Here is a 52,322-nt window from a genome sequence, read left to right as displayed (position 1 = left end):
TTTTAGCAAGACAGTTTAGCAAGACAGTATTTAGTCATACCCAAGTAAACACTATATTCTTCAATTATTTTATTTTTGATGTGTTAACTTTCATTATTAGAGTCTATGACATCTGGGCTGAATAAAGGAGAGGCTTCAAAGTTAAATTTCAATTATTTTATTTTTGATAAGATCACAAATACCAAGGTAAAAGTTCTTATATTTAAAATTTATATAAAAAATATCTTTTTACCTTTTAAAATCTAATTAATCAAAATTCAGAGATGCCATATTAATATCAGATGATGTTGAGATATTAGTAATATTAGCCAATTTATCTTTCATTTTTCAAAAGTATAATTTTTAACAAATAATTTTTATGCATTATTTTATCATGCATTTTGCTTTTTTTTAAATCAAGGCTTATACCAAAATATATGTTGCTGTACACCATAATAAACACTATTTATAATATTGTAGAGTGGTTAAATTAAAAACACTATACTTTATAAATTATCACTTCTATGAAATATCAGAGCAAATATATATATATATAAAAGAAGGTAATTAATTATGCTCTGGCAACCCTGGTAAGGTGACAGACTTAAGGCTTCTTTTCTTTATTAAAAATGAGACAACTTTAGTAAAAAATTGAAATTAGGCTAAGCAAAACTTGGGATATTAATTAAATTCTTAGGCCTAAAAATGCTGTCATAGACCTCTGGTGATAATACAATTATATATTCTCTTTAAATTTCTGAACATATTAAAAAGTAATTTTTATGGTTCCACGTCAATTCGGCTATATAAACAAATGGCATGAGAAGCTATTTTGCCTTCTTCCTTAACACCAAATCCTAATTGATACGTATACTTAATAAGTTAAGACCCTTAATATTTCTGCCAAAGTGTCAGTCTTGGTATCCCCCTCTAAAATAGAATCATGAACGACATTGTCAACTCAACCATAAAACGGTCGTAAGTATTGTTATAAAGACCATGACAAAACTACAGCATATTTCCCCATTAATAATGCCAATGAAATTGACCGCACTACACCTTCTAGTTTGAACATCCCTCTAAATATTCATGAAAGTTCATCAGGCAATCGAATAAAGATTATTTATATTAACTCCTAGTCAGAGTTGGGCAGTACCGCGAATACTTGTATCTAAGATACAAGATCCTTTTGTATCTTATACTCAGTATCTTATTGACATTTTTAATAAGATACTAGTATCTGTATCTAAGATCCTTTATTTTGAAAAGAATCTTGTATCTTTTTCATTTTCTTTAAAAAGATACAGATACAGATTCTTTTTAATATTCATATTTAAAACATTTACATATCACACAATCTAACTTTATTTTCTTTGTGAAATCTTGTATTATTTTCTTTATTTTTTCCTGCTATATTTTAAATATATTGATAACCAAAATTAGTTGGAAATTTTACAGATCACAAAGATAGAAAGATTAAAAATAACAACACCAAAACTAAATAAGTAAAGGTTATATTTTATATGAAATATTTTTTAATCTGTAGAATGTTTAACATTTATAGTAGTGAAGATGAAATTATGGAGATAGGTTCTCCTAAATCACAAATCTTTAAATTCTAGATGGAAAATTTTATAAATTAATTCATGTGAAAAAGGACAAGGTACAAGCCGAATGTCAAAATTGCACAAGTAAAAAAGTTATTAAAGGTTGAACAAACTCCTCTACAAACTTTGTTAAACATATTAAAGTATATTATACATTTTTATTTTATAATTATTAACATAATAATACCTATACTTAAGTCCCTCTTAGATAATTGTTATTAAATTTTTTTATAGAAGATGGTTGATTATTAAATTAAAATCATTTTGGATATATAATTTTTAGAGGTGTACCGATACCACTTTTTGGAGGTCGAGATCCGATATTCAGTTGATATCGGCCGTACCGATCCGATACCATATCTAATTTTGTATTCTGTAAAGATATCAATGGTTTTAATTTTTATTAGTATAACATCTATAATTTAACTATACCATAATGTCATTTAAATATATTATAATGATCAGTTATAGTTTATATTCAATTCAATTGCAATTCTAAAAGTATATAAAATATTTTTATTGTTAAATCACTTTTATATAACAAGTAATAACATTAATCTATATACATATAAATTAATAAACAATTATATTATGAAATTGGAAATAAATATTTAAAATAATATTTAACATTAATATAGCGAAAATTTCTTTTTACTAATACCAATATTTCCAATTTATCAGAGGTCAGCTTACGGCGATAGTAACTGTCAATATCACCAGCTTCACTAAAAACAGATTCTGAAGAGATTATCGCACACTTTCATAAACAGAATGCGCAAAAAATAACAATATGGTAGAATGTTTATTAATTAAATATTATTATTAAAAAAAATATACATAAAATTGGATTTCGATTTTATTTATAAAAATAAATGATTTTAGATATAACTATTTTTTTAAATTTTATAACATTTTATTTTTGTTAAAGAAGCCATTTTTATGTTGGATCAAATTTTATAATATTGACCGATAATTGATATTTTAAAATGGGTGAAATATCGGTTTGATAAAAAATATCGGCACATCCCTAATATATTTTTTATTTAATTATTTTAGCAAGTTCTTATTAGAGGAAATATTTAAGCTACAATTGATATATAATATTAGATAATTTTAAAAGGCTCTTAATAAAATAATTATAATAAGGTAAAATTTAACTTTATTAGTTACTTTTATTTATTTATGATATAAGTAAAATTATATTACAGTATTTATCTACAAAATTTAATCAATTTAAAATGCATTAAAGAAAATTGTTATATATTTAATAATTAAATTATATAATGTTGTACATTATTTTCATATTTTTTATATATAATTAATGATTTTGCAAGAAATATATTAAAAAAATTTGAAAAGAGATTTAAATGATATTTATATATATATGATATTACAAATGCAAGATTTAATAAGTCATACTAGAAAATAAAACTAATTTAAAAAATACATAAATATCACAAACAAGTAATGATTAATACTTATTAAATATAATGAATAAAATAAAACTAGTATAAATTTTTTTAGAGATTCCATTTAGCCATATACTCCGAATATAAGCTATATTTAAAACAACACAAAAAATAACCTGCAAATTCTAATAAATCATTTGATTTAATTTTTTTTCTTATTTGCACATTTTCCGCTCCCATTAAATATACTACTCTCCCTTCCCTGTTTAAATTAATGGACAAAAATTAATATTAAAATCCCTAGTTTTTATAATTAATTCATCAACAAATATTTTATTAATTATTGCAAATTTTCATTATTATATGTGTAATTAATACTATTTTCTTCACATATAAATAATAAAAATTGTATTTTATAAACTATTCTAATTTAATTGGTAATGATAATTAAAAAGTATCTTGTATTTAAGATACTCTAATTTAATTATTTTGAACAAGATACTAGTATCTGTATCTAAGATTCATTTTTTTATAAAGAATCTGTATCTGTATCTAGATTCTTTTTCCGGAAGACCTGCCCTACTCTGCTCCTAGTGAGGTGAATGATAGTGGAATTAAATGCTTATATTTGTTAAAAATTAGGCAGAGGTGGCATAAGGATTATGGTAGTGGTGATAGAAATATCATTTGGAGGCAACTGGGTGTATAAAATAAACATATAGATATAAAACATTAGATAAAAAACAAAATAAACCTCCAGAGGAGTTCACAGTTCCTTATTATATTGGCCACCAGTAACTCTAGAGGGTAAAGAAAAAGGGGGGAAAAAGGAAGGTATAAATTATTATATTATATTATATAAATTAAAGGTGATAAGGTTTTGAGAAATAGTGGTTAATAGATAATAGAGATAGAAAGAAAAGAATGAGATAATAAAATTTAGTAAATAAAAATGTTTATATTTGTTAAAAAATAGGTAGAGGTGGCATAGGGATTGTGGTAGTGGTGATAGAAATATCATTTGGAGAACTGGGTAAAAGTAAAATAAACATAGATATAAAACATAAGATAAAAAAAAACCTCCAGATGAGTTCATTTCAAGCGTAGTTCTTTATTATTTTGTCTACCAGTAACTCTAGAACGGGTAAGGCGTTTGTTTAATCGTCATTATTTTCTTTGCGTATCTTTAATAATAGAATCATCATGTTTTGTAGCAATGTGAGGGATTAAGGTTGGGTTAGCCTAGACAAATAAAGAAATCAGGCAAAAATATAAATAAACATTATTATTGAAATAAAATGAAGATTTTTTGGAAAAGATATAAAATCATATATAATATTATTTATAATAAAAATAATGTACTATGTATATTTTTTGTGCGTTATACAAAATAATCAGCAGGGATAATAGAGCAATGGGGGATCCTACAAAATGGTAAGCTTTTAAAAAAGTAGGATCCTTAAAAATTGTTATATTAATTTAGTTAAATTTTAAAAATGTACTTTGTTATAATTTTCAATTAGACAAAATATTCATCAGAGATAAAAGGGCATATTGAGCGGCCCGACAAAAGGATGCTTAAATAATATAAAATTGTTTAAATTATAAAATAATATCATACTAAGTAATATTCATTCTTATTCGTATAAACCGGGATTAATCGGATATAACCTCATGATATACCACATTGGTTGTAGTTTTTGTTTTAACATTGGTTATATTCTTTAATTTATGAGGAGAACAAACTCGAGACATAGCCACATATAGCTGTCCATGTGAAAAAACAGGATGAGATAAATAGATGCCAACTTTGTTCAACGTTTGTCCCTGCGCTTTATTAATTGTCATGACAAAGGCAGGTCTTACGGGAAAATGGCGGCGCTTAAAGGAAAATGGCAAGCCAGTCTGTAGGAATTAAACTTATTCTAGGAATGAGAACTTTAGTATTGAGAAAATTGTCAATTATATTTGGTAGCAAAGAGGTTATAATCAATTTAGTCCAATTATTCAAACCAGAAGCAGAATTTAAGTTACGCATTAATATTATAGGTACCCCGACTTTGGGTAAAAGTTTGTGAGTGGTAATCCTGATATAATTAAAGAGTTTAAAAATTCAGTGGGATATAACGTCGCTTCATCCTCGGTTATCGTTTCATCAGCACTTATGTATGTAATTAAATCCCCCGGAATTTTGTTAATCAATTTAATATTTATAGAATCGACATCTACGTTTTTAGGGGTCAGGATTGCATTTTGAGCAAATGATGTTCGGTTAAAGGACGTATTGTCTTTGTCTATATCATAAACAAAAGCAATAAGATCCTCGATATCATTGGAAGCTATACAACAATCTTGAGGAATTTTTATTATATCCCTAGAGCCATCAAATGTTTCATAGCCTTCACCAACTCTTAAAAGAAATTTTGAGTATTTATTATTAATAAGATAATCATTTGCTTCCTGAAATTGTAGAAGTCTCATATTAATACCTAACCTTAATGGCACTATATGCGACCATAAATAGGATCGTTTTAAGGTTGAGTTAACAATGTCGCATCTTCCACCACGTTTAATAACAGGTAAAATCTGTCTAAAATCTCCGCCAAAAATAATAATTTTACCACCAAACGGTTTATCTAATTTCATTATATCCTGAAATGACCTATCCACGGCCTCGAATATATGTTTATGAGTCATTGATATTTCGTCCAATATTATAATTACCGATTGTCTTATCAATTCAGCTATTTGGCTTTAGTAAGGAATATTACATGAGGAACTTTCATGAATACTTAAGGGGATGTTGAAACGTGAATATACAGTACGGCTATTATGAAGAAGAGTTGAAGCAATGCCAGAAGATGCAACAGCTATTGCAATTTTACCTTGAGATTTCAAGTTAAATAATATTGTATTTAATAGAAATGATTTTCCAGTACCACCAGGACCATCTATAAAAAATAAATTATGGGATGGAGTGGAGGGTAAGGACATGATTTTGGTATAGATAATATTTTGATCCCGATTAAATAAATTGTAGTTAGCCAAATATTTTTTATACATATCATCAGTATCGTAGGAAATTTCCTCCTGAATAATGTGACACCTGATATTAGCTCTAGCAGATGGAAATTGAGTGGATAATAAAGGGATAGGCATTCCCAAAAAATCCTAAAGAGATTTACCATTTTGAATCAAAATTTGATTGATGTGGCATAGCGCGAGATTCTCGTTGATAAGGTTATCCGGCTCTGATGATATTTCCTTGGAAAAATCTTCACAAAGATAAAATTTAAAAGTATTCCATAGACCTAGAGGATCTCTCGGCTCACAATGTAATAAAATAACAGAAAATAACTGGCGCAATTGATATGGCATCTTAAATGAAAGACCTTCCTCTAAACAATGGTTCCATTCCGCATCATCTGATAATAGACCACGTCGAATACATGCATCTTTAAAAGTATTACTGACAATTCCATTAAAATAGCGTAGATCTTCAAAGCATGTTGGCCCAGCTACATAATTAAGTAATAGTCTTAAATAAAAAACCTCACCCTCTTTAGGAGAAACTGTGCGTATACCGCCAATAACCTTATCATCACCCCTTTGTCGTTTTATCCACTGTTTAGATACAGGTTTCCACACATAATATCTTACAAAATCTGCATAAATATATTGTCTGGCCTCTGTGTCAAGATCATTAATTTTAAACCATTCGGTTAATTTTGTACCAGGATTTTTAGTTAATATATTATTTAAATCAGTATTTGATTGAAAAAGGATCAAATGTTGATTAGGTAGATGAAGTTCTAAGCGATAGACTGCAGGAGAATGATCCTGCATTTCAAAATCCAGAGTACGCCATAGCGATTCTATGGTGGATATATATCGAGCATCAATGAACTGGGTAGTTTCATCGACATTATTAATGGAAAGAGATGCAGTAGTTCTGTCATGGCCTTTGTAACAATACTTATAAAGGTATTTTATGGACTGGACAGAAGAACAAATTTCTACATTTATATGTGCATTATATTTTTTTGATAAATGTTTATTATAAGGAATAATCCAACGGTTGTTAAATATAAATCCGTTTAATTTTTTTTGGAAGGTAACTCCATCATTTCGTCGCCGATATAAAGGATAACCATACTTATCAATAGAAGAGGTATCCACAAATGATTTAGGATATTTTTTTTGAGCATTTTCCATCAATCATGCAGGGACTATTAGGAAATGTTATACCACATGGCCCATGTATATTAAAATTGCTAATAATTTGTAACAACTTAGGCTCAGTTATTTTGTTAGGAATCTCAGCACAAACTACCTCATCATAAGTATCAGCCGTTGGTAGCCTATGAGATATATCTAGTATAAGGCACATATGACAATGAGGCAAACCTCTTTTCTGGAATTCTATGACATCTATATAAGCGATTACTCTGCCAAGAACATGATAATAGAGCAAATCCTTTTTTAGACATTTTAATTTTTGACGAAAAACGCGACAAACTAAATCTGGGTGGTCGTTTGGGGTCTGATGAGGAAATAAATCACACATTATTTCATCCTATTTAGGGTTGCAGGTGAAAGTAATGAATAATGATGACTTACCAAAGCAGCATACAATAGCCATTGCGTCCTGTTAAAGCTGATGCATATGCCTTGGGCCACCGGTAAAAGAAGAAGGCAAAATTATTCTTCTGCCAAGATTGTCAACGTTAGTATCTCCCTCTAAAATAGCATCATGTACTCCTTGATAGAGTTCGGCGCGTAATTTGGATTGATTATTACGTATAAAATTTAATCGAAGCGTTTCCTGTTTGGCATAACTGTCGACGATAAATTTGTGAAAAAGACGTTTGGATCTTAAAATAACATTCTCTTCATCCTGCCTGACCATAAAGCGATAGGCATAGTACTCTCTGCAGGTAACATATTTATTAGAGTTTCTATAATGAATGGATGGGTGGTATCCAATATCGCCTCTAGGAAATAGAAGAACATATTGCAAGGGATCGTATGAGGAATGGAGCTCGTTAATACGTCTTAAAGGACCAGATATAGTTTTTAAGGTAATATTCCTATGGGCTATATGATCACTGCCATCACCAGGTAATAATACTGCTATTTCAGATGAGGTAGGTTTATTGCGATAACGTATGTCAAAACTTGGAGTAGATTTTAAGTTTAAGGATATGTTAGGAACGCCATTAGCGATCATAGAAGATACTCTCAAAAATTGAGAAGCAAAGGGGTTGTAGGTGTGAACAATATCCTGCAATTCCATTAAAAGACAACGATCTAAAAACGGAACCTGGTTATGTCTGTTCTATCTCATTTATACTATCATGTATATATAATTGGGCAAATTTAGGTGTTTCCCCTAATGTTGGTAGGAGTGAACCAATGCGATGATGAACCTGTCCATTAATTTGAAAGGTATAATTACCTGATCGCGAATTGGATAAATTATTATTTATATTAACTCCTAATGAAGTGAATGACAGTGCGGAATTATAAGCTCTTATGTTTGTTAAAAGTTGGGATGATGAACAATGATCCCCGGTAAATAAACGTAATAAATTTGGTGGTAATTGGGAAGTTTTATAAAATTACCTTCCCATTCAAGCAACATGTAGAAAACTGAGTATTTCTACATGAGCTTTTTGATAATTTTTCTCCATTCCACATTTTAGCATTGCAGAAGGCACATATTTCTGTCATGTTTCCGATATATAATATAGGTGAGTGGTGGTCATCAAATATATGTCGAAATATGCATGGTAGAGGTGCCATAGGGAATGTGGTAGTGGTTATAGAAATATCAGTTGAAGGTATCTGGGTGAATATAAAATAAACATATATATATAAAACATTAAAAACCTGCAGGGGAGTTAATATCAGGCGTAAGTCCTTATTATCCTGCATACCTGTATTTCTAGAACGGGTAAGGCGTTTGTTGAGTCGCCATTTTTTCCTTTGCTTATCTTTAATAGAAGTATCATGTTTCGTAGCAATGTGAGGGATCAAGGTTGGGTTAGCCTAAAAAATAAGGAAATCAGGCAAAAATATAAAACATTATTATTGAAATAAAACGAACATTAAAATACTGTACTGAACCTGTAAAGGGGTCAATATATGCATATCTCTAGTAGTTGGGAGGCTATCATAAAAAAATAAAATTTGTCTAGTTGGGGACTTATCAAGACTATCATGTTTTTCTGAACATTTATTTTGTATTTGTTGATTATTAATGGTAGATATATCAATATTTAAACAATTATAAGGAGGAAATAAAGCAGGGTTTGTTATCTAAAACAAAAACAAATAAAAAAATTTTAAAAAATGAATGCGTTAAACTTGCAGAGGAGTCAAGATTAGGATCAACTACCTAGAAATAGTGGGAATATCATCAGAAGCTAAAATGGATGTATTCTAAAAAATAAAAAAATATAAGAACATTTATGCTTTTTTAGTATATATATATACACTTACTTTATTATGTGTTGTTAGTATATTTTGCTGGGATTCACAATCCCTATAACTATTCTTTTGTTGATTGACCTGCCATCTTTTTCTTTCATTAATGACGGATAAATCACCATCTGTACAATCATTAAATGAGGTTAAGACAGGGTTTGTTATCTAAAATAAAAACAAAAGAATAATTTAAAAAATATAAATGCATTGAACCTGAAGAGGAGTCAATATAAGGTTCAACTCTCTAAAAATAGTGGGAATATCATCAGAAGCTAAAATGGATGTATTCTAAAAAATAAAAAAATATAAGAACATTTATGCTTTTTTAGTATATATATACTTTTATTATGTGTTGTTCAATGATATATATAACATAGATTGGCGATTCATTCATTAAATGCATGATAAAAATGTCGTCACATTGCAATCAGCTGTAACGCCATTTTGTAGTTTGGATATCCATTATTTGTCAGCATGAAATATTAATACATATATAATATTACCAAAACTAGTCTAGGTTTTTATTTTTATTTGTTATATGCTAAGTTGAATTTTATTTCCCTTCACATTTTAAATATTCTTCTATTTAAATGTCTATGTCAACTCGATTTCCAAACGGGCACAGAGATATGGAGAACAAATTTGCAGGCAAGATCCTAATAGCATCTCTTAACATTAATGGATTGATGAATAAACTGGCAGTTCTTTTAAGGATGTTAGTGGCGGAGAAAATTGACATTTTGGGCATCCAGGAAACCCACTACCCTGGAAATATTACCGCTAATTTCAATGAATATAAGATGTTTTGCTCGGGTACTACCTCCAATAGCTGGTCAGGGATTGCTTTCCTCATTAATAAAAGAATGCAGAAATATGTCATGAAATTTGTACCCATCTCGGAAAGGTGTGGGCTCCTATACCTACATACGAACTTCAAGCCTACAATAATCGTAAATTTCTATGTCCCACCTAAAAGGAATGAGCGATTAGCCTTTGTAGATATAATGATTAACATAATACACTCCTTACCAGAGATATAACATCATAATATTGGGAGATCTAAATATGGATATAGGCAGAGAAGCGGAATATATGAATAGAAATGTCACTGGGCACGCTACCTTAGTACAGAGTAATAGCGAATACAGTAAGAAATTACTTGACTTCTGTTGTAATAAAGATTTCAAAATTGAAAACACTTTTTTTAGTCATGATAGGAATACGTATACCTTTGTAAGAGCTCAGCAGCAATCACAAATTGACTTCTTCATCTCGAATATTCATCGTTGGTTCGTGGATGTTAAAGCCCTAACTAATATGAACTTGTCACATCATAGACTGCTCAGAGCAATTATTATAGTTAAAAATTTATGGGGTATCATAACGGAAATAGACAATCTTCTACTAGATCTAGCGCTACTCCCTTGTGTAATGTAATAACTCGCAAACTAAGTAAAATAAGAACATTAGATGATGCAAGATATTTTGATGAGATATTAAGTGGGAAAGAAGCCAGCTATTTGAACACTATTAGGCTTGCAAGTGTTGAGAAAAGCTGGAATCTTTTTAAAGATGCCCTAGTCGATACATACAAAGTATTGCCAGATGTAAGTCTTATCCATAGGAAGGAGTGGATGGCGAATGATACCCTGGAGAAAGTAAACCAGTTAAGAACAGCGTTTAGCTCTAATAAGGATCTTTGGAAGATGATACAAAGATTTGCGGAGAGATAGACGGGTTTATAGTGCGAAGAAAGCGTTTGATATTGACAAAGATGTAAGAGAAAATAGACTACATGATGCATATAAGAAATTAAAATATTTTTGTAAACCTAACAGTTTTCAGAGGGTACCCTCAATAGTATTAAATGATGGTAAAATAATAATTGATCAAGATGAACAGATGGCGCTGTGGCTCGATTACTATATTACGGTTTTCGATGGACGTAAAGTAACTAGAGCAACAAGTGTAAATATAAATATGGCTTCACCCCAGTCTGGGTTCACTGTAATGGAAATTATGAATGTAATAAAGAAATTACGAAATAATAAAGCTCCGGGGCTTGACAACATTACGGCGGAACATCTGAAGATTGCACCTAGAACGACATCTTCTTTCCTACTAGCCCTATTCAATAAAATATGGGAAAACGGAAGTACCCCGACTGAATGGAACAAGTCCCTTATATGCAATTTTCCCAAAACTGCTAACCCTCTGAAATTCACTTATTATCGGGCGTGTGCTTTAACATCTTGTGTGTCAAAGATATTTATGGTACTTTTAAAGAATAAGATTGTTCATTCGACGCCTAATCTTTTTTCTAAATATATTTGTGCTTACAGGCCAAATAAAAATATACTAGAACCCATATTATCTCTGAAGATAATAATGCAAAAGTGTTATAAATATAAGATTCCGTCATTTTACACATTTATTGATTTCAGTAGAGCATTCGATAATGTTAATCATGAAGCGTTGTGGGAAACGCTTGTAGAATATGGTATTGAAACCCAGATAATTCGTATCTTAAAAAATCACTATTCGAATTTATTCGCTTGTTTCAAAATAAATAATAAAATCTCTCCCTTTTTCAGGATTAAAAAGGGGTAAAACAAGGCTGTACCCTCTCACCTCTCCTGTTTAACATAATCATCAATAAAATAATAAAAGAAGTATTGGGAGCTGCAGATCTAGTAGACATAGGATCTGTTGAGAAAATTTTTTTTGTTAATAGGATAATATCCTATGCAGATGATATTGTAGTGATTTCGAAAAGCATTGAAGAGACCAAAAATCTACTTTATCTAATTGAGACAGTAAGCTATAGAGTTGGACTTAGGATCAACTTTAACAAAACGGTTATTCTTCCCTCCCCAAATGCGCCTTCAATTCAAGATTTTACAGTTGGAGGGAATACAGTGAAAATAGTAGAGAATATAAAATACTTAGGGGTAATCTTGGATAACAAAGGAAGTTGTAAAGATGAGATGGAGATGAGAATACTGAAAGCTAGAGGTGCTTTCTACAGATATATGAAAATATGGAAAGCTAGCGAAATTTCAGTGTTTACTAGATTGAGAATATTCAACTCGTTGATTGTTCCAATTACATTATATGGTGGAGATATCTGGGAGGCAAACAAAACAGAGATTAGACGGCTTCAATTTTTTATAAATAATTGTCTTCGTACGATACACGGGATTTTCTATCCAAGAGTAATCTCTAACTTGAATCTTTGGAGGAAGTCTACTCACACACCAGTGAATATTACTCTTAAGAAAAGACGGATTCAGTTATTAGGCCATGTAATAAGAAACTCTGATAATAATTTAGTCCATGATGCCATAACATGGCTGTACTCATATAAAGGTAAACAGTACACAAAATACAAAACATTATGGTACTATAAAACTATAAAAGATATAATGGATCTAAACGTTAACATGAAACAATTCATTAAACTGAACAACAATAAAAGATCCATTAAAAAACTGTTTCGCATCAAGAAAAGTTACCTTCAATAAATACAAAAATACATTCTCATAATGTATGTTACATTATCATCACCCATTAATCCTATAGTATATTTACCATCGTAATAAATTTCAAAAAAATTTAAACTCATCATTATCAAACATTTCCAATACCATCATACATTCAAATCCTCTCATAAGTATATTTTATATTTCCTTACTAAAAATTGTTTTAATATAGTAAATATTTTTAATGGTAAATTGTCCTCAACCCACCACAACGTAATTAACTTTCACTGTAGTTATTGGGTATAGGCTCTTTTTTTGTCCCATTCCCTTTTATATAAGCCTATAGAGGTTTAAGTAATATTTTTCGAAATGTTGCGCCTACAAGTACGTGCGGCTTGCCCACAAACGTGTGGAGGGCTCCTCATATTTTAACTTTTATACCCAAATTTAATTGTTCCAATAAAATGGAAATGAGGAAAACCTAGCGTAGCTCTGTTGCATTTCAACACTAGAGGGCATAAGCGCTATATATCACGTATCACGTAAAAGTAGTCTACGAAGATAATTTACTTTAAAAGTTTCCATTTATGATATATTATTTTTCTTATATTCTTAAATATTATGGTAAGATTATAATTTGTTTTAATTATTTCTTAGTCTAGTGAATTTTTATGAATGTAAATTAGCTGATTATACCTTAAAAAAATGATTCTAAGACTAACCCTCCTTTTAATTTTTTAAAATATAGTTTAACATAATTCAGTATGGACTTATAAATCATATGTTAATGCATTTTAGGATACATACAAAACATGTCTTTTAATATCATCATCATTTATTATTTTATTTAGATAATGGGAGTGTGCCGTGTTCAGAGTAATAAAACAAATAAAATAGTAAACAATTTCTATATATCTTATCACAAGTTTATTATTTTTATATTTATTATATTAATATATAATTATATCAAAAATAGATGTTAACATTATCAAACCTATAGCCAATCTAGTACCCATACCCACCACTTCATCTTATTATTTTAGAAACACAAACCCACATATCCCGAAATTATCTTTATATGCAATGGTTAGTGATTCTTATAATGATAATAATATCAATAATATGCTAATAAATATTAAAAATAATGAGGGTGGGGGGGGGGTTGGTGATACCTTCTACTAGTATGTCCAAACTATGCAGAATATGTGAAAGTTCATTTAGAACTTATCAAAACGAAATCACACATAAAAATATTTTTGAAAAAATGGAAGTATTAATTTTTTCCAAAATAATAGGTACAAATATTTAAAAGAAATGAATTTAATATTTTTTTAATAGGCACAAATCTCTTTATTGATCTTTGTGATCATATCATTGAACATGAAATTAAGTACAGCCATTTTCAAATTCTTGTAAAATTAATTGTTCAAAAATAACCAATTATTAGATTTTATACTATTTTTTTTAAAGATATTTAAATATTAGATTTTATCATTTTGCTGACTTAAGAAACCAGGAATTGAGAACTGGTATGCGACAGAATCTTACGAAAGCAATACAATTTAATAATGAATAAGTCATATATAATAATATATATATCTTCTATTATATTTTAAAAATTATATTGTATAAGGAATGACCAGATATTAGGCATATTATAAAAATTATGATCTTATATATTATCTATGCTAATTAATTATATTAATTTTTTATAGGTGATGATATAATCAAAAATGACGAAAATGTACTCAAAAATAATATGAAAGTGAATTGTTGCAATATCTTTTCCTTTTCAAGGCCTATACATTTATATAATTATTTACTTATTAAATATACTTTAAATAAATGATTTATATAATATAATTTATACTCAAGCAAAAAATGATATTATTACATTATGTATTTATTGAAAAAAAATAAAAGATATTTTTTTATTTGTCAAATTAAGATGAAATAATCAAAACAAAAGATCAACTATGAAGAGAATCTTAATAGTATATACTTTTGGAGTTATCTTTAGTTCTTCCTTTATAATAAAATTAATAATACAAAATAAAAAAATTAACAGCACCTATTTCTCTTATTAGTAACAAAATTTGTATTTATTTAATTTTATCTATACAGGTCTATTTTTTACATAAACTTATGAGTGATTATTGTTTTAAGTTATAAGCCACTATATTACATAAAATTAAAAGTACCAGCTACTACAATAAATATAGGTGCATCTATATTTATTATTAATACAGGAATCATAAAAGATTATATATGTAAAATATAAAAATAATATATTTATTATTTTTAATTAAAAGATTCTATAAATGAACAACATGTGTGTAACAAGATTTTTATTGAAATATCAAGTGAATTTGATAAAACTATAAAAGCTAGTATTCTTGGAAATGAGGGGTGGTATTGTGGCTTTTTATATATGTATATCTTGAGTCTTATATTTTAGATTACTAATAAAATGAATTGAAGAACTTGCTAAAATCATCAGTTTGAGGTGAGAATTTATTTTGTATTGATATAGATAATTTAAAAATAATGATCGAGGCATTTGATCCATATGGGTTAAAGGAATCTGGGTGGTAAGGTTAATTGAAGATTATTTGGTGGATTTTTTGAGGGTATAATAGATAGAGGTATGTAATATTTTGCATGAAGGGTGGTATTGTGGCTTTTTAAATATGTATATCTTGAGTCTTATATTTTAGATTGCTAATAAAATGAATTGAAGAACTTGCCAGTTGAGGTGAGAATTTATTTTGTTTTGATATAGAGAATTTAAAAATATAATAATAATGATGAGGCATTTGATCAACGTTCAAGCTACAAAATGGCGCTACAGCTGATTGCAACGTGAGGACGTTTTTAATGAATGAATCGCCAATCTATGTTATATATATCATTGGTGTTGTTAGTATATTTTGCTGGGATTCACAATCCCTATAGCTATTCTTTTGTTGATTGACCTGCCATCTTTTTCTTTCATTAATGACGGATAAATCACCATCTGTACAATAATTAAATGAGGTTAGGACAGGGTTTGCTATCTAAAATAAAAACAAAAGAATAATTTAAAAAATATAGAACCTGAAGAGGAGTCAATATAAGGTTTAACTCCCTAGAAATAGTGGGATTATCATCAGAAGCTAAAATAGATGTATTCTAAAATATAAGAACATTTATGCATTTATATATATATATATATAAGGCTAACTTTATTTTGTGTTCTTAGTAAATTTTGTAGGTTCTCACGATCCCTAGTGCGTTTCATTTTTTGATTGACCTGCCATCTTTTTCATTTACTAATGATGGATAAGTCACCATCTGTACAATCATTAAGTGAGGTTAAGACAGGGCTTGTTATCTAAAATAAAAACAAAAGAATAATATAAAAAATACAAATGCAATGAACCTGAAGAGGAGGCAATATTAGGTTCAACTTCCTAGAAATAGTGGAAACATTATCAGAAACAAAAATAGATGTATTCTATAATATAAAAAAGTATTAAAAAATATATATATAAGGCTAACTTTATTTTGCGTTCTTAGTAGATTTTGTAGGGTCTCACGATCCCTATAGAGTTTCTTTTTTTGGTTAACCTGCCACTTTTTCTTTTACTAATGATGGATAAATCACCACCTGTACAATCATTAAGTGAGGTTAAGACAGGGCTTGTTATCTAAAATAAAAACAAAAGAATAATTTAAAAAAATAAATGAGGAGTCAATATACTACCTGTACAATCATTAAGTGAGGAAGACAGGGCTTGTTATCTAAAATAAAAACTAAGAATAATAAAAAAAATATAAATGCAATGAACCTGAAGAGGAGTCAATATTAGGTTCAACTCCCTAGAAATAGTGGGAACATTATCAGAAGCTAAAATAGATGTATTCTATAATATAAAAGAGTATTAAAAAAAATATATATAAGGCTAACTTTATTTTGCGTTCTTAGTAGATTTTGTAGGGTCTCACGATCCCTAGTGCGTTTCTTTTTTTGATTGACCTGCCATCTTTTTCTTTTATTAATGACGGATAAATCACTACCTGTACAATCATTAACTGAGGTTAGGACATGGCTTGTTATCTAAAATAAAAACAAAAGAATAAATAAAAAAAATAAATGCATTGAACCTGATGAGGAGTCAATATACCACCTGTACAATCATTAAATGAGGGTAAGACAGGGCTTGTTATCTAAAAAAAACAAAAGAATAAATAAAAAACATTAATGTATTAAACCCAATGACATATAATAATACCTAAACTGACAATTCATTCATAAAAAGCATGTATCAATTGGAATCAGCTGGAGACGCCATTAACACCATGATGATTACATCGTTGATAATTTGTCTTAGAACCAATTCTTCATTTTAATTAATACCAAGGTTCCCGTTCTAAATCGCTAAAGTAATAATCGCTAAAAATTAAAATACCACTAAAAAAATAAAAATTAAAGACAACAAATAGTTATATAAAATACTTAATACAAATATAAATCTAAGGGTGAGAATATAATATATTTTAATATATATAATTCATAATAATATTATTAAACATGTGTTTTACAAATTTAATAATTGTTTTAAATAGCATTAAAAAATTTTATCAATAGTTAAAATACTTAATACAAATATATATCTTAAGGGAGAAATTATAATAAATTTTAGTGTATAATTACAAATTATATTATTAACAAGGCGTTTTACAAAAATATTTTAAATGGCAATAAAAGATTTTATCAATAGTTATATTCAATACTTAATAACAAATATATATTTTAAGGGGGATATTATAATAAATTTTAATATATATATATAATATTATTAAGTATGCGTTTTATAAATTTTTAATTATTTTAAAAAGCATTAAAAAATTTTATCAATAGATAAAATACTTAATACAAATATATATCTTAAGGGAGAAATTTTAATAAATTTTAGTATATAATTATAAATTATATTATTAACAAGGCGTTTTACAAAAATATTTTATATGGCAATAAAAGATTTTATCAATAGTTATATTCAATACTTAATAACAAATATATATTTTAAGGGGGATATTTAAATTTTAATATATATATATAATATTATTAAGTATGCGTTCTTTTTATTATTATTTTTACCTATTTAATTTATTGATACTCTTTTCAAAGAATTTATAAAGGATAACTTAAATTAATCTATCTCTACTACCATCTATCGATATTTTGTGAATATAAAGAATTTATTTTTTAGATAATAAATTCAATTAAAACTCCCATTATTTACAATGAATTAATTATTATGGCATTATGAGCTTGCTGAAATATCTAAACCTTAAATTACATTTAAAAGGATAGTTTATTTGGAAAACAATGTGTATGATTGTTTGCAATATATAGATTTGGTCGATGAATTGTATTATAATAATTCCATAATAAAAGTATTAATTTTTACAGCAATAAATTTTGTCTTATTTCATCTCAAGATTTAATAGATAACCCCAAAATATTTTTATCCTACCCCCATTAAGGCAGCCTACCACCCACCCCTTCAAAAAATAGGATGCAAACTGTTCCTACCTCTCCCGCTCATGTAGACGCTGTATATAGATTTATGATAGATATCTACATCCAGTGAAAATCTTGTCATGTAAACAAAAAAAAAATAAAGTATCATTTCAAACACCAAGTATATTGGTCTTTTTTATCAATTTTATATTAAATTTTTTATTAACAATATATCTACAACTATTTTAAATTTAATAATATATATTTAATATGATTTTATTAAATCAGACACTTTATCAATAAAAAAAAATAAATTAGAAGTAATATCATATAATGCTGTTAAGTTTACAATTTTTTTATTAATTATCACATATTTTTTATTTTTCTCCGTAACTATTTCCCCGTTATTGATTTGTATAACTTTAAGTTCTGTCAGGCGTTGGTTATCTTTTAAAACGCGAATTAATGAATATATGTCCGGATGAGCATTTTTTGCCATTCGCTTGAGGGAATGGTGATATCCTTCAAGATGATTATTACTGCGAGGACCTTGAATCTTATACCTAACACCAAACAATGTATTAAATGTTAAAAATATTATAAACTTTTATATAAATTGTGAGGAATTAATAAAAATGAAATAATTACCTGGTCCAAATTTGATGAGGAAAGATTGCATCAGAATTTATCCAGGTAGTATCCATATATATTAAGAAACTTAATATTAACGGGTTGGCTGCTAGATCTACACAAGAATCACGGACCACTTGAATGTCCTCTCTCTTGCATAAAGGTAATACACTCATCCTTCGAACAATAGTGTATACAGCAGTCTCTTCTTTATACTGCTTGACTAAACCTAAATGCTGAACTTTACGCCAAATGGCCTGCGTAAAGTGGAAGAAGCAGCCTAAAAATAAATTATACAACTATATATAATTTAAACTTTACCCTTTACTAAAATATTGGGAAATACAAATTGTAGAGCAGATATCGCTCCTGCTTCATAGTCGGTTTGTGCCATTTCTGGTGAAAACTGGATACCATTCAATGTCCCATATTCCACGATTATTTGAAATAGCTCAATATAGGACTCCTTCCTTTTATCTGGAAGAAGTGCATATATGATAGGGATCATCGTTTGATTATACATGATATGTATAGTATATAATTGGCTAAAAAAACGTGGACATGTGTAAAAAGTCCCATCCATATAAATGAATTTTGTATAAGAAGATAAACTGACTAACATGACAGACCCAAATACAATAAGTTTGTTATTATTGTTTTTAATTAAGAAGCTATCACCACTGAATGTTGTTATCAATTCAGTGGTCAATACAATTGTGTCATTGCTAATGGGAATATTTGGCCTGGTTTGTTTTACGGTTAATCGTATTTTTAACGGAAATAAAAGGTGGTAAGGCTCCTGGATAATTGATTATATCTGGATCTTCAGAGCATTGTTGGTTTAATGCCTTTAGATAGATATTCATCCTTGTATCTAAAGGATTTTGTTGTACCGTTGCTTTTACTGTTTGCAAAGTTTTTAATTTGTGAAAAAGTATAGCATGATTTTGATGTTCGTGCATTTTGGATATTGTGTATCCCTGAATATATTTACACGTCACTTTACAATCAGCTTTTAAGCAACGATAGTAAATTGTATTCCTGTATGTACCGTTATAACGGTAAAGAAAATTTTGAAAAAAGAGCAATGATTTGCCCTTTTGGCTATCGATAAATGTCGGTTCCTCTAAATATAAGAAATTTTTTAGAAGTTTATATAGAAATTTACCAAAAATATGAATATTTTCATTAAAATCTATTAGAGATTCTGCAAATCCATAATTATCCATATTTTCTAAAAAATAATTGCCTATATATATAGTGATATATATATTTTCATTAAGAATTATTACTTTCTATTTCTGAATTAAGAGGAGATGTATAGAAATCATTTGATATGTTAAGAGCATCTATATTTTATAGATTAAATTGATTTGTTATAAAAATGTTACTTTGAAAATCAGGAATATATGGGGAGATATATGAGCAAAGAGGGGATGTGTAAGCTGAATGACTTTGAGTATAACCTATTTTAAAATTTGTGCTTAGATAATGGTATTATAAAATGTTGTACCTAAAATGAGAATATTTATTTAAGATTGTTTATAATAATTAACCTTGATTAGGAAGGTTCAGTGATTGCCCTTGGGAAGTACTTGCTATTGGAATATCACCTATTTTAAAATTTGTGCTTAGATAATGGTATTATAATATGTTGTACCTAAAATGAGAATATTTATTTAAGATTGTTTATAATATTTAACCTTGATTAGGAAGGTTCAGTGATTGTCCTTGGGAAGTACTTGCTATTGGAATATCACCTATTTTAAAATTTGTGCTTAGATAATGGTATTATAATATGTTACCTAAAATGAGAATATTTATTTAAGATTGTTTATAATAATTAACCTTGATTAGGAAGGTTCAGTGATTGCCCTTGGGAAGTACTTGCTATTGGAATATCACCTATTTTAAAATTTGTGCTTAGATAATGGTATTATAATATGTTGTACCTAAAATGAGAATATTTATTTAAGATTGTTTATAATATTTAACCTTGATTAGGAAGGTTCAGTGATTGTCCTTGGGAAGTACTTGCTATTGGAATATCACCTATTGGAATATCGCCTATTTTAAAATTTGTGCTTAGATAATGGTATTATAATATGTTACCTAAAATGACAATATTTATTTAAGATTATTTATAATATTTAACCTTGATTAGGAAGGTTCAGTGATTGCCCTTGGGAAGTACTTGCTATTGGAATATCACCTATTTTAAAATTTGTGCTTAGATAATGGTATTATAATATGTTGTACCTAAAATGAGAATATTTATTTAAGATTGTTTATAATATTTAACCTTGATTAGGAAGGTTCAGTGATTGTCCTTGGGAAGTACTTGCTATTGGAATATCACCTATTTTAAAATTTGTGCTTAGATAATGGTATTATAATATGTTGTACCTAAAATGACAATATTTATTTAAGATTGTTTATAATATTTAACCTTGATTTGGAAGGTTCAGTGATTGTCCTTGGGAAGTACTTGCTATTGGAATATCACCTATTTTAAAATTTGTGCTTAGATAATGGTATTATAATATGTTGTACCTAAAATGACAATATTTATTTAAGATTGTTTATAATATTTAACCTTGATTAGGAAGGTTCAGTGATTGTCCTTGGGAAGTACTTGCTATTGGAATATCACCTATTTTAAAATTTGTGCTTAGATAATGGTATTATAATATGTTGTACCTAAAATGAGAATATTTATTTAAGATTGTTTATAATAATTAACCTTGATTAGGAAGGTTCAGTGATTGCCCTTGGGAAGTACTTGCTATTGGAATATCACCTATTTTAAAATTTGTGCTTAGATAATGGTATTATAATATGTTGTACCTAAAATGAGAATATTTATTTAAGAATGTTTATAATAATTAACCTTGATTAGGAAGGTTCAGTGATTGCCCTTGGGAAGTACTTGCTATTGGAATATCACCTATTTTAAAATTTGTGCTTAGATAATGGTATTATAATATGTTGTACCTAAAATGACAATATTTATTTAAAATTTTTTATAATATTTAACCTTGATTAGGAAGGTTCAGTGATTGCCCTTGGGAAGTACTTGCTATTGGAATATCACCTATTTTAAAATTTGTGCTTAGATAATGGTATTATAATATGTTGTACCTAAAATGACAATATTTATTTAAAATTGTTTATAATATTTAACCTTGATTAGGAAGGTTCAGTGATTGCCCTTGGGAAGTACTTGCTATTAGAATATCACCTATTTAATATTGAGTTTTTTGTTTAAAAATTATGAGAAAATATTTATACCTTTAAAATTTGAATTGAGTTCTTCTAAGATAATATTAGAAGATAAAGGTAAAACATCTAAAAATATAATAATATATATTTGTAATTAAATTTAAATACTTTGGATTGGTTTACAGGTCTCTGCATGACTTTTAGTTATACTAAAGTCACAATTTATGGTGAGTTTTGCTCTGCCGCCGCATTTTTTGTTGCGGCAATAGTAATATATGGCACTTTTACCAGATTTCTGTAGTAAATATTGATATCCCAAATATTCTATGTAATTTTTATTTTTGTTTGTTTTCTAAAAAAAAATTTTTTATATGTAAATTATATTAAACATACTTTGATTTCTAATTTCCTAAGCTTAAGTATTTTATCTATGTTTTCTGCGACGGTTTGAATCTTCATAGTATTGAATAAAAATCGTAATCTTGATCAAATATTGGTGGCCATCTTTGGTAATCTTTTTGATAATCAAAATGGGTGCCTACCTATTTTTTAGCGATTTTTGGTTTAGCGATATAGAACCGATACGAATACCAATGGTTATTTATAATAATTATTTTACCCTCTAGTTCTTAATATCAAGAGTCCATTATTTATTTTAATTTTATATTTAATTAGCTACTGATACAATTTTATAAATCAAACATTATGTTTTATCAAAAGTATTTTTATTTTCTTAATTAATAATATTTACATTAATTATAATAATAGATTTATAAACATATGATATTCAACTTTTAAAAAAATTCACAATAAATGTAAAATTGATGTTAAATATTAAATGCCGAAATGAAAACTTATTTTTTTTATTAGTGCAATCATTGTCTTTAAACTTATTTTTTTTATTAGTGCAATCATTGAGTGCAATTATTTAGGATAATTATTTTCTTCTTGAAATTAAAACAACAAAAAGGTCAACATTTAGGATAATTATAAATGGGAAAATATTCAGATATGATTACAAGTTTGGTTCAATTTTTAGAAAAAAAGATATACATGATAATGAGAAAAACACATCACTTCTATGATAAAGTGAAAAATTGACTTGTCTATCCACTCGACTGAAAAACAAAACCTATTAAGTCAGCTCAATTCGAAAATGTACCTCTAAATGGAAGAGAAAAAATTTCTAAAACAAAAAGAAAAGAAGGGAGAAAAATATTCGATCCACTTCTCGTCAAATCGGTGAAAATGACTCTTCGCCCATTATAAAAATATTTCTCAATTGTTAAGGAAAAAAGCAACTATTCACAATAAGAACAAATGCCTAATTATTTTCCACCTGATTATGATTCATGGTAACACTAAGATGACTAACTTATGTTTTGAAAGTTGAATTCGATAATCTTATACAAGATATACCATTCAATAAATTCCATTTCAAGATAGGAAAAAGATAAGTCTTATTATTACATTAATATTATTATATATACTCTACTTCTATGACATTATTCCTATTTGCTGTATTATCCACATACAATTTGGTTTAACTATTAAATAATACTTTTCATATAATTATTTTAAAAGTCTAGCAATTTGACAACTCCCCAATTACACTAATAACTCAAATAGCTTAAACATAAATACTCTCTTATAATTTTTTAATAACCTAACTAATTTGATTTCACAAATTAACTAAATAATTCTAATAGCTAAACATAACATAAATACTTTCTTATAATTATTTTAAGAGCTTAAGTAATTTGATTTCAAAAATTGCACTAATTAATTCTAATAGCTCAAACATATTAACTTTTAAAATAAATTAAAATAATTTAAATTATATAGTAGGGAAATAATTAGTATATTTTAAAATTTATACTGGAAATTATTACGCTACTATTTATATCCTAATATGTAGGTGGAATAATTAGTGTATTTTAAAATTTATACTGGAAATTATTACATTATAAGAGAATTAAGTGTTAGGTACTTTGCTTAGAATTGATATAATTCAAACTTGGCTTATTGATGAATTAAAATTCATAACAATCAAGATATAAATTAATTCCTTGTGTTAATTAAATAGATATATAACTAGCTAAAATAGTAGATAAATTATACTAGTTAGAGTTTGAACAATAAATTAGTACAAACAATTTTTTATTTATTTCTTATATATAAATAAAATAATAATATATTTTACAAATTTATACTTGAAATTATCACATTATATTATATTATATGATGTTATGTGTTAGATACTTGGCTTATTGAAGATTTTAAAATTCAAACCTAGCATATTGAAGGATAAAAATTCTAACAAAAAAGATATAAGTTAAACTCTTATGCTAATTAAATTGATATATAATAGTAGATAACTTATACTAATTTAGTAATATTTTATTTATTTCTTACATATAAATAAAGTCGTATAAATTGCATTCTATTTTGTTATCTGGTAAATAACCGATAAGAATAAGATTTATTAAATAATAATAAACATAATAAGAGAGTAAACTAGATATTATAAAGTGAGAAACAAATTAAACATATAATAAGAGAGTAAACTAGATATTATAAAGGGAGAAACAAATTAAACATATAATTGAAGTAATATATAACTTTATTGTTTTTTCAATGTATACTGGTAATAAATACATACTAAATAATTTTTTGGGTAATCACTGTTTAAGGTAATCACTATGTTAACTCTTTAGATAATACGATGATCATATTAAACACTTTGATAATCTCTATTTAAACCTTTTAAATAACATTTGTTTTCTTTTTAACAAAAAACACTTTGATAATCTCAATTTAAACTTTTTAAATAACATTTGTTTTTTAACAAAAATTCATACTAAGTAATTTTTAGAATCACTATTTAAAATCACTATGTTAACTCTTTGGATAATACGATGATAAGGTAATCACTATGTTAACTCTTTGGATAATACGATGATTTATTAAATTTGATAATCTCTATTTAAACTTTTTAAATAACATTTGTTTTTTCTTTTCTTTTAACAAAATAAATCAAATGTTTGTTTTATTTTATGTATATTTTATATTTTAACAAAATAAATCGGATAATAATTTTATTTTATTTATTTTATATATATTATTATTTTCTTTAATTTTATCTTCGGTTAATTTAAATACTATTAATTTATATACTATATGTAACGTCAAACTTTTAAATTACAATTATTCCTAGATTTTTATATTTTATTTTATTTTTTATTTATTTTTTATTTATTTTTTATTTTATTTTATTTATTTTATATATATTATTATTTTCTTTAATTTTATCTTCTGTTAATTTATATACTATTATAACTTTTAAATTATAATTATTCCTAGTATATCGTTAAAATTCTCGAAACTTTCTCAAAAGATTAATTACTTTTATCAATTCTTATATATACAACAGATTTATAAGTTTTTTCTCTCGTATGATTTATGATTTTCTTCTATTATTACTCACTTTTAGTGCTGTTGAAACTTGTCTCATTATATCGTGAAATATTAATATCTAAAACTGACATTAATAGACGAAATGGGAAAAAATCTTGAAAATATTATATTGTTGTAGCTGTCGGAAATTGTTTGATAATTTAAATTCCATTTTTTTTTTCTATAGAGAAATCTTGATAAAAAAAATCTATTATATTTACAAGTAATTTCTCTCGTATGATTTATTAATTCTATTATTACTCACTTTTAGTGCTGTTGAAACCTGTCTCAAATTTGATATTATATCGTTGTAATACTAATATCTAAAACTGATATTAATAGACGAAATAGGGAAAAATTCTTGGAAATATTATATTGTTGTAGCTGTCGGAAATTGTTATGATAATTCAAATTCCGTTTTTTTTATAGAGAAATCTTGATAAAAAATCTATTTAATTGTAGTAATAAGCTGTCAAAAAAATTGCTTTGATAAATAGTGATATAAGTTGTCTGAAAAACTTTATTTTATATAGTGAAGTCTTGATAATATATATTGTCGAAATCGTGTTTTATAAATCGTTAAATAAATTGTCTGAAAAACTTTATTTTATATAGTGAAATCCTGATAATATATATTGTCCGATATCTTGTTTTATAAATCGTTAAATAAATTTTTAATCTAGTAATATAAATTATTTCTCTAATTTTTAATTACTAAATAAATTTACTAACATTACAATGAACAATTTTTCTGGTTCTCTAAGAATTATATCCCTAAATGCTAGATCCCTAAATAATAATAAATTTGCCCAACTAAGAATAATATTAGATACCCTAGCGGTTGACATTGCTTGTATACAAGAAACACATTGGATTGATACTTGTAAAATTAATTGCAAAGGTTACCTACTCTTTAACTCGGGCGAAACTGAAAAAAACTGGTGTGGAGTTTGTATATTGATCAAAAAGAATCTATCGGGCTACATCTCAAAATTCGATGGCGTAAATAGTAGGGTATGTAGCATAAAAGTAAATATGAGATGTAAAACCTTAAATATTGTAAATATTTATATACCAGTGAACTATACTGAAAAACAACCATTCTTCATTTTTCTTGACGAATATCTAAATAAATTTCCGAAACGCGAAAACTTACTAATTGCTGGGGATTTTAATGCGAAAGTAGAAAAAATTGATATAAAGAATCATATTTCCCTTGGTTCAGGAACACTAAATATTAAATCCGATATTGGAGGAAAACTACTATTAAAACTCTGTCATAAGTTAGATCTTCGAATAGCTAATACTTTCTTCGAACATTCGGATAAAAGAGAGATATACACATATTTTAGCCAAACATACAATACTTGGTCTCAAATAGACTATTTTATTTGTAATAGGTCGACTATGAGTTGGATAAAAAATATTAAAGTTCTTCATCAGGTTTTATTTAACTCTGACCATAAAATTATAGATTGCTCTATTGTAATAGACCCGAAGATATGGCATATGAGGAAGAAAAGAAACGGAAAGTCACTTTCGAAACGTCCCAAATTAGATATCGAGGCTTTAAATGATCACAATATCAAAACAGAATATATAAAACAAATCAGAAATAATTCTCATAAATTTATCGATCAAACTAACAACTTATCCTCGGACACACTATGGGAAAATACCCGTGACATTTTCAACAATGCGGCATCAAATTCCTTACCAGCCAAGATGAATTATCCGGACTGGATCTCAATAGAATCAAAAAATCTTATTTCAAATCTAGTGGGGAGTGGTCATTATAGGAGAAACAGAGCCATGTATATCCTAAACGATATAAGTCATAAACTCAGAAGAGATAAGAGGAAATTCCTTGAGGATCGTGCCACTGAGATAAGTAATTCGTTCAGTGCAAATGATTAAAAAGTATGGGTTGAATTTTAAAAGGAGAAATATTTATATGCTAGGTTTACAATAAATATTCATATTTAAAACTGCCTTTCGCGACTCGAATTGATAGACTAAAATAAAAAAAATATAAAATATTTTCAGTATAAAAAAAACTAAATCTATCCAATTGAATAAGTTAGGTCAGGTTTATTATTTTGTCAAAACTAAAAAACCAATAATTTGACAATCCATAAATATATTTGGCTCGTAATATAAATTTGAGTTCTTGCTGTTTAATGTCGTTGTACATTGTAAAAGCACGAATTTACTTAAATAACGCTCAAATTATAGAAGTTAGAAGGCACCACTTTTTAATATTTTACAATCTAAAAGCCATCAAAAATTTAAGAAACATAATGAGCCAATATTTTTTATTAAAAAAAATTAGATCGGTTATTTTTTAAAATTAAATGGGATAGGACCTTATTAACAACAAACCTGGTTAACAATATATTTTTTTAATAATTTTGAAATAATAAATAATTTTCAAAATATCTTTATTCTAACCTTGTTTAATAAAAAGAGTTTAAAAATATTACATATGACAATTATCAGTTTTCAATTTTATATATAAAAAAATCAAAAATAAAGATTATTTATGGTATATCTTCACTGAAATTTTAATTTAACATATTAATAATATCTATTTTTACTCATTTGCTTTAAAAAAATTTCAATAATAACGATTATGATAATTGTCACTTTCCTGTAGTACATCTTCACTGAAATTTTAATTTATATTGTTAACAATATCTTCATTTACCCATTTGCTTTAAAAAATTTAAAAAGGTTCAAAAATAACGATTAAGACAATTGTCACTTTCCTGTAGTACATCTTCACTGAAATTTTAATTTAACATGTTAACAATATCTATTTTACCCATTTGCTTTAAAAAAAATTAAAAAAGTTCAAAAATAAGGATTATGACAATTGTCACTTTACTGTAGTACATCTTCACTGAAATTTTAATTTAACATGTTAACAATATCTTCTTTTATCCATTTGCTTTAAAAAAGTTCAAAAATAACGATTATGACAATTGTCACTTCCCTGTAGTATATCTTCACTGAAATTTTAATTTAACATGTTAACAATATCTATTTTTATCCAAATGCTTTAAAAAAATTCAAAAAAGTTCAAAAATAACGATTATGACAATTGTCACTTTCCTGTAGTACATCTTCACTGAAATTTTAATTTAACATGTTAACAATATCTATTTTTACCTATTTGCTTTAAAAAATTTCAAAAAAGTTCAAAAATAACGATTATGACAATTGTCACTTTCCTGTAGTACATCTTCACTGAAATTTTAATTTAAAACATATTAACAATATCTATTTTTACCCATTTGCTTTAAAAAAATTTAAAAAAGTTCAATAATAACGATTATGATAATTGTCACTTTCCTGTGGTTCATCTTCACTGAAATTTTAATTTAACATGTTAACAATATCTATGCTATAAAAAAATTTTCAAAAATAACGATTATAACAATTGTCACTTTTCTATGGTATATCTTCATTGAAATTTTATTTTTACATCTTAATATTAATAATTATAACCTATTTAATTTAGGATATAATAAATCAAATAAGTTAAAAATAACGATTATTACAATTTCCACTTTTTAATACATTACATCTTCATTGAAATTATAATATAAATTTTTTTTTATATAAATTTTTTTTTACCCATATATGTCGAAAAAAGTTCAAAAAATAACGATTATGAAAATTGTCGGTACATCTTTATTAAATTTTTATTTTAATTTAACATGCAGTTCAAAAAATAATATCAAAAAAATAAAACATTATAAAATATGAAGATCTTTGAAGATCGTTTGATCTAAAATATTTTTAAATAAAAGATCTTTAAAGATCTAGATCTTTGAAGATCGCTGCTCAAAAATTTTTTAAAATAAAAGATCTTCAAAAGATCTCGATCTTTGAAGATCGTTGCTCAAAATTTTTTAAAAGTAAAAGATCTTCAAATTTTACGATCTTCAAAGATCTTGCTCAAATTTTTGAGCGAGGTACAACTCTGCTCCCATTATCTAAATAAAATAATAAATGATGGTGATATTAAAAGACATGTTTTGTATGTATCCTAAAATGCATTAACATATGATTTATAAGTCCATACTGAATTATGTTAAACTATATTTTAAAAAATTAAAAGGAGGGTTAGTCTTAGAATCATTTTTTTAAGGTATAATCAGCTAATCTACATTCATAAAAATTCACTAGACTAAGAAATAATTAAAACAAATTATAATCTTACCATAATATTTAAGAATATAAGAAAAATAATATATCATAAATGGAAACTTTTCAAAGTAAATTATCTTCGTAGACTAGTTTTGGTAATATTATATATGTATTAATATTTCATGCTGACAAATAATGGATATCCAAACTACAAAATGGCGTTACAGCTGATTGCAATGTGACGACATTTTTATCATGCATTTAATGAATGAATCGCCAATCTATGTTATATATATCATTGAACAACACATAATAAAGTTAGTATATATATACTAAAAAAGCATAAATGTTCTTATATTTTTTTATTTTTTAGAATACATCCATTTTAGCTTCTGATGATATTCCCACTATTTTTAGAGAGTTGAACCTTATATTGACTCCTCTTCAGGTTCAATGCATTTATATTTTTTAAATTATTCTTTTGTTTTTATTTTAGATAACAAACCCTGTCTTAACCTCATTTAATGATTGTACAGATGGTGATTTATCCGTCATTAATGAAAGAAAAAGATGGCAGGTCAATCAACAAAAGAATAGTTATAGGGATTGTGAATCCCAGCAAAATATACTAACAACACATAATAAAGTAAGTGTATATATATATACTAAAAAAGCATAAATGTTATTATATTTTTTTATTTTTTAGAATACATCCATTTTAGCTTCTGATGATATTCCCACTATTTCTAGGTAGTTGATCCTAATCTTGACTCCTCTGCAAGTTTAACGCATTCATTTTTTAAAAATTTTTTATTTGTTTTTGTTTTAGATAACAAACCCTGCTATATTTCCTCCTTATAATTGTTTAAATATTGATATATCTACCATTAATAATCAACAAATACAAAATAAATGTTCAGAAAAACATGATAGTCTTGATAAGTCCCCAACTAGACAAATTTTATTTTTTTATGATAGCCTCCCAACTACTAGAGATATGCATATATTGACCCCTTTACAGGTTCAGTACAGTATTTTAATGTTCGTTTTATTTCAATAATAATGTTTTATATTTTTGCCTGATTTCCTTATTTTTTAGGCTAACCCAACCTTGATCCCTCACATTACTACGAAACATGATACTTCTATTAAAGATAAGCAAAGGAAAAAATGGCGACTCAACAAACGCCTTACCCGTTCTAGAAATACAGGTATGCAGGATAATAAGGACTTACGCCTGATATTAACTCCCTTGCAGGTTTTTAATGTTTTATATATATATGTTTATTTTATATTCACCCAGATACCTTCAACTGATATTTCTATAACCACTACCACATTCCCTATGGCACCTCTACCATGCATATTTCGACATATATTTGATGACCACCACTCACCTATATTAGATATCGGAAACATGACAGAAATATGTGCCTTCTGCAATGCTAAAATGTGGAATGGAGAAAAATTATCAAAAAGCTCATGTAGAAATACTCAGTTTTCTACATGTTGCTTGAATGGGAAGGTAATTTTATAAAACTTCCCAATTACCACCAAATTTATTACGTTTATTTACCGGGGATCATTGTTCATCATCCCACTTTTTAACAAACATAAGAGCTTATAATTCCGCACTGTCATTCACTTCATTAGGAGTTAATATAAATAATAATTTATCCAATTCGCGATCAGGTAATTATACCTTTCAAATTAATGGACAGGTTCATCATCGCATTGGTTCACTCCTACCAACATTAGGGGAAACACCTAAATTTGCCCAATTATATATACATGATAGTATAAATGAGATAGAACAGACATAACCAGGTTCCGTTTTTAGATCGTTGTCTTTTAATGGAATTGCAGGATATTGTTCACACCTACAACCCCTTTGCTTCTCAATTTTTGAGAGTATCTTCTATGATCGCTAATGGCGTTCCTAACATATCCTTAAACTTAAAATCTACTCCAAGTTTTGACATACGTTATCGCAATAAACCTACCTCATCTGAAATAGCAGTATTATTACCTGGTGATGGCAGTGATCATATAGCCCATAGGAATATTACCTTAAAAACTATATCTGGTCCTTTAAGACGTATTAACGAGCTCCATTCCTCATACGATCCCTTGCAATATGTTCTTCTATTTCCTAGAGGCGATATTGGATACCACCCATCCATTCATTATAGAAACTCTAATAAATATGTTACCTGCAGAGAGTACTATGCCTATCGCTTTATGGTCAGGCAGGATGAAGAGAATGTTATTTTAAGATCCAAACGTCTTTTTCACAAATTTATCGTCGACAGTTATGCCAAACAGGAAACGCTTCGATTAAATTTTATACGTAATAATCAATCCAAATTACGCGCCGAACTCTATCAAGGAGTACATGATGCTATTTTAGAGGGAGATACTAACGTTGACAATCTTGGCAGAAGAATAATTTTGCCTTCTTCTTTTACCGGTGGCCCAAGGCATATGCATCAGCTTTAACAGGACGCAATGGCTATTGTATGCTGCTTTGGTAAGTCATCATTATTCATTACTTTCACCTGCAACCCTAAATAGGATGAAATAATGTGTGATTTATTTCCTCATCAGACCCCAAACGACCACCCAGATTTAGTTTGTCGCGTTTTTCGTCAAAAATTAAAATGTCTAAAAAAGGATTTGCTCTATTATCATGTTCTTGGCAGAGTAATCGCTTATATAGATGTCATAGAATTCCAGAAAAGAGGTTTGCCTCATTGTCATATGTGCCTTATACTAGATATATCTCATAGGCTACCAACGGCTGATACTTATGATGAGGTAGTTTGTGCTGAGATTCCTAACAAAATAACTGAGCCTAAGTCGTTACAAATTATTAGCAATTTTAATATACATGGGCCATGTGGTATAACATTTCCTAATAGTCCCTGCATGATTGATGGAAAATGCTCAAAAAAATATCCTAAATCATTTGTGGATACCTCTTCTATTGATAAGTATGGTTATCCTTTATATCGGCGACGAAATGATGGAGTTACCTTCCAAAAAAAATTAAACGGATTTATATTTAACAACCGTTGGATTATTCCTTATAATAAACATTTATCAAAAAAATATAATGCACATATAAATGTAGAAATTTGTTCTTCTGTCCAGTCCATAAAATACCTTTATAAGTATTGTTACAAAGGCCATGACAGAACTACTGCATCTCTTTTTATTAATAATGTCGATGAAACTACCCAGTTCATTGATGCTCGATATATATCCGCCATAGAATCGCTATGGCGTACTCTGGATTTTGAAATGCAGGATCATTCTCCTGCAGTCTATCGCTTAGAACTTCATATACCTAATCAACATTTGATCCTTTTTCAATCAAATACTGATTTAAATAATATATTAACTAAAAATCCTGGTACAAAATTAACCGAATGGTTTAAAATTAATGATCTTGACACAGAGGCCAGACAATATATTTATGCAGATTTTGTAAGATATTATGTGTGGAAACCTGTATCTAAACAGTGGATAAAACGACAAAGGGGTGATGATAAGGTTATTGGCGGTATACGCACAGTTTCTCCTAAAGAGGGTGAGGTTTTTTATTTAAGACTATTACTTAATTATGTAGCTGGGCCAACATGCTTTGAAGATCTACGCTATTTTAATTGAATTGTCAGTAATATGAATCTGCTTTTATTTTCTAAAAAAAACTGTATCTTGATAACGCGTAAGGACGCGTAGTTTTTTCATGTAAAAAATTAGTTTTTATAAAATTTTACTAAGTTACCACTTTTTTTTTAAATCAAAAAAAACATTTTCTGTATCCATTTAATGGCTAAATATGAATCTGCTTTTATTTTTTTAAAAAAAATATATCTTGACCGGGGACGCGTAGTTTTTTTTTTAAAATTTTTTACTAAGTTAACACATTTTTTTTAAATCATAAAAAACATTTTCTATATTCATTTAATGAGCTAAATATGAATCTGTTTTATTTAAAAAAAAAAATTGTATCTTGACCAGGGACGCGTAGTTTTTTCATGTAAAAAAATAATTTTTTAAAAATTTTACTAAGATATCATTTTTTTAAAAAATCATAAAAAACATTTTTTAACTTATTTTATTAAGCTAAATAAGATTTTATATTAATATTATATAAATTAAACCTCTTTGACAGGGGACGCGAAGTTTTCGGGGACGCGTATTTTAGTCATGCCCATTACAAATAGGTAATAAATTGGAAATTATATAGCAAACCTTCATGATTTACAGGATAAGGAAGGACTAAGGGCTGCAAACAGAATTGGCCGTTCTCATATTGATTATCATAAGCAGAAAATGAAAGTAAAATAAAAAGAATTTTTTACTTTTAAAATATTTTTTTAAAGGTTAAACTTGCCCTTCAAGTTTTTAGTAGCTCAGTAGCAAAAGGTATTCTTTTAGCACATGAGCTAAAAATTGATGGGTTTGAAAACTGTGAAGGCACAGTAGACTTTATTCAAATGTTTGATCGGTATTAAATAAATTATTTTTATAGAATGTTTGAATTTTTAAGTACTCGAAACATGTGCTAAAGAGTTTAAGGCCCCACTATCTAAAAGATCTCTTCCATATTATGAAGATTATTTTGAAAAATGTATCAATACTATTAAAGCTTTAAAGTTTGAAGATGGGATATATTAATCAAATAGAAAAACATTCCTTATAGGGTTAATAGCATTAATGAAAAGTATTCTGGGTATTGGGAATGAATTATTATTGGGACCTAATCCCAAACTCAAGTATTTTATATATTTTTCTTATTTATTTTCAAATATTTTTATACCTCTTAATACTAACTATAATTATTATTAATTTTTTTTTCTTTTCTTATTTTAGTTACATTTTAACCTACAAAACCTCACAAGATCATCTTGAACTATTTTTAGTTGTTTACGCAGCAGAAGAGGTTTTAACAATAATCCTTCTGCTTATCAATTACGATCGGCCATAAGAGATGTCTTGGTAGCAAAACTGGAAGTGTTAACAATAGGTAATTGTATTCCAATCAATAATATTAATCTAATTTGTGGAGATTTTCAGAAAAATGCTGACAATAACAACCATATTAATCTTTATGAAAATTCGTTAACATTTGTTCCTAATATTCCGACATTATCACTCTACCTTGAAAATGTATCAACCTATTGGAAAAAAAGTAACATGTTATACATGCATAACAGCTATGATGGATTATCAAAATCATAAAAATAGTGATGCTTATAATTTGATAAAAATAAAAAACAATCAGGGGTTAATAATTCCTTCTAAGAGTGTTTCAATATTATGCCAAATTTCTGAAAGTGCATTCCATGTTTTTGAAAAATCATTGCTAATAAAAAAAATTTATTTTCAAAAGGATTGTATCATTTATTCTTTTTAAAGTACATCAAACAAATATTTTTGATGAACTTATTGATCATATGCTTAATCAAGAAGCACTATTCTTCCATTATCAAATTCTAATTACATTAATAATTGAACATTATTTGCACATTCAATTTCATCATTTAATATTGTTGATTTATATCATGATCATATATTTTTAAATGTTGATATTATATTTTATTAAGAAAATTTATTATATCTTATAAAATATTTATAAATTTTCTGTAACTTTAATTTTATAATAATATTTATTTCATTCTTACACATTTTTAATTAGGTTATGCTTATTATTTTGTAAGAAATACATATGAGAATATGTTAAAATAAATAAATACTGATACAAACACATAATAATAAAAGCCATATTAGAAAATGAAACCAATTTTAAAAATAAAATATTACAAACAAGGAATGATAAAAACAATAAATATAAAACTAATTTGAAAATTAATACCAAGAGATAAGATTATATATATAGGATATACTATTAAAAGTAAAAATATTTTAAACATTCTCAATAACTGCAATAGGGTTGCTAAATGTTAAGGTTTAATAGTTATTAAGATCTAATCATATAACTCCATAAAATATTAAATTCATAAGTTTATTTCTTTAATTATAATAAATATTATGAATAATATAAAAATCATTTTAATCACAAAAATTAACAACTTTATTAGATATTATATATTTTTTATTAAAATATACAAGATTTATTATTATTATATAAGTAATAATAATTGATAGGATATTTTTGAAGTTATTGCATTATTTTATAATAATAATATGTTGCCATAAGACATAAAGCTTTGTTAGTTCAGATATAAATTCAGAATGTTCTATTCCATATTAAAAATCTATACATCCATGAAACTCATTTTTATACCAATGAATAAGTCACTGTATAGACATTTCATCAAGGCTTAAAATAATATATAATTGTACATGCGAATTGGATTGAATTGTTAATCCTTTTGAAGGAAGAATCTAAAAAACCTAAAATAAAATAATTTTAAAGTTATAAAAATAAGTTTATTTCTAACCTAGCCTTATTTGTATTTGTTGACTTCAAATTCTTAAGAATTATAAAACATCCTACTGAGCAAAATTTTAAAACTAATTAAAATAATCCAGCCATGCAAGTAAGAAATCGGTGTGCAATAACAGCTCCTAGACCATCTTCGGAAGCGTCACAAGAAATCACGACAGGGATATCGGCTGAATAAGGAATTATTGTATCTTCTTTTGACAATATATTTTTAACTTTAGTAAATATTTCATTTTCTTTAGCTGACCAAAACCAACCAACATTTTTACTCGTTAGTCGGTGTAAAGGCGCACAAAAGAATGCAAATTTTTAATAAATACCTCATGATAATTCACTATTCCAATAAATGAACGTAGTTCTTTAACATTGGAAGGTGTTTTAAAAATTTTTATAGCGCTAATCTTATCTTCTGTAGGGTGAATTCCGAAACTGTCAATAACATGACCTAAATAAGTGACTGACTTTTCTCCGATTTTAATTTTATTAGTCGTCGTGGTCAGTCCAGCCTTCTCAAATCTTCTAAATACTTCTTCCAAATTAACTATATGATCGGAATTATTCTCACCTGCAATAATTATGTCGTCTAAAAATACACTAACCATAGGAATTCCCTTTAATAGGTTTTTCATAAAGCGTTGAAATATTATCGGAGCGCTAGTCAAACCAAATGGAATTCTTTAGTATCGGTAATAACCGACATGTGTCGAAATTACTAAAAGGTCCCTACATTCTGGACTAACTCCGAATTGTAAAAATGCATCTCTTAAATCTATTGTTGAAAATATTTTACCACCCGCGATTTTATTTGTTAGGTCGACGAAAGTTGGTAGTAAATCGTTATCGATCGCTAGATATTTGTTGATTGTTAAACGAAAATCTCCGCATATCCGTATGGCACCGGATTTCTTTAAGATATTAACCGTTGGCGTAGCCCAAGTGATTGGAGTTATTGTTGGATCCACCTTCTCGATAACGCCTTCGTCTAAAGTCTGTCCAACTCAGCTTCAATGGTTCGACGCAACGGAAAAGGAACTCTTCTTGCTGGTAATGCAATCGGTAACGTGTTCGGTTCTATTCGGATGACTGCCTTTTGCAGTTTGATTTCACCTAATTTTTTTTTAAAAACTTGAGAGAATTTTGAAACAATCGTATTTAAAGAGGGAATATTCATATTCATATTTATTTTATTAATACGAACTTCTTCCGGTAGTTTTATATCAAATTCTCTAATGAAAGGCATCCCAAAAATAATGGAATTCTCCCCTTTAACTACCCAAATAAGTAAAAATTTCGAAATATTTTTTACTTTGATTTCTACGGTACATATACCTAGTACTTCGATTTGGATATGATTATATCCCACTAATTTATAAGCCGGTGATAGTTGTGGTCTGCCAATACGACTCCAGGTGACCTCATCAATCACACTACACGCGGCGCCGGTATCAAACTCCATAGCTAGCTGCAACCCATTTATCTTCGCATCGATGGTAGCTTTATTTGAAAATGACAGGCGAGGTGTCCGTGGCAGAATCATTTGTATGGCATGGGTTCTACAATCTTTCGCTATGTGGTTTGCCTTACCGCAACGAAAGCATATCACTTTCTTTTGAATAGAGTTAGGTTTGATACTAGGTCTATAATTATTATTAGGAATATAATTGTTTATAAAGTGTTTATTATTATTGAATCTATTGACGTTAGTATAATTATTATTTCTAAAATAATTATTTTTCGAACCCTGTGTTGGCTTATTTTAATTATTTTATTAACTTCAGTCTGGGTTTCATTTTCCAACGAAGACAGCGCGATCGCTAAACGCACGGTCTCTTCAAAAGTAATATTGCCTTCGATATACTTTGGCCGAAGTTCTTTGTCCAACTCAGGTAAGCCTACTCCTAGGATAAATATATCTCTTAAAAGTTCATCAAAAGGCGGTTTAAAATTACAAAGAGAACAGACAGTTTTAACCCTAATTGAAAAGTCAATAATCGTCTCATTACATCTTTTTAGCGTAAAAAATTTTTTCCTATTTACGAAAATGCTCGAACTATCCTTGAACACCAAATTTAAGCTTTTTATTAAAGTATCATAATTTATCATCTCTAAATTTATTGGAAAGTGAAAGTTCTTAATTTTGATAAGATTGTCTGTTCCGATATAGGCTAAAAGCAGGTCTTTTTTTGTATTTAAATCTATAATATTTCTTACTTTATAAATTACCTCCAAGTTAAATAACTAGTCCTGAATATTTACTTTTTCTTTGACGAATTCTGGAATATGAAATTTAATAGGAACTACTTTCATTGAGTCTTTAACTTTAATAGGGACTACATTCATTGAATCTTCAACTTTAATAGGAGCTACTTCCATTGAGTCTTTTACTTTAAATTTAATAAATCAAATAAATCTTCTCTCAAAATATCGTCGCCAATGAAGTGTTTTATTAAATAAAAGTAAGTAAAAGTATAATTAATACAAAATATCACGTATATATATATCATGAATTCAATCCTTCAGGTTATATAATTTACAAACGAAAAGTTAATATTATATTCAATTTAAATTCAATTTATATTACACTTGTAAACTGAATTGAATTTGTTCCTAAATTATTATATTTATTTACTGTATCACATTAAATTATTAATATTTCATTAAAACCAATTATATACTTTTCTCATATCAAAAATTTTCGCCATATTGGGAACATTTTTTGATTTTCGCTGTTTCGGTCTTCGCTATATCGTGCCCAGGCCAAAATAATGACCGTGACTGCTACTAACGCCCGTGATATTTAGTGAAAAAACTAAATATCACACCCTCGTTTATTAAATATGTGTTTAATTTAATTCTTCTATTTTTTATAATAATTTTAATGATCTAAATATTATTATTTAACAATGAAGAGGAATAAAATAATTTCAGTTGAATTCTATGAAAAACAATAGCCCAGTGTAATTCTGATATTTCAAATCAAACTATGATATAAATTTAGGAAGCTTGTAAGGATTAGGAAATAACTAATTAACCTTAGTTTATAAAATTAGAGTTAAATATGCACAACAAAATCTCTATAGCAAACAATCCAAGTTGAAAAACTAAAAAAAATATGAATATGGGTTCATAAATGCATACATTTTGATTATGCTTATTAATTGTAAAAAATAATTTGAACCCAAGTTTTTTTTAAATAATATCAATGATTCATTGACTAATATTTAATCAAAGAATATTAATTTATAAAATTTTTATTGCCATATATTAATCTCAAAGACTCTAGTTTTTCTTAAATAAAAATTACAATTTTTTACATTTATCTGGTTTCTTAGATTTTAAGCCTCTACTTCTAAAGCATTAATTTGCATTTTTTGTTATTAGATATTTAGACCAATAGTCAAAACTGATAATTAATCTTCTAAAATTTAATAATATATAATTCTAACTATTTTTCTTTACTTTTCATAAAATAATATAAAATGATAAATACAAAAAAAACTTAATCCTATATAGCATGGAGGGTGGTATTAGGCTAATTGTATAAAAAATGTTATTACTTATTTTTTATATGGATCTTTTATCTTAATATTTCTAAGTAAAGTATATATCTCAAAATAATTTAATTTTGTTTGATTATTCAGCACTTATAATGGTTATTTGGAACTTGTGAGGGATTACATAGACCCCACCTAATCTTGCCCATTATGTGAGTTTTTTTTTACCTAATTTGAAGAGCTAAACAATAAATTTTTTTAAAAACTGTTAATAAAAATAGGCTTCAACAAATATATTTTTATGCACAAATACAATTAGTTGACTAGATAATACTTTTTATTAAAATATAAAAAATTATAAATAAATTGATAATTATTTACATGATAAAACTAAACTATAATGAAAATTTAAATTTCTTATATAAATACAACCAATAAATGTATTTATATCAGGAATAATAAATAATGGATGAAATAAAAGCCATTTATGATTTAAAAAAACAAAGATATTAGTTTGAAGCAATGTTGCGGCAGAGGAAATCTCAATATCTGTGGCCCATGTACCATTGCAACCCATTTTGTTCTTCACAATGTAATCCATTGTGCTATCTCCTATGAACCCGCTAAAGAAGTTGATGTGCTTTTCTTGAAGCATAAAAGAAATCAGAATAGTCCTGATCATTTCATGATTATGCTCAGCATTGCTGATTTCTTTGCTAAGACATCTATAATAATATTTAGAATAGATTCTATAAGTGTTATTAATACCTGAAAAAGCAATTTCCATCACTTATAATTGGATCAATATCATCAGGATAATGATATTGAGTACTTTGTGACACAATCAAAGTCATGCCTAACTTATCAGAATGATATTTTTTCCATTCTGTTGTTGTTGGCTGGAAAACAAATGGAATTTTGACTGGTTGATAATTATGAACAAGTTTATTTACTAAAATAAATTTAAAATGTATAGTAGTTATATTACAACTAACCAAATGCAAATTTTAAAGTTTGGGGTTCACTGCTAGTACCTTTTGTGATGTCCAGACCCACTTTGTTTGGAAATATATTAACCTTAAATACAATATTTACTATATATAAAAATGTATTTTTATAACTTGAAGATGACAAAAGAGGGCCTGCCATAGCATTTTTGGTGAGATTATTATAAGGTTGTGGCTTGAAGCCCATCTTGTTTGGAAATATATTACTACCTTAAATACAATATTTACTATATATAAAAATGTATTTTTATAACTTGAAGATGACAAAAGAGGGCCTGCCATATCACTTTTGGTGAGATTATTATAAGGTTGTGGCTTGAAGCCCATCTTGTTTGGAAATATATACCTTAAATACAATATTTACTATATATAAAAATGTATTTTTATAACTTGAAGATGACAAAGGAGGGCCTGCCATAGCATTTTAGGTGAGATTATTAAAAGGTTGTGGCTTGAAGCCCATCTTGTTTGGAAATATATTACTACCTTAAATACAATATTTACTATATATAAAAATGTATTTTTATTACTTGAAGATGACAAAAGAGGGCCTGCCATATCACTTTTGGTGAGATTATTATAAGGTTGTGGCTTGAACAGGGTTGCCAGGTCAAAATTTTCAAATTGTGGGAGAAATTAGGTATTTTGTGGGAGAAATATAAAAATTGTGGGAGAAATTGCTAAAAAAAATTTTTTTGACCGGGATTTAGAATTGACTTAGTTATCCACTTATTATTTTTTATAAATAAAAAATCTAATCTATTTTCCAAAATAAAATAGGTAATTATTTTTCAAAATAAAATAGCTAACTTTTTTTAAAATAAAATAGCTAACTTTTTTTCAAAATAAAATAGCCAACTATTTTTCAAAATAAAATAGCCAACTATTTTTCAAAATAAAATAGCCAACTATTTTTCAAAATAAAATATCCAACTCTTTTTCAAAATAAAATAGCCTAACTATTTTTCAAAATAAAATATCCAACTCTTTTTCAAAATAAAATAGTTAACTATTTTCCAAAATAAAATACCCAACTATTTTTCAAAATAGGTAATTACTGTACGACACAAAATTTCTTAGAGTACTATCTTTATTATTAAAAAAACATATTGATTTATTATAATATATTAATTTTGTTTAAAAATAATAACCAACGATCTTTTTTAAATACAAAAGAATGTAAACAAGATAAAATTTTATAAAAAATTGTAATTTTACAATGTAAAAAAATAAATGGGGGAAGGGAATATGATATTTTGAGGTATCAAAAATCTTCAAAGCATAAATCAGTACAGGGCATTCTATCAACATCTATTTCAAAACAAAAATATTCTTCAAAAGTAAGAAATAATATAGATGCAACTACAGTTGCGGAAATGGTAAATACCTATCATGCAGTACAACATTCAGAGCGTTACTCAACATCTCAATGTTGGTAGAATCTTTCCCCATAATATTTAACGACTAATATAAATGAATAGAATACTTTGTAGAACACAAAATGAGCAAGGCTATCAACAATGTTTTAGAATATAAATCCAGAAGGTCAATTCTTGACGATTTGAAAGATGTGCAAACATATGCAATTCTAACAGATGCATCTAATAAGGAGATATCAAAACATTTCCCTTGATCCTCCCCTATTTCAACAAAATTAATGTCATTTTAATAAAACTATTAAAAAAATTTTCTCCAGATATGAAATATCCAAAGACATAGCTAACCATATATAATGGTAAATATGGCAGATTTGGCATTACCAATGAATTGCATGGTAGCTTTCTGATCTGATAATTCCTCAGTGAATTTGGCAAAAACCAGAGTGTATTTACAGAATTGAGTCAGCATAATGTTGGTTGACAGGTTCCTCCTAATACGCGCCATCGTAGAATTTTAAAATACAAACCTTTAAAAAATAAATAGATTATAAAAGCTGTCCTATTTGAAAATAATTTTCAAAAATAAATGGCAGAAGTATATTTAGGAATTTTACATATAGGAAATCTACTATATGCTGTTAATATGCAGTTGCAATCAGAAGAATATAATTTAATAAAGGCCAGGGCCGTAGCCACGGGGGGGCCCAGCCCCCCCAAAAATTTTTTTGGCCCCCAAACCTGGCCCCCAGAAAAAATCTTTGGCCCCCAAAAATGGCCCCCAAAAATTTTTCTGGCCCCCCAAATTTGAAATTTTTTTTTAGAATTGATTATTTTTATATTTTTAATATAAATTTTGAATATTTATTCAAAAATATTCAAAAAACATGTCTATTTAGAATTAATTATTTTTATATTTTTAAAATAAATTTTGAATATTTATTCTACAAATATGTCTAGTTTGTATTTTTCTATCCAGTTTTATTTTTATTTTTATCCAATATTAAATTATCCTTCATTCATTTTTTTTTCATTTGTTTTTGTTGTGTATAACATTCTCTATAGGTATCACATTTATATTATAATATATAACCAGTTATTTTATTTTACAGCGTTTATTTTAAAATTATGAAGAAATAATCAGTTATTAACTCTTATTTTAAGTTAAAGTTAAACAAATGTCAAGCAACATCACCTCTACAAACTACTATTAATACTACATCAGAAATTTCAGAAACTGATTAGACCGATTTACAGAAGATGATTTTAATATTTTTTCATCTTTTAATACATTGCCCCCCCCCCTCCTTGACCCTGATTATTTTTTATCAGGTAAAATGGCCCCATTAAAATCCCTCTTAAAATATGTAAACACTGCATCATGAAATGAAGATAGCAAAAGGATTGCTAGCTTCGGAAGCTAAAGAAAATCATAATTTTGAAAATATCTTACATATTATGTATAAAAAAATATAATCATGCATTTAAAGAATTATATAAATGCTACTCAGCAGCGATAAACGGCTTCTTGTGAGGCCTCGTTCTCTACATTAAAGAGAATTTTATCAAGCAGTAGAGAGTCTATGAAGGATAAACGTAAACAAAATTTAGTATTAATGGCGTATGAAAAAAGAATAACGCAGAATTTATCTTTTAGTTCATTTATATTAAAATTTAAAAATAAAAATCGCTGTATTCTATTATAGTAATATTTTGGTATATGCATATTATAGTATTATTTTGTTTTGTATATTCATATTATAGTATTATTTTGTTATTAAATTTTTAATAAAAATAGGAAAAAATTTCTATGAATGTGTAATTATTTGTTTGATTTTAAAAAAATAGTGGCCCCCTCAAGTAAGCACTTGGCCCCCCTAAGTGAAAATTCCTGGCTACGGCCCTGATAAAGGCTCACTAAATTATGCTGCAGAAATACCAAAGTAAGAATATTACTATTATCGGATAATTATTAATAAGATTTAATATGATGTCATGTTTGAGGAGATTGTAATGCTTCTTTATTTTTATGATTTGCCAAAATATTCAAAATATTAATTTTACAATGTAAAAAATAAATTTATTTGATTTTATGCAAATGTATAAATAAGATTTTATAAAATATAGAAAGTCAAATAGTTATAGTTAATTATATTTTATATGAGATTTAAAGGAACTAAACGTTTACCGTCGTTATTAAGATATTTATAAAAATCCTGGCATGACATTTTATAATTTTGTTTAACCATTAACTCGGCCTCTTAGGATATCTTAAGCTTAGATTAAAGATGATTAAGATAATAATATTTTCTAAGATGAGTTCCACTTTCATTGCTAATTTTTAAAAATATTACTTCTAATATTAATAATATATTTTTTAATATATAATAGTACATAAGCAATTTATATTGAAAATAATTTTTCTTTTTATATATTTAATTATAACATTTTATTGTCCAAAAAAACAACATCAGTATTGGAAACTAGTGCTTTAACCTCAAAACAATCTAAATCTCACCTAGAAGATAACCATCATGGTATATATATAAATAAAAATATAAAAAAGCACTAGTTTCCCATACTATTCTAACTTCAAATTTTGAAAATGTCGAATGGATTGGATGGAGAATTTAAAATTAGCGGAAAAATAAAATAAAAGAACTAGACATATTTTTCGAATAAATATTTAAAATTTATTTTATAAATATAAAAATAATCAAATACTGTCTCTCAAAATTATTATTTATATATTAAAAACATTAAAATGCTAAAAAAAAAATTGTGGGAGATTTTTGTGGGAGATTTCTAATTGTGGGAGTTTTGTGGGAGTGAGATGTATGTGGGTAAACTAAAAAATTGCGAGAGACTCCCACTGATGGGGGGAGGCATGGCAACCCTGGGCTTGAAGCCCACTTTGTTTGGAAATAATTTTCTGTCTAGATTTATTAAATTATTTTATATAAAATAATTTTGTTACTTGCTGAAAATTTTCTCTCTTTCCTCGAAAGACCTATCACTGATAAGTCAAATTGTCTGTATCTACCTCTTTTTTACATTATGAGAGGCATTTTGATATTTTTTAGCTTTTTAAGAGTTTCATCATTATCCATGGTTTCATTTTCAATAATAATTGATGAAGTTTTTAGGACTGGAATAATTACATTTGTGTCTATATTTAATATTAAAAAATATTTTACAAAATTAAGCATACCTTGTTGACTGTTTAACAATTTGGGAATAACTATGGGATTGGGAAAAATATTTTGATTCACTTCCATAACATCAAAATATTTTCCTGCTTGGACAATATCTTCAAGTTTTCTAAATTTTTCAATAAATACATCAAAGATTTCTTGAGGAAGGTGTGACATTAACCCTGAAAAGGGCAGCAATATTATTTGTTAAAGGAATAGTATGATGTTTTGATATATTTAAAAATGATTGTGATGTTTACAGGTGGCAATAATAATGTATCTTGCATATATTTTTTGGTCCATCTCTCACCACATAGATGACTAAGATAAATGTTTAATTTGGATGTAGCATGAAGTGCTAATATATGACGACAAGGAAGCTTGATGCATGTCAAAAATCCACAGGTACAAGAATCCAATGTTACTTTAAACTCAACACCCTTTTCACAGATGAATCCAGTGTTTACAATGGTATCGATATTGAATAATTGAAATTGATTGTGGAGCAAAATTTCATTTAAAACAATTTTAAATGCATATGGGGTTAGAAGTTTGGAGTATGCATGCTCCGGGGTATAAGATGCATATGTTACAACAGGTTGTCTCTCTATAGTCATTATATTTCTAAATTTTCTTTCAAAAGCCTGAGAACCAACCACTGTTGATAAATCTGAAAAAAGATCGTTCAATGGTGAATATTTATTTACAACTCTTTTTATTTTTTGATTTAATGATTCAAGTCGGTTATTTGTCAGATTTAGAAGATGGGGTGATTCGTTTCTCCAGTATATGACCCATTCTTTCCTGATTTGGTGCCAATTTATATTAAAATACAATGAAACTAATGGCAAATCTAATTCAATAAGTTTTGAATAAAGATCATTATAAATCTCCTCTGTTTTGCTATACACCATTTTTTCCATTATATCCAATACTATTTTAACCTCCGATGATGTGATATTTCGTTTATCAGCTGTAATTTCTCTTTTAAAGATCCTTAGAGCATGAAAAATACATATATGGATCCTAACAACTGGGAAGCTATCATAGAAGGCATTTCTATCTGCCATATCTTTATCCGCAACTATTACTTCAAGATCTTGCAAATTATTATGTGATTTCATAAAATCACACATTTTTAGCTTTCACTTTGTACAAGCCAAAGTGATACAATTTGTGACTCGCCGTTCCCATCTACAACTAAAATCATGAAAAGAGGGATTCCGTAATTATTTAATTTATAAGTTGCATCCACAAACATTACTTCAGGAAATCTTTTGAGATGATGGAGTTAAGACACCAGGAGAAGCATCGAAAATGCTAGAGCCTGATGACATTCGACCTTTTAGTAACATTTTTAAGAATTGACAAAATTAATTTTTTAATTTAATAGGTGCCCCGCCTTCCAACTTGAAGATTGTAGATGGCGAAGTAGACAAGCTCAATAGGAACGGTATTAATTTGCATAATTAGTAGATTTATACATATTTTTTAGATGATGAAATTATATTAGAGACAGTGGTTTCTAAAAAAGATGTTAAAAATCTTTTTATTCTTACAAATAGGAATTGGAAAATATACCACTCACTTCGCTATAATTGGGATATCAAGAAAAGATATCCCAAATTTAAAAATGGCATCATGAGTGAAAATTTTTCCGCTGAAAGGATAATTGGCGATGGTAATTGTCTTTTCAGGTATGGATAATTAAAATAAATTAAATTGTTAATCATTATTATAGATGTATAAGCAAAGAAATTTGCGAGGATGAATGCCACTATCACTTCCTGAGATCGGAATGTGTGCACTTTATGGAAAGTAAAGACGTGGCAGAGCAGATGGAGGGGTTTCTGGGAGAACCCGTTGATGCGTACCTGGAGAGGACTGCATGGCTCAAAATACCGTTTATGGTACAGAGGTGGAGATAGTTGCAATGGCAACTTTGCTCCAGACAAATATTTTAATACATACTATTTATAAATGGGCATACTATATGCCCATTAAAAAATTAAGTTATATTAAAAAATTTAATGTAAATATTTATTTAATAAATCATAGCGAACATTTTGATCGCATAATTAATTTTGATTAATATTTATATCGCATATATTATTAAATGATTTTTTTGATCTTTATATTTATAAAAATTAAGGATTTTAATAAATTATTCTGAAAATTGTTTCTAACTTTGAGCAGTAACGTGATAATAGATAGTGCAAGATTTATTTGTTAATCTTTGATATTTTCGAATTAAACCTTAAATAAATATATAAATTTTTAACACTAAATATTAAATCTAATAATTTCTAAAGAGAATAAGGCAAAATTGTCTTAGATATCATAGGATATAGAAAAAATAATATTTATTATTCATACGTCAGTTATAAATGCCAATATCACTAAATTTATTATATTTAATATTTATATGTCAGTCATAAACGTCAATATCACTAAAAATATAATATTTAATATATGCACGTCAGTCATAAACGTCAATATCACTAAATATTGGAGTATATAAAAAAATGGAGTATTTTTAAAACATTACACCGGCCCGAACCCGATTATTTTAAATAGAATTAGGCCCGAGCCCGGCTCGAAGCCCGTTCGGGCCGAGCCGGACTCAGGCAGGGAGCAACTCTGCAGATCTCTAGTTATTTTACATACAATTTTTCAAATTTTTATTCTTACACCACAAAGTTCATTGAAGATGGAATTCGATGCATTTCTTTAAATGAATGAATTTAAATGATTTTTATTTTAATATGGAAATTAATTTTTATAAGTACTCAAAATAAACGATATATGTTATTTAGCGTCTACTTTCTATAAATTAAATCACATGTATATGTGATCCTATCCTAGGATTAAGAAAAAATATTTGCCACCGATTTTTAATGTACCGAATATTAAAGGTTCAAAGATTAATTTTTTGAAGTATCTGTATATAGATCCATTTAAAGTCTTAAACAACTCTGGTGATTATATATATAAAATAATAATTTGTATAATTCTTTATGAATTTGATTTCTTTTTTTTATATATAGAGTCGGCTCAAACGGCTAATTGAGCCGCTCGAGTCTGAGCCGTATTTTACGATTCCAGTTCGAGTTCAGAGTCGAAAATACTCGACTATTTAACAACACTACTATAACTTGAAACTTTACTTTACTCTGAGGATGTCTTTTTTTTGTAATGTAAATTAATTTTCTTATATAATTTTCTTGGAAGTACAGCCTGTATACAAGCATTTTACCTTATATTATTGCTTGGTATCTAAAAATAGGTCCAACTATATCGAATATTAAAAAATATCAAAAAGACAAATAAGCTAAAATGGCGACCAATATGGCCCCGAAAGGTTGAAAGGAGATAATTTAAAATATTCGTATCGTCCCGTAATCTCGAATTATGATTAACGTTATACATTTTGCCGCTTTACGAAAAGGTGAAAAAAGGTGAAATTGGATTTACAAGCTAAATACCATTTTTCAATAATCAACCCAGCATAATACTTTGAGTTTATATAAATAGGAAGTATAAAGGTAACCATTTTTTTTAAAACTATTAATTAAATATGACATGCAGATATTTTATGCTATTCTAATTACATAATTATATTTATATATAATATAAAGGTGCACATTCTATTATCAATCAAAAGGGTCATATCCTACCCAGACCAAATCTGATATGTATAATATTAAATATTCGTAGATCAACTTGCCCTTAAATATAGACCTTTCAATACTCCATTCAGTCTATAGAAAATATTGTATATATTCTCCAATACTAATATAACAAAGTACAATATTTAACAAAAAAGATATATCGGGTGTAACTAAACTGAGAATTAACAGGTAAACTGAGAATTAACAGGTAAAATTTATTTATGGCTTATCAATTATATTTTAAAAACTTTAAAAAAAAGGTTTTTATTATAAAAATTAAATTTATCAAAAATTAAAATTATTTAAATATATAAATTAGAATAGAAAAGATATTGTAGTTTATAAATTTATAATATGTATAACAGATCTATTATATAGAAAATAAAACACCCATAATATTTTATATATAATAAAACAAATTCCTCTAAATGGCGTAAATTATAAAAATTTTAGTTTTTAATTAACTTCGCTCTGGATTAATTGATTTGGTACCTCTTATATAAACATAAAATAAAAAAATTTTTAAGTTTCCATCATTATTTTTGGAGTTATGATATGGATTCTCCGTTTAGTCAATTTTTTAATTTTTTTTTAGATTTTTGGGATTTGTAAAATATTTTATTTTTTTTGACTCATTTAGTGTAAACTAACTTATATTAACATAAAATGAAAAAATTTTTAAGTTTCCATCATTATTTTTGGAGTTATGATGTGGATTCTCAGTTTAGTCAATTTTTTAATTTTTTTTTAGATTTTTGGGATTTTAAAAATATTTTATTTTTTTTGACTCATTTGATGTAAACTAACTTATTTTAACATAAAATGAAAAAATTTTTAAGTTTCCATCATTATTTTTGGAGTTATGATGTGGATTCTCAGTTTAGTCAATTTTTTAATTTTTTTTTAGATTTTTGGGATTTTAAAAATATTTTATTTTTTTTGACTCATTTGGTGTAAACTAACTTATATTAACATAAAATGAAAAAATTTTTAAGTTTCCATGATTATTTTTGGAGTTATGATGTAGATTCTCAGTTTAGTCAATTTTTTAATTTTTTTTTAGATTTTTGGGATTTTAAAAATATTTTATTTTTTTTGACTCATTTGGTGTACTAACTATATAAACATAAAATGAAAAAATTTTTAAGTTTCCATCATTATTTTTGTAGTTATGATGTGGATTCTCAGTTTAGTCTTTTAATTTTTTTTTAGATCTTTGGGATTTCTAAAATATTTTATTTTTTTTGACTCATTTAGTGTAAACTAACTTATATTAACATAAAATGAAAAAATTTTTAAGTTTAATAATAATTACTTGTCCATAATCACTGATATTTGGACGGATGACTATAAAAATCTAAGTTTTTTAACCATTATAGGACATATTATCATTAAGGATTTTAAATTAAAAACATTTGTTTTGGACACAATGGCAATGGATGAAAAAAACGTCAAAATTAAAAGTGTAATCAATTAATTTTAGGAGAACATACAGAAGTAGAAAATACTTAAATAAATATGCTGTGAGTGATAACAGAGCAAATTTTATAAGTGCATTCAAAGATGACGAAACGCTTGCATGTATATGCCATATACTAGATAATATTATGCATTATATTTTTGACAATTGTTTAACTGAAATAGAATATAAATGGTGTAAAAAAATAGTACAATATTTCAAACAATCTACAGTTAATAGCAAACTAAGCCACACCCTTTAACGAGTTGTAATAGCGAGAATAACTAGATGGAACTCTGTATATATCATGATACACAGCTTCTTAAAATCATATTCTGAAATACAGGTGTACTTGTTTAGCAACAAGAATTAAATAGATTAGCCACAATTGATATCAGCATCATACGCGAGTTAGATAAATTTTTATCATATCTAAAGAAGGCTCGGATTATCTGAAAGCAGATTCTCGTCCCACAATAAATGAAGTTTGTCTATGGAAATAAAAATTAATAAAATTTTGTTAACCTTCTGAACGTGATACAATAACAATCAAAACCTTAAAATACAGAACAAGATTTCTTTTAAAAGATTATTATGCAGGAACTACATAAGTTAGGCTTAATTCTAGATTCGAATTTCTAAAGACTTAAGTTTTTAATAAAAGAAGAAAATGATATATATAAAACAATCTTAAAAATGCTAAATGATATAAAATTAGATGATATGCATAAGTCAATGCCAACTATCATTTATAACTTTCCTAACTTATCCTAAACTCATAAAAAACCGTATATTCTAAATGGTCAATACCAACTATCACTTTCTTAATTCATCTTACACTCATAAAAGACCGTATATTCTAAATAAAAAATTTAGAGAATTTTTAGATGATTCTGATGAAGCATCAACATCACCGATGAAAGCTGTGAGGATGAACTTAAAAGATTTATATAAGATAAATAACAAGAGAATATTTTGAAGTTTTGGAAGCAAGAATATTCATTCCCTTTTTTAAGAAAATTATCGGGTAAAATTTTGTCAGCTGCAAGTTCGGCTTCTAGTGAAAGGTTATTTTCTGTAGCCAATCTCTTATTAGAGGAAAGGCGTACAAAATTGAAATAAAAAAAGATGGGCATTCTTCTTTTTCTAAATAAATTTAGATTTATAGATTATTTATTTTTGTTATTAATATGGATTAATTCAAAAAAGTGTGAAATTATAGCTATAGTTTTGAAAAATTTAAAAACACCGTGAATTTTCGGACGTGACAGGCGTTAATCAAAATATTGCTTGTCGTGAGCGGGCAGGTCTGGTCGAAAATTTTTTAGTGGTAGCGTGAATGGGCGTGTATTTTTTTTATTGTCACCGTGAGCGGGCGGGCCGTGAATAAAAAATTAGGCCCGCGCCCACCTCAAGTTCCAAGCCTAGTCCTACCCATTATAATTTTGTAAATTTTTTCTCGTCGGAGATAGTTAAATTTTTAATATCATCACATGAACGGGAAATATCTGATTTACCAATTAGTCTAATATGGAAAAAAACATGTAAATTTCGTATTAAGGGAAACTGGGAAGGCCTGGGCAACCACTTATTAGAGAATCATGACAAATAAAATAAAAATAACCGACTCTTATACTTTTTTGTAATATGATCAATTAAAATTATATCTAAAAAATATGTTGTTTATTATATAGGGTTATTGTTG

At 27.0% G+C, this 52,322-nt stretch overlaps 3 protein-coding genes and 3 long non-coding RNA genes across 7 annotated transcripts; 5 read left to right on the top strand and 1 right to left on the bottom strand.

Moving 5' to 3' along the window:
- Positions 1 to 10,549: 10,549 nt before the first annotated feature.
- On the top strand, positions 10,550 to 13,008 carry LOC135927086 (uncharacterized). The gene is made up of 3 exons (XM_065463025.1): positions 10,550 to 10,917; positions 11,323 to 11,984; positions 12,101 to 13,008. The coding sequence occupies exons 1-3, from the start codon at positions 10,550 to 10,552 to the stop codon at positions 13,006 to 13,008; spliced, it is 1,938 nt and encodes a 645-aa protein (XP_065319097.1).
- A 431-nt stretch (positions 13,009 to 13,439) lies between these two features.
- On the top strand, positions 13,440 to 14,226 carry LOC135922734 (uncharacterized). Its single transcript, XR_010571015.1, has 3 exons — positions 13,440 to 13,543; positions 13,818 to 13,891; positions 13,943 to 14,226. It is a non-coding gene; the product is annotated as an uncharacterized LOC135922734 (long non-coding RNA).
- A 12,295-nt stretch (positions 14,227 to 26,521) lies between these two features.
- LOC135927077 (craniofacial development protein 2-like) lies at positions 26,522 to 27,700 on the top strand. The gene has a single exon (XM_065463016.1). The coding sequence runs from the start codon at positions 26,522 to 26,524 to the stop codon at positions 27,698 to 27,700; it is 1,179 nt and encodes a 392-aa protein (XP_065319088.1).
- Positions 27,701 to 32,521: 4,821 nt separating this feature from the next.
- Positions 32,522 to 33,610, top strand: LOC135927069 (uncharacterized). The gene has a single exon (XM_065463009.1). It carries the CDS (start codon positions 32,522 to 32,524, stop codon positions 33,608 to 33,610), a length of 1,089 nt encoding a protein of 362 aa, XP_065319081.1.
- Positions 33,611 to 34,124: 514 nt separating this feature from the next.
- LOC135922227 (uncharacterized) lies at positions 34,125 to 35,308 on the top strand. 2 transcript variants are annotated; one of them, XR_010570795.1, is made up of 5 exons: positions 34,125 to 34,170; positions 34,214 to 34,285; positions 34,330 to 34,454; positions 34,497 to 34,722; positions 34,820 to 35,308. It is a non-coding gene; the product is annotated as an uncharacterized LOC135922227 (long non-coding RNA). The 2 variants fall into 2 exon arrangements; XR_010570794.1 differs by having other exon boundaries at positions 34,164 to 34,285.
- Positions 35,309 to 36,017: 709 nt separating this feature from the next.
- LOC135922089 (uncharacterized) lies at positions 36,018 to 36,697 on the bottom strand. The gene is made up of 2 exons (XR_010570729.1): positions 36,412 to 36,697; positions 36,018 to 36,364 (listed from the first exon to the last, which is right to left on the bottom strand). It is a non-coding gene; the product is annotated as an uncharacterized LOC135922089 (long non-coding RNA).
- Between the last annotated feature and the right edge of the window lie 15,625 nt (positions 36,698 to 52,322).

This window comes from Gordionus sp. m RMFG-2023, chromosome 1 (genome assembly GCF_954871325.1).
Source record: "Gordionus sp. m RMFG-2023 chromosome 1, tfGorSpeb1-WG-v2, whole genome shotgun sequence".
NCBI classification, from domain to species: domain Eukaryota; kingdom Metazoa; phylum Nematomorpha; class Gordioida; order Chordodea; family Parachordodidae; genus Gordionus; species Gordionus sp. m RMFG-2023.
This window is presented reverse-complemented; position numbering and strand designations above follow the sequence as displayed.

Excerpts from the sequence above, each read along its gene's own strand:
- LOC135927086 (XM_065463025.1), top strand. The coding sequence starts at position 10,550 with ATGGATATAGGCAGAGAAGCGGAATATATGAATAGAAATGTCACTGGG. Across the intron at positions 10,918-11,322 it reads GCGCTACTCCCTTGTGTAAT|TTTTCAGAGGGTACCCTCAA; the intron begins GTAATAACTCGC and ends TAAACCTAACAG. Across the intron at positions 11,985-12,100 it reads GGAAACGCTTGTAGAATATG|GCTGTACCCTCTCACCTCTC; the intron begins GTATTGAAACCC and ends GGGTAAAACAAG.
- LOC135927077 (XM_065463016.1), top strand. The coding sequence starts at position 26,522 with ATGAACAATTTTTCTGGTTCTCTAAGAATTATATCCCTAAATGCTAGA.
- LOC135927069 (XM_065463009.1), top strand. The coding sequence starts at position 32,522 with ATGTGTGATTTATTTCCTCATCAGACCCCAAACGACCACCCAGATTTA.